The sequence below is a fragment of the Panulirus ornatus genome, chromosome 32, assembly GCF_036320965.1.
Source record: "Panulirus ornatus isolate Po-2019 chromosome 32, ASM3632096v1, whole genome shotgun sequence".
NCBI classification, from domain to species: Eukaryota; Metazoa; Arthropoda; class Malacostraca; order Decapoda; family Palinuridae; genus Panulirus; species Panulirus ornatus.
In genome coordinates, this window is record NC_092255.1 from 7,270,909 (window position 1) to 7,333,306 (window position 62,398).

At 42.1% G+C, this 62,398-nt stretch overlaps 2 protein-coding genes across 2 annotated transcripts; one reads left to right on the forward strand and one right to left on the reverse strand.

The window, feature by feature from the left end:
- The first annotated feature begins 9,149 nt into the window (after positions 1 to 9,149).
- LOC139759032 (urocanate hydratase-like) lies at positions 9,150 to 59,625 on the forward strand. Its single transcript, XM_071680937.1, has 14 exons — positions 9,150 to 9,305; positions 10,416 to 10,569; positions 14,872 to 15,062; positions 18,352 to 18,418; positions 27,108 to 27,251; positions 28,346 to 28,456; positions 29,804 to 29,977; positions 36,837 to 37,054; positions 37,600 to 37,715; positions 38,410 to 38,585; positions 38,926 to 39,025; positions 39,321 to 39,402; positions 52,757 to 52,867; positions 55,964 to 59,625. Exons 1-14 carry the CDS (start codon positions 9,274 to 9,276, stop codon positions 56,091 to 56,093), a joined length of 1,806 nt encoding a protein of 601 aa, XP_071537038.1. The 5' UTR covers positions 9,150 to 9,273; the 3' UTR covers positions 56,094 to 59,625.
- LOC139759033 (uncharacterized) lies at positions 19,819 to 25,437 on the reverse strand. Its single transcript, XM_071680938.1, has 2 exons — positions 25,330 to 25,437; positions 19,819 to 21,675 (listed from the first exon to the last, which is right to left on the reverse strand). The coding sequence occupies exon 2, from the start codon at positions 20,898 to 20,900 to the stop codon at positions 20,094 to 20,096; it is 807 nt and encodes a 268-aa protein (XP_071537039.1). The 5' UTR covers positions 20,901 to 21,675; positions 25,330 to 25,437; the 3' UTR covers positions 19,819 to 20,093.
- Positions 59,626 to 62,398: the final 2,773 nt, after the last annotated feature.

The following is a 62,398-nucleotide window of genomic DNA, read 5'->3' on the forward strand; positions in this document are numbered from 1 at the left end:
TTTTTTTTTTTACGTTGGACGTCCAAATGCGGACAAAATTTCTCAAGGCTGCACCTTAATCTAGATATAGAAAGTTAATGAAAAGGAAAAAGAAAAGAAAAGAGAGAGTATTTACGAATTCATGAGGAAGTGAAAACCCTGTCTTCTGAAATGTGCTAAGTCGTAATTACTGGGAAAGACATGAGAGAGTAGAGAGTTACAAAGCTTTGAGATGTATGGAAAGAAACAGTTATCAAAACGGCCTACCTATGTATAAAAGCTTTAAAAGCTATGGAATATCCTTAATGAATTTTAACCTCAAATTTCAGTCAGTATAATATTTAAGGCCGAGGATAATATTGATAGTTTATCAAGATTTAAATGTGTTCAGAAACATTTGTTGCGGACCATTCAAGCAAGATCATAGATAGATTATTACTAACGTGTTTTGGGTGCCCTCTTGCCATACAGAACATATCAAAGTGAAGTTTCTGTACATACAAACATCGTGTGTCATGCTGCATCAGGATGACGCACAAATAACTAGCAAACCTGTTACAATTTTAATGTGGTTGACACACTCAAGCACAGCAGCTCGATCCTTCTTGTGTTATGTGCGAGCATATACGAGCAACAGATCGGGAATTTGATTTATTAGCTATTTTTGCGACGGTCATCAAGGAGCAACTGTTTGTTCGGTCGTGATGCGGTGATTTTGGGCGTTCTTAATAGCACACCACCTCCCCTCTAGTATAGAAGTCAGAGCGTCTATATAAAAGTGTTGAACGAGGCCATTAAATCTCGAGTGACAACACTCCTGACTCTGCTTAATGATGAGTTAACGCACCGGTAAGGTCTACCAACTTCTTCAACAGTTACAATCTTTCTCGTTGTCAAAATCAGTGCTAAGTATACGAAGGGATTTTAACAGCAATAGAAGACCACTGGGTCTTTTCCTCACACTTTGTGATGGTAGAAGAGATCAGAAACTCAGTATGGTAAAAGTTAAAAGGCTTACAGATAACTGAAAGAGAATAACCTGCAACTTGTTCGTGTGACTAGGGAAATAATGTGTCGTAGACTTGGAGCGACGTAGTTATCACTGTATGTCATTAAACGTATTTATGGTTCTGCGTTCAAGTACTCTGATTTGAAAACCGTTCCTTGTGTTACAGTCATGTTGATGAAAGAGTACTTCGCCTCATTCAAGTCTTGAGTAACTTGATAGATCAAGATTATCAAAGCGTTTAATAGTTTTGAATACTGATACTAGAGTACCTCGTAACCTTCTCTTTTCTAAGCTAAATAGATTCAAGTTGTTTAATCTGTTCTCATAGGATTTGTTCTTCAGTTCGGTAATCATCTTGGTAGCTCGATGCTGTATTTTATTTTCTTTTTTCAGGCAAGGTGATCAAAATTGAACACAGTATTGAAGATGTAGACCCAATAACAGAGCACAGTATTGAAGATGTAGAACCAATAACTGAACACAGTATTGAAGATGTAGACCCAATAACAGAGCACAGTATTGAAGATGTAGACCCAATAACAGAGCACAGTATTGAAGATGTAGAACCAATAACTGAACACAGTATTGAAGATGTAGACCCAATAACAGAGCACAGTATTGAAGATGTAGACCCAATAACAGAGCACAGTATTGAAGATGTAGACCCAATAACAGAGCACAGTATTGAAGATGTAGACCCAATAACAGAGCACAGTATTGAAGATGTAGACCCAATAACAGAGCACAGTATTGAAGATGTAGACCCAATAACAGAGCACAGTATTGAAGATGTAGACCCAATAACAGAGCACAGTATTGAAGATGTAGACCCAATAACAGAGCACAGTATTGAAGATGTAGAACCAATAACTGAACACAGTATTGAAGATGTAGACCCAATAACAGAGCACAGTATTGAAGATGTAGACCCAATAACAGAGCACAGTATTGAAGATGTAGAACCAATAACTGAACACAGTATTGAAGATGTAGACCCAATAACAGAGCACAGTATTGAAGATGTAGACCCAATAACAGAGCACAGTATTGAAGATGTAGACCCAATAACAGAGCACAGTATTGAAGATGTAGACCCAATAACAGAGCACAGTATTGAAGATGTAGACCCAATAACAGAGCACAGTATTGAAGATGTAGAACCAATAACTGAACACAGTATTGAAGATGTAGACCCAATAACAGAGCACAGTATTGAAGATGTAGACCCAATAACAGAGCACAGTATTGAAGATGTAGACCCAATAACAGAGCACAGTATTGAAGATGTAGACCCAATAACAGAGCACAGTATTGAAGATGTAGACCCAATAACAGAGCACAGTATTGAAGATGTAGACCCAATAACAGAGCACAGTATTGAAGATGTAGAACCAATAACTGAACACAGTATTGAAGATGTAGACCCAATAACAGAGCACAGTATTGAAGATGTAGACCCAATAACAGAGCACAGTATTGAAGATGTAGACCCAATAACAGAGCACAGTATTGAAGATGTAGACCCAATAACAGAGCACAGTATTGAAGATGTAGAACCAATAACTGAACACAGTATTGAAGATGTAGACGAACCAATGAATTGTATTACGACAAAAAGGATGATTTCCCAGGATTTAAATTCCAGGGCCCTACCTTTAAATTTAAGAATTTTGGTTCGCTGTTTTCACTGCTTCTGGGCACTGCATATCTCATTTACCTTCTGTAGTTCAACAGAATTCATACTGTATTGATTGGGTGATGACTCTCTTGTTTCTAACTGTATAAAACTCCTTAGGGTTCCATTTGCTATTAGCAATACTCGCTTCATATTGACGCTTATACTCTTACTTTCACCTCGCAGATTTACCTGACTTGCTCTGTCATGTTGGTTACTGAATTCTTCGAACGTCTAATGAGGTGCTTTTGTAGACATCAGGCTTTGGCTTCGTTTTTGGAACACTGTCCTGCTGAGTCTTTGCCCTTCGTTATACTGATGGGGTTGTGTTCGCCTCGTCATTATACTACTAGAACTTTGTCCTGTGCACTATACTGCTGAGGTTTTGTCTTTTCCTTCAAAATACTACTGAGGGCAAGTCCTTTTAACCATATTGCCAGGGTTCCGTGCATGAATTGTTTCGTGTATGCGCGAAAGTATCCTATGTGTCAGGACAGTCTCATTCGCTTGGTTATATATGTATTTACAAGAATATAAGTTTGTATACATGCTCGTGTTGGGCATACGTATATGCATGTAAGCTTATATACGATATACAGATAAAAATGCTTTGGACGTAAACGCTCAAAGTTTAAGCTTAATTATGACCAAGGCAAAATCTTGATAGGGTGTGGTAACACATGGGACGTGTTCCGAAACAGCACCGAAGTTGTTCTAACACTTCTTTAAACTTACCCCCCTTACCTTCTTACATTGGAACTATACGTGCATTCCGCCATTCCTCAGGCAGCTCACTTCGATGTAGCAAAAGCGCTGATACATTTTCTGTGGTGTGACACCAGACATAAAGACTCCGTGTGGAAGTTCGATTCTTTAGAAAACATTTGTAATGTTTAATTGTCTATGGTACGGGTTTGTTTAAATCTAGAAGCATCTTTATTCCAGTTAGCTTTTTCACTGATTTCCTAAAAGTCAGTAGGTTATTATAAGAAGAACAGTATTTTAATGTTAAAGATTTGGAGTGTGTATATGACCTTTATAAGTTTCTTTGAAGTTACCTATGTCTGAGGCAGACTTAGACTTGCACATAGGTCACTTGTGATGACCCGTTCAGTTACTGCGAGATGATCTCAATAAAACTATGACAATCCTGAATCAAACATTTTATCCGCTACTAAAGATAGATGATCACGTTGGCAACAGCGGCCTGGGATCATGATGATGGCCTTCCTGACTCCCTACCTCGGACCTTAAGTGGCTAGGCTAGCCACCCGCCACACCAGGGGCTAAACCTCGCTAACCCAAACACCCGTCCCTCTCCCCCCAGTCCTTAACCTAAACCTCACATCATATCTTCACCATCTCTTCAAGTGGACACACCTTCACCGAGGATTCTGACCATCCTAATGAGAGGCAGTCGTCTGGTGGTAGCTAGTAGCTTGATTGATGAATCGATTCTGAATGAAAAGTTTTTTCTGTTACACAGAAGCTAGGGTTCGAGCGGAGTTTTATATATATATATATATATATATATATATATATATATATATATATATATATATATATATATATATATATATATATATGGATTGCGCAAAAGATGCTTGTGGCATGAGAAGAGTGGGAGGTGGGTTGATTAGAAAGGGTAGTGAGTGGTGGGATGAAGAAGTAAGAGTATTAGTGAAAGAGAAGAGAGAGGCATTTGGACGATTTTTGCAGGGAAAAAATGCAATTGAGTGGGAGATGTATAAAAGAAAGAGACAGGAGGTCAAGATAAAGGTGCAAGAGGTGAAAAAAAGGGCAAATGAGAGTTGGGGTGAGAGAGTATCATTAAATTTTAGGGAGAATAAAAAGATGTTCTGGAAGGAGGTAAATAAAGTGCGTAAGACAAGGGAGCAAATGGGAACTTCAGTGAAGGGCGCAAATGGGGAGGTGATAACAAGTAGTGGTGATGTGAGAAGGAGATGGAGTGAGTATTTTGAAGGTTTGTTGAATGTGTTTGATGATAGAGTGGCAGATATAGGGTGTTTTGGTCGAGGTGGTGTGCAAAGTGAGAGGGTTAGGGAAAATGATTTGGTAAACAGAGAAGAGGTAGTGAAAGCTTTGCGGAAGATGAAAGCCGGCAAGGCAGCAGGTTTGGATGGTATTGCAGTGGAATTTATTAAAAAAGGGGGTGACTGTATTGTTGACTGGTTGGTAAGGTTATTTAATGTATGTATGACTCATGCTGAGGTGCCTGAGGATTGGCGGAATGCGTGCATAGTGCCATTGTACAAAGGCAAAGGGGATAAGAGTGAGTGCTCAAATTACAGAGGTATAAGTTTGTTGAGTATTCCTGGTAAATTATATGGGAGGGTATTGATTGAGAGGGTGAAGGCATGTACAGAGCATCAGATTGGGGAAGAGCAGTGTGGTTTCAGAAGTGGTAGAGGATGTGTGGATCAGGTGTTTGCTTTGAAGAATGTATGTGAGAAATACTTAGAAAAGCAAATGGATTTGTATGTAGCATTTATGGATCTGGAGAAGGCATATGATAGAGTTGATAGAGATGCTCTGCGGAAGGTATTAAGAATATATGGTGTGGGAGACAAGTTGTTAGAAGCAGTGAAAAGTTTTTATCGAGGATGTAAGGCATGTGTGCGTGTAGGAAGAGAAGAAAGTGATTGGTTCTCAGTGAATGTAGGTTTGCGGCAGGGATGTGTGATGTCTCCATGGTTGTTTAATTTGTTTATGGATGGGGTTGTTAGGGAGGTAAATGCAAGAGTTTTGGAAAGAGGGGCAAGTATGAAGTCTGTTGGGGATGAGAGAGCTTGGGAAGTGAGTCAGTTGTTGTTCGCTGATGATACAGCGCTGGTGGCTGATTCATGTGAGAAACTGCAGAAGCTGGTGACTGAGTTTGGAAAAGTGTGTGGAAGAAGAAAGTTAAGAGTAAATGTGAATAAGAGCAAGGTTATTAGGTACAGTAGGGTTGAGGGTCAAGTCAATTGGGAGGTGAGTTTGAATGGAGAAAAACTGGAGGAAGTGAAGTGTTTTAGATATCTGGGAGTGGATCTGGCAGCGGATGGAACCATGGAAGCGGAAGTCGATCATAGGGTGGGGGAGGGGGCGAAAATCCTGGGGGCCTTGAAGAATGTGTGGAAGTCGAGAACATTATCTCGGAAAGCAAAAATGGGTATGTTTGAAGGAATAGTGGTTCCAACAATGTTGTATGGTTGCGAGGCGTGGGCTATGGATAGAGTTGTGCGCAGGAGGATGGATGTGCTGGAAATGAGATGTTTGAGGACAATGTGTGGTGTGAGGTGGTTTGATCGAGTGAGTAACGTAAGGGTAAGAGAGATGTGTGGAAATAAAAAGAGCGTGGTTGAGAGAGCAGAAGAGGGTGTTTTGAAGTGGTTTGGGCACATGGAGAGGATGAGTGAGGAAAGATTGACCAAGAGGATATATGTGTCGGAGGTGGAGGGAACAAGGAGAAGAGGGAGACCAAATTGGAGGTGGAAAGTTGGAGTGAAAAATATTTTGTGTGATCGGGGCCTGAACATGCAGGAGGGTGAAAGGCGTGCAAGGAATAGAGTGAATTGGAGCGATGTGGTATACCGGGGTTGACGTGCTGTCAGTGGATTGAAGCAAGGCATGTGAAGCGTCTGGGGTAAACCATGGAAAGCTGTGTAGGTATGTATATTTGCGTGTGTGGACGTATGTATATACATGTGTATGGGGGGGGGGGGGGGGGGCGGGGCCATTTCTTTCGTCTGTTTCCTTGCGCTACCTCGCAAACGCGGGAGACAGCGACAAAGTATAATAATAATAATATGATATATATATATATATATATATATATATATATATATATATATATATATATATATGTTATATATATATATATATATATATATATATATATATATATATATATATATATATATATATATATATATATGAAAGTGAAATCGTGCTTCAGTTGGAGTTCATATGATTTTATCTAACGTGTAATTTTTGTATACACGTAGCACGACATGTTTCATGGAGACAGTTCACCTCATCAGGTGCCACTTAACCAAGTTATTTGAATCCCAATATCACAACGGAGTGCCGTTATCTAGTGTCTACCATTACAAACCTTATACTGTCTGACTTGACTGGCAATAACCTTTAAAAGGGAGTGTGATAAGGGGGGGGGGGTCACGTGGCGGGGGTTGACCTGGGTAACTGGGTGCGTCTTGATCCAAGAGGCTCGAATCCACCCTAAACAGTGGTTTGCAGCGCCATTTGCACATTGTCTGGTCCAACAAAACTAAGAACGCTTTTTTTTTTTTTTTTTTTTACGTTGGACGTCCAAATGCGGACAAAATTTCTCAAGGCTGCACCTTAATCTAGATATAGAAAAGTTAATGAAAAGGAAAAAGAAAAGAAAAGAGAGAGTATTTACGAATTCATGAGGAAGTGAAAACCCTGTCTTCTGAAATGTGCTAAGTCGTAATTACTGGGAAAGACATGAGAGAGTAGAGAGTTACAAAGCTTTGAGATGTATGGAAAGAAACAGTTATCAAAACGGCCTACCTATGTATAAAAGCTTTAAAAGCTATGGAATATCCTTAATGAATTTTAACCTCAAATTTCAGTCAGTATAATATTTAAGGCCGAGGATAATATTGATAGTTTATCAAGATTTAAATGTGTTCAGAGACATTTACAGGCGTTTCTTGTATACGCATGTAGTGGGGGAAAAAAAAATAAGAGACTTGAATTCTTGGAGAGCTGATTATATGGGTCGCTCGGTGCAAGCGGGTGCTTAAATTGCCAAACTATCTCTTTCGATCATTATAAATCACTCATGGGGAAAACATTCATCCCATTTCAACGTCGATGTTTTCAGTACTGATCTGGCGTGCGTGGAAGCCAGACGTCCCAGTTGTGGAAGCAGTATATACAAAAGCCATTGATTAACATGAAGACTCTACCAACCTTTTATGCTTCTGATCTTCAGTCTGGTAATATATGCTTGGAAATTGTGTGGTAGTTTCGCATTTCGGATGATTTATGTAATGTTTTCTTTAGAGCTTTTTTTTATCTTATGATTTCTTCTGGACGTTAGAATAATTTCATTTTTTAGCTGACTAAGAAATCTACATTATTTTCAGATCTTTAGACTTATTCAACTTGCTTTTCTGTAGATTTATTAGGTTTTTGGGAATAGACTCAGTAGATGAATACATCCAGTTATCATTTTGATGTTTTTCAGTGACTTTATATTTACCGCACTGGTATTGTCTGATCTATCTAAATTATGATGAAATTATCATGATCGAAACGTTAACCAATAAACAGGATAATCCTAAATTACGTTGGTCTTTCGCCATGACCCCAGGACCTCCTCATTATGGCGCTCCCGCTGCTGCAAGACTGCGCTGAATTCAGTAGCAGGGACAGTATAGACTCCGGAAGCGAGAAGCTTTTTGACGAGACTCTAATGTCTTTCGTCAGCTGACAGTGATAAGGAATTGAGTTATATTTAAGTAGCATTATAGGTGTGTGTAGTGTGTGCTCAAGCTCACACACTGAGGAATACTGTGATAATAAGTACATCTACAACCCCATGGTGGTCGAGTGACGAACTTGTCTGTAGAATTTAAACCTACTTAGCAATATGTTTTGTTTTAGGTATGTTTGATGATTAATAAATTATGAATTAGTGTTATATGATTCTGTGTGTGTGTGTGTGTGTGTGTGTGTGTGTGTGTGTGTGTGTATCATAATACAGTGAGCAATCTTGATATGGGTATTTGATAAGATTATAATTATCTGAAAAGACGTTATTACGATGTGTTTACAGTAGTTGTTAAGTGTATTGATACTTAACGTAGAGTCCCCTCGGTGTTGTATTTAAAGTAACACTTTTAAAAGTATTGGTGTCTTTCCTTATAAACTTAAGTTACAATTAGAAAGATATCAGTCGGTGTTGCTGTACTAAATTCATTGTATCTATGACAAACGCATTAAAGAACTAGTGTTTATTTTATTTGATTTAGTCTAAACAGCAAGACAAATATGGTTATAAGTGTCACTGTTATTGTTGTGTAAGTGCCTTAAGTAGCGTTGTCGTCTGGGTATTGTTGTGTAAGTGCCTTAAGTAGCGTTGTCGTCTGGGTATTGTTGTGTAAGTGCCTTAAGTAGCGTTGTCGTCTGGGTATTGTTGTGTAAGTGCCTTAAGTAGCGTTGTCGTCTGGGTATTGTTGTGTAAGTGCCTTAAGTAGCGTTGTCGTCTGGGTATTGTTGTGTAAGTGCCTTAAGTAGTGTTGTCGTCTGGGTATTGTTGTGTAAGTGCCTTAAGTAGCGTTGTCGTCTGGGTATTGTTGTGTAAGTGCCTTAAGTAGCGTTGTCGTCTGGGTATTGTTGTGTAAGTGCCTTAAGTAGTGTTGTCGTCTGGGTATTGTTGTGTAAGTGCCTTAAGTAGCGTTGTCGTCTGGGTATTGTTGTGTAAGTGCCTTAAGTAGCGTTGTCGTCTGGGTTGCAGCAAGCGGTGGAGAACGCGCTGAGGTACTTCCCTAAGGAGTGTCACAGCGAGCTGGCTCCTGAGTTCGCCCAGGAACTGCGTCAGTATGGCCACATCTACATGTACCGCTTCCTGCCCAACATCCAGATGAGGTGCGTCTTGTACCGTTGTTGTTGTGCATGTAAAGTAAGGGACGAGGAAGGAAAATGAAAGCCAAGAAGAAGGCACTCAGCCTTCCTTGCCTTGCATGTGTTTGTGTTCGATTACTTGGCTTAAGGTTATGATGTCTGTGTGGCTTGTTTGTACTGTGTCTCTGAGATAAAGACCTTAAAGGAGCGGAGATAATGACAATGTTCTCGTTATTTCTTAACTATTTATAATACTTTCTGTCAATGAAATAACGACAATCCTTGTGATATCACCAAAAATATTTTGTCATGAGTATTTTGAAGTAATAAATTACTTTACCTAGATAATTTTCCGACAAGTTTAATAGAGTGAATCCAGAACTCACAGCTTCGTTATGATTAAGATAACGTGTATTTACCTGTGTCATGTGATTGTAAGGTGATGGTATGTCGCATGAAATGCATCAGGAAATCGAGATCAGTCTTATGTAGTCCTCTCTACACTGTCCCTTGAGCTCACCACGGTTTTCGCTACCCGGTGTGTGGCCTTACTACTCACACCCCACCTCACTGTGGCTCCCACACCGGACCTTCACAACCCCGACGCCTCATCTTCATGCGTACACTCAACCTCTGCAGCCAGTCCTTGCCTGCACCCTGGTGTTCACAAAGGCTTCCTTCACTCATTTATAACCTCAAGGACTCATTACAACTCCTTACAACTTGTCTGTCTGTGTACCTGGGTCTCTGGCCAGTCTTAAGCAACATTTGCTCCTTGTTGCTGTTGCTGCTCCTAATTTTCACATATACCAGCCGCTCAACCACGATGACTGCACTTGATCGTCTCCTTTAAGCAGATCACTTGACGACACATGATACCAATACACCAGCCCTTACTACGATCACTTCACCACACATGATACCAATACACCAGCCCTTACTACGATCACTTCACAATGCCAATACACCAGCCTCTCACCACGGTCCTAACATCCATTCTTCTTCCACCAACTCCTTAACATAGCCTCGACCACTAACTTAACAGCCTCGACCACCAACCCCTTAACATAGCCTTGGCAACAGCTAATCTCCACCTTAATACTACCTGGCCTTGATGCCGCCTCGCACCAACAGAGCCTACCCGGTGGAGCAGTACCCAGCCAGGACGAAGAAGGCAGCAGCGGTGATGCACATGATCATGAACAACTTGGATCCCCTGGTGGCCCAGTTCCCGCAGGAGCTGGTCACTTACGGTGGCAACGGCCAGGTCTTCTCCAACTGGGCTCAGGTGAGACAGCTACACTGATATCTCTCCCAGGTGAGACAGCCACACTGATATCTCTCTCAGGTGAGACAGCCACACTGATATCTCTCCCAGGTGAGACAGCCACACTGATATCTCTCCCAGGTGAGACAGCCACACTGATATCTCTCCCAGGTGAGACAGCCACACTGATATCTCTCTCAGGTGAGACAGCCACACTGATATCTCTCCCAGGTGAGACAGCCACACTAATATCTCTCCCACGTGAGACAGCCACACTGATATCTCTCCCAGGTGAGACAGCCACACAGATATCTCTCCCAGGTGAGACAGCCACACTGATATCTCTCTCAGGTGAGACAGCCACACAGATATCTCTCCCAGGTGAGACAGCCACACTGATATCTCTCTCAGGTGAGATAGCCACACTGATATCTCTCCCAGGTGAGATAGCCACACTGATATCTCTCCCAGGTGAGACAGCCACACTGATATCTCTCCCAGGTGAGACAGCCACACTGATATCTCTCCCAGGTGAGACAGCCACACTGATATCATACTCAGATGAACTAAAGAATTGATATCTTACCTGATACATCAGTAGGACTTTATTTACATAAGGATCATACGTGATACAGTCTGAAGTAAACAAATATGTCTCACATCGTATCGATTATCTTAGTGTTTTGTTATTATTTTAAGATATAATTATTCATTAGGGTTCCCACCATATATCTAACTGCTTTGGAGGCTGTGTTTCTATAACGAATGCTTTCAGAGACTATAATGCAAACCATCTAAATAGCTTTTTTGTTAAGTATATACATAATCGACGTAATCTACGAACATAAGGAAGAACATACACCATCAGTTTTTCATATATATCATTCTGGATAAACTTCGTAGATTTCCTGTGTTAATATCAGTTCCATTTTCTTATATTAATGCCAGTATAACACACGGTTTGTGTACTATTTCCAAAGTAACACACTGGTTTTGTATTATTTCCAAAGTAACACATTGGTTTTGTATTATTACCAAAGTAACACATTGGTTTTTTATTTCCAAAGTAACACATTGGTTTTGTATTATTTCTAAAGTAACACATTGGTTTTGTATTATTTCCAAAGTAACACATTGGTTTTGTATTATTTCCAAAGTAACACATTGGTTTTGTATTATTTCCACAGTAACATATTGGTTTTGTATTATTACCAAAGTAACACATTGGTTTTGTAATATTGAGACTGTAACACATGGGTTGTGTACTACTGACAGTGTGACACATAGGTTGTGTGTTATTGCCGATGTAACGCTCGGGTTATGTATTACTGACAGTTTAATAAATAGGTTGTTATTATTGACAACGTAACACATGGGTTGTGCCGAAGGATCTATTAACCTCCTACTCTTCTTCCTCCTGTTCCTAACTTCCTTTGGCTCTCCGCATCCTTAAGAATTCTACAAGAAACTCTTCGCAAAGTCTTCAGCTCTTCGAACCCGTCCTGAATGGAAACTACATACAAGAAACTCTTCGCAAAGTCTTGCAGCTCTTCGAACCCGTCCTGAATGGAAACTACACATGGAAACTACACATACCTTTGTCTCCAGCCACTTGGGCATGGATTTCAAACTGTAGGGGATATCAGTCCTCGAAGTCACACATTTGCTACGCGTCCTTAAAGATTAAGAACAAAATCCAAGACTTAAAAATCCATCCAGAATCCCTAACTGAATCTTGAAAATGTATCGTAACCGATTTATTTCTGGAAAGCGAAAAGAACCATTGTCGCCTTAAATAGCGCGGGTCGATCCTACACAAAGGGCCAGTCCTGATTCCTGTCCTTGAAGGAATTGAAAAGTGTTTTGAAGAATTAGTGTCGTCAGATTTCGTGTCACTAAGTGATTTTGTGAATCATTTGAACGATACGTCGGTTACGATCGCAGGTGCTGGCTGTTCAAAGGCGAATGTAAGAATTTTGAAAGAGAGAGGACTTTCCACACGCCTTATGAGCTTAAAAGGAAATGGCAAATTTACCGATGTGCTTAGATTTTTTTTATTTTTTATTTTTTGGACAAAATTCTTTGTGTCGTAAGTTTTCATCTACAAGACGATCAAACGTAGTCATCGTCCCGAAGACGTTGCTGGTCATGTGAGTCATCATAAAACACCTGAAGAAGGCGGTAATCAAAAAATGTTTTTCGATTGGTGGTTATAACTTGACGTTGACAGCCTCACTCACCCTGGTCATGCCTTAGAGCCCAAATAACCAGCCAAATTATAAAGTTTATAAGGAGTTACACACTAAGACCTGCAGAATAAATCTTGTACAGTCAGAGACGGGTCATCAAGTAGCAAGCCTTGGATATGGTGAATCTCCCAACATACTACCACAGTCTTTCGTCAACTCCTGTCGAATGTTGACCGCGTTCTGTTGTATATCTTAGATCAAACCATTTTGGTACGTGCCTCTGGCTTTACCGCCTCTCCTGTGACATGCCCACAACAGAAACTTGTGTCGGCCATAAACATCAGCGTTATTATAAGAGTATAAGTTGCGTTCTGCTACTGACATCTTATGGCATCTTCTCGGGAAAGTTTTATATGTGTGTGTCAGTATTGGGATATCAGGGTGTATTCCCGGAGACAGACAGGGTGTATCCCAGTGAGCATGCTGACTCTCGGCCATGTTACTCCCTCATCCGGCAGGAGTGGCTTGGTCTGGTATATCAGATCAGAGAACGTTCAGTTCGTCGCCTGACACACGCAGCGGGCTCTACAACTCTAGCTTCGCTCAGTCCCTTCCTTGCGGGGTGGCATAGGGTCATAAACCAGCAGTTGGTGGTCTCCTAAGAGTAAGACTGGATTCCTTGATGTGAAGGACCACTCGAGAATATTCTCCTTCACATCGATGTACATGAACTCCTGCTGCTGGGGTGTTACCTCCCTTTTGCGTGAATCTTATGGCCATGAAGGAGGAAGATACAATATCGAAGATGAATTCTGAGGATGTCACAGTCGCCCGTTGTAAGATAACTCGGTTGGTCGACGGTGAGCGAAGACAGACTCATCCTTGTCCTGACTTTCGCTTAATCATCCCACCCAAACCAAATCAACAGTTGGTTACCAAACTTGTCATATTTAACCTTGCATCCCCAAACTCTCAAAAAGATGCTTCAGGTTTCAAACGTTATGGCCATGCAAATGTAACACTGCTGGTCATTTGTGTCTCGGTGCTTTAGATGTAGTTAACAAGGTCCATTCTGCTGATAACTGGTCTTCAGAAAAGCCCAGTGCTAGAAAAGGAAAGCGGGAATTTGCTCCGTGAAGGCGACTGAGAATATATCTTCAGGAGAGACGAGGAATAGTTAAGATGACCACTTACTTTTGATGATTCTTTTGCGTCTGTTTTAAGAAATAGACCTCCAGTGTGTACTGCCGGGACACAGGCTGGACCTCGAACTGAATCTTCCTCACTCTAACCTCATCATCGCTTCCCCTCTCCGTGCCAACTCGGACTCGCTGGTGGACTTGACCAGACTGCAACCCGCTCCTTCTTCACAGAAATCTCAAGCTCAACAGCGAAGACGAAAGACCTGACGTCAACCTTTTTAGTCTTTAAAACAGACCGATGACGTAGACAATGAACAATTAGTTCTTCGAGAGATGCAGAAATTAAGAAGAACCAGAGAACAGAATATGAAATTAGATAAATAAACATTAAAAAAGATGAGGAGGTGTTTTCATAGTAAGATTGTGGAATGGAATGAAATACCTATAGACATTGTTAATACAGACAGCGTATAGAAGTTTTAGTTGTATGTTAAAAGACTTAAAAGAAATAGGGGCCACATCAGTGTAAAACTCACTTCCTAAATTTTAATTGTTATAAAAGATGTACATAAGATGAAGCCCCTCGAGTGTAAAACTCTCCCTACAGTGCTAATGGGTGACTGTCAATGGGCACTTACTTAAACACACACACACACACACACACACACACAGACACACACACTCTTTGCCCACACTCAGCCCAGGTGTTCATCCTCACTTCCATCGAGGCTGGTCGAGAAATGGGTACCTGGCTTAGGCTAGTGTGTGTGTGTGTGTATGTATACACACATGGGAATATATCCATGGTATATACGCAAATAGGAGTAAATACATGGTACATATATACACAAAAGGTTAAGAGACGGGGGGCAACACGAGCGTAAAACCCTCTCCCCGTAACACACAAATAATGAATAGGAAAATAGGCAGTAGTTGAGAATTAATGTTAACTGTTATCGTCCATCCTGCCGTGGTTGTGGCGTGTGGTATAGTTCTGGCTGGTGATGCACTACCTCTCCGTCATGACGGAGGAGCAGACACTGGTGCTGTACTCGGGTCACCCGCTGGGGCTCTTCCCTTCCGACCAGCGCTCGCCCAGGGTCATCATCACCAACGGGATGGTCATCCCCAACTACTCCTCCAAGGCCAACTACGACGACATGTTCGCCATGGGCGTCACTATGTGAGTGATCATGCACGAGAGAGAGAGAGAGAGAGAGAGAGAGAGAGAGAGAGAGAGAGAGAGAGAGAGAGAGAGAGAGAGAGAGAACAAGTGGGTGAAGTGTTAGAAGCAAAGGGGAGAGATATAAAGGGTGAAGAGAGGAGTGGGGGAGTAGTCAAAGAAGATAGAATGAGAGGGAATGAATTTTGTACAGTTATGTAGTCTGCAGTGTGTGTGTGTGTGTGTGTGTGTGTGTGTGTGTGTGTGTTCTTAGAGCTGTGTTTCATGCAATTCACATAGGTTTACTTTTGAAAGGGTTTATAACCAGGTAGGTGAGGTGTGGTTTAGGATGGAGCTCCTGAACTGTTCGTAGAGGATTCTAAGGGATTCCTCTCCTTGTTCAGAACTCGTGCTAGTAAATGTCATGATGCTCTTAAGGGTTGTCAGTGGATTTCCGCTTGGGTTGGAGACATTCTCTTCTGAGCGAAGTTACCTTCTAATTATGGTATGATGTGATTTTAAGGTTATATGTATAGGAGAGGACTCGCATTGTGGTCTGCAGGAGGCGGTGGTAAGTCATGTAGGTTGAAGGAACTGCTTCTTAGGAAACTCCATTTTAGGAGAAGAGTTTGGAGATGAAACCTTCGTAACACTTTCTTGGCAACCAAATAGGGAGTTGATTAAACATTTTTGTCATTTTGTGGAGAGTTGTAACTATGTTTCGTGTGAGGATGTGTTGAATGACGGTGCCGAATGCTTTGTTGATAGATATCTATGGCCTCTGTGTGGGAAGGGTGGGTGTGTTCACTTGAAGCCATCTAGGATGTAGTAGGATTTGTATACAAAGTAGTAGTGGAGTGATTGAGTCATAAGCTGTGTTGTGTAAAGAATGGGATATTCTGATTTGATTCTGTTGTGGGTCAGTTCTTAAGGAGTTTGGATGTAGGCGACAGCAGTGATATGGGGAAGTGGGTTGAGGGGGAGTTGTGTGATCTGAAGCTCTTCAGTATGAGTATTATGCAAACAAGTATCCAGGTATCTAGGATTATGTTGAGTAAACAGGATTAGTTGAGATGGCGAATGTGCTTTATGTGGAAGTTTTATTATGCTGTCAGGGCGTGTTACAGGAAAATTCGTAAGTCACTGGTAGCGTAGAATGGATCAGCATCTTTTTTTTTTGAGAGTCACTGGTAGTGAAGGGTAGGTCAACATTTGTTTTTATGGTGAGTCATGTGTAGGTTATCATGGCTGTCGTTGGCTTGTGTATCATTTTTGTGTAGCAGTTCATGATTGTTGTAAGTTCTTTGGGGTTTGTGAGTTGTTTGGGAGAAGGGATGTTGGTTTGATCTGGAAGCGCTCCATCTATGGAGGCTGGGGAGCTCTAGCAAGTGTAGACTTTCTTTGTCGTTTGCCAGGGTTGGTTGCTACGGGTATTGTAGTTCATAGTCTTCAGGAAAGTGTGGCAGTGTGCTGTTTGCCTTGCAGTGTTGGGGTTAGTGATGATGGTAAGTGAGGTTTGTATGTATTCTGTGATCTGGTTTTGTCTGAGCGTTAGTTTTCTTTGCTTTATGAGGTTTACCACCTGCATGGGTATATTGTCTTCTATGTCTCGTTGGTATAGAAAGTGCTTCCTGCTACCTTGGTTAGTTTAGTTGAAATGTGAGATGGCATGGCTAAGAAGGGGATATGATCTAAAAGAAGTTTTGGAGTTTGGATTAAATGTAGTGTGACTGCTGTCCAGTCTGCTTTGTGGTTGTGTAGTTATAGAACTGAGAGAGGCTGGGTCTGGGTATAAGTCTAGTTTCTTGGATGGAGGTTACGTGTCTACTATGCTCTTGGAGGGGGGTTGAGTACTTCAGTGTTTATTTCCAATACCATTGGTAATGAGTAGGGAAATGTTTAGCATGTGAATGGGTCCTGTGAAGTAAAAGGGTTACCCTGTGCTGGGTTGAGTGAAGCATTTCATGTCGTATTTTTTTGTGTTTGTGTTGGGTTTATGAAGTTTTGGGAGGGTGTTTAAGTCGTTCTTTTCCAAAAGGTTGCTGAACACCTACAGATATAAGTTGTACTTTATAGATGTGTTTGACATGGTGTCATTGAAGGCAAATGTGCTTTCTAGTTATGGGAGTTTGACTTTGTAGGCAGAGTACTATGGTGATTAATGCCACTGGCTTGCATGAACACCTAGGAGATGATGGGTGAGGTCTCAGGGTCCAACTGTGAAAAAAATGTACAAAGTTGTGTAAAATGCTTAAGTATAACGCATATTATGGCACAATGGCTGGGGACAGCTCAAGGCTTCACTCCTCGCAGGAGTGGGGAGAAGTGAGTTCCTTTGAGACAGGAAGCTGGTTGCAAGGCTCCTTGTGGAGCAAGAAGGGCCTCGACATGGCTGTAATCCTTTTGTCTTGGACGATGTTACAAACTTGCCAAAGTTGATTTCCTGCTCATTGCATAACCTCCTTCAGGTTGAATTTAGTAAAACACACACACACACACACATTTATATATAAATTTTTTCCATATATATTTGCCCTTTCCTGCATTGGCGAGGTGGTGTCAAGAGCAGGTGACTGAGCCTTGGCAGGCAAAATCCTCACTTGGCCTGTGTCTCTGTTTCCTCTTCTGGAAAGTCAAGCAGGAGGGGAGGATTCCCACCCCTTTTGTTCACCCACTGCTTCCTGCTCAGGAGTTCCTTCTACTTTTATGAGGCTCCTGCACCACTCAGGTAGCTGGCCACGTCCATCAGTTGGGACCACAGATTATAAAGTGCTGTGATATTGTGTGTGTGTGTTTATGTGTAAATAATGCAAGGCAATTAAATAATAAGTGCTCAGTGTCTTCTTTATAGTACTTGCAGTGTGGGCATGAAGCCTTTTGGGAATGTTGAAATGGTGTTTATAATGTTGGATTGATGGGTGATGTCTAGAGCATAAGCAGGAGAGTGTGCTTTGTGTTTGTCTGGGGATTGTGGTTCCTGATATGTATTTTTGATGTGATGGAGTTTAAGACTATTTAATTGTGGTTCCTGATATGTATGTTTGATGTGTTGGAGTTTAAGACTGTTTAATTGTGGTTCCTGATATGTATGTTTGGTGTGTTGGAGTTTAAGACTGTTTAATTAAATACTAGTTAATGGTACATGGTGAGACATTGCTCCTCTCGTTAACACCATCATCAGGCTCTTTCTGTCATTACATACCCAAGCATATGTTATCACCTTGTAGCTGCTGAAAGGATGCTATCATTGAAAAATTAACATCAAGTTAATGTTAAAAAGGTACAGTTTTTGATAAGTTATATTCTCTAGGTATGGCCAGATGACTGCAGGAAGCTACTGCTACATTGGACCCCAGGGTATCGTCCATGGCACTACTGTAAGTCACCCTTTATAGTTCATCTCTTTTCTGTAATTGTAGTACTAAATGGCTATCATAGAGTTTTTGCCTCCCGCTTGGCAACATCATGCTGGATGATAATGGTCACCTATGTCTGGGCTTGTCCAACAGAATGAACATTTCAACATTTTTACTGGTCAAAATCGAATTGTGGGCAAGATTACGTTTGAAATTTCATAACGCTTACTGATAAAGAGAAAAAATTTATAAATAATGAAAAAATCAGTCCGGTTGGCATGGTATGCACTTCCTTGCCAGTAATGAACTGCATCCTTGGTAAGAAGTATTTCAATTATAATTCTATGAAAAACAAATTTCTTTGTGAAATTGATGTCTGATAGGATGGTAGTAGTGCAAGAGTTGATTTTATTCACCCTGTGCCAATGCACCTAGAATAAAGGCTGATCTTTGTACTTTCATACATTTCTAATAATGTCATGAGCCAGATGTGGACTAGGGGCCATAGTTGGCCTACCTCTGCACTATACCCTCTCTTGGTGATTTTAAGAACAATATCTCAAGTGGTCTGTGGAGTGTTCCAACCCACTCTCTTAGGCTTCATCAGAGCCATGCACCTTATATGGGTTAAGGGCCTTTAGTAGTCAGCTTATATCAATACTATTCATTTCAGTGCTTTCAAAGTCCTCTTCCTCAGCCCATCTCACTGATGCTGGTGGCTAAATTGTCCACCATTGTGAATAGTTTTTTTAACAACAAATCTAGTTTTCTAGTATAACTTTTAATCATTTACATCTCTTTTAGTTTGTTTTGGATTTAGTTTGGTGACTAGAAATGATCATCATACTCCACATGAGGTCTAACCAGGGCAATGTGAAGAAAGAGTAGTATATCTTTCACTATATAGTTCAACATTTTTAACACTAAAAGCTCCAAGGCCTTTTCCTTCTCATAGTTCTAATGATGATTTGCTGAGCATTTCATATTTGATGGAAAGGAAAAGTGGGACAAGTGAGGTCGAGAAGTAGAGTGAAGTATGTGGGTAAGAGTGGCCATAAGCTGCTGATGTGTATATAGTTTTGTAAAGACAAATGCATGGAGGAGAATCTGCATGACAGTTGGAGATGGTATACTGAGTCAAAGGTATATGGATTGTCTGGTAGAGTGAGGTTATTATTAACAAAATATCCAACTGGGAATGGTATGAACAGATTCAATAGAAGACCAAAAGTGTGGTAGAATGGCAAGACTGTAATGTGTGTGAAATGGATGTCCAAAAAAAAATATGCATGACTGGTGTTTGGAGGTTATGATTAAGCTTCTTTATAGTACATATGAAAAGATATGTACTGTTCCCTAAATGCATTTGTTAGCAGATCTAGACTTAGCATCTTACCTTCTGGCATACATAGACAAAAGTATTACATTCCACATTTTATTACAAAGTGCTGGAACTGTAAAAATGTAAATACTAAGAATGTGCATTTTCAGGGTAATAATGTATGAAAATTTTTACATTTCTCTGTACAAAAATGTCTGTCAGAAAATAGTAAGCTATAAATCTATTGAGATTTTTTTTAAAATTACTAAATCCAGGTCTTGATATCAAATGTGAAGCCTACACAACTAACTGGAATGCATACTATTTAGAAATATATGAATCACACAGTAGGTCAATAGATGTTTGAAATGTTTCTTAAGTTTTCCCATCACCTTCATACTTTTCCATGAGATCTCGTATACTTAGTTCTTCTTCGCCCTCATTGAGACACACCTCAAGTGGTAAGAACTCTCCAGGTTCTGATGCCTCAAAATCTGAATCTGAGTCCAAATCAATCACTTCCACTTCAATTGGAGCTCTTCTGCTCTCATTATTTGTATCCCTCCTGCACTGGCCTACACCAGAAGGCTTATGTAGAACACAAGTTCCTAAGCTCATTCCCCTGGGAGTATTGTTGCTATTGTGGCTGTCTTCTTCATTTTGAATTTTGCAATGCAATTGAGAATGGATTTCAAAATTAAAAGCATGGGCAAACCTCTTGCCACAATTCTTACATAGGAAAGGCTTTTGAGTGATATGTGCTCGCTCATGTGCCCTTAAGCTGATTGAATTAGTGTATACTTTTCCACATTCCTTGCAAGTAAATGTTGGTGGGTGAGCCATGACATGGTTCTTAAAGCTCCCCAGTTGAATGTAAATCTTGCCACACTTTCTGCATTCATATGACTTTTCATGTGAATGGATCTTGTAATGGGTTTCAATACAACTTTCATTGCTGAACTTCCTCTCGCATACACCACATTCGAATTTGTTTATGCCTGTGTCATTCATGCGATGATAGTTGAAGTAAAACTCCATCTTAAATGTTTTGCCACAATCCTGGCACTCGTAAAGCTTCTTACCATCATGCATCCGAGCATGAATTCGAAGAGCCTGTGGGGCAGAGAAACTTCTGCCACATTCAAAACATTCGTATACTGCATGCTGAAGGTTCTCATTCATTATGCCACCATAACACCAAACATAAATTAAGATAAACCATTGGGATGGAGTATATTCCCTTCAAATGAAGTATCTTGTACATTAGTTGGATTGTACTGTAATAATAATAAGAAAATTTACATAATATGTGAATTGACAAGCTTCTAATAAATTATAAAATTTGCAATAAATCTTGACTGAGAATGAGTAATATGGTTCATCTAAGGTTAATAACTGGCAACATAAAAACATAAACTTTATAAAAATCTTAATACTAATATTGTACTTATGTTTAATGTAATTACTAAAGTGTATTACAACTTTAAGAAGCTGTGTCTATAAAGCCATTCTAAATACACTTTCATGTAATTTCAGATAGTTTATAAAACATACAATGAATAACAACACAAAATTCATAACACCACATCTAAATAAATTTTAATTGATGTTCAAAACCAATAAAAGTATAAAAAATGACTAGTCTATTTGAGCACACCTTCATTTCCAAGAGAGTATAAATATACAAATAATTACAATCAAATTCTATTCAAGCTACAGTCTAAGGGTACAGAGTATCAGTAAATCACAAACATTTAAAAAATTAGAAGCTAATAATAGTTTAGCTTAAGCTTCTTAGAAAGATATTGAATTTGTACAGTCCAAAATCTGAAGTCATTGCAGCCATCCTGGCAAATGTGCGAATGGCTGCCATTCAGTATGAAGGTAGTTGCATGCTGATCTTGCGTTGTATTCCATAGGTCACTTGTAGGACTTCTGCTTGGAAGACCTCCTGCAGCTGCAAACAGCAATGATATTCAGTGAAAAATATGCCTTCTTAAAATGGATTAATGAACCAATAATTCAATGAATACAGTAATTTCAATAAATGCACAGAGTTTGAAATGAAGGACCAATCAGGGTGGTACATGAAACAATGAAACACTCATTAGAGATGGTAAACTACTTGTAATGGAGAATTTGGATTCCCATAGTGACTGGGTCTCATAGAGACATGAGTTTTTAGAATGTATACTGGCAAGTTTCCTTCATAAGCATATTTTGTTTACACTATGATGAGAGGGAGTGATACACTTTTATTATTAGACCACTCATTCTAGCATGGATGTTGAGAGCATTATATATGCTCTGCCAGGTGGAAGAAGTGAGCATGGAATGCTATAGTTTGAATATGTGAAAAGAGGACATTATAAGAGCAAAGGTGAAACTGTACAGACGTCAGTAATTTATATGGTAATGTAAACTGGAAAATGGAATTCAGTAGCCAAGAACCAGGACAATGTGTTGAGAGTTTCTGTGAAATTTTCTGTGAAGTAGAGGCATGGTTACCTCATGCCTTCATTATAGAGGGAATGGTTAGAAAGAGGAAGGAATGGTTTAACATATGGCGTCACGACTCAAGGAACTTTGAAATGAGCAGTGGCAAAGATTGAGATGACGCTTTAACCGGCTAGCATTGGCATGGTATACGAAAACACAAAACAAGTATAACAGGATTTTATGAAAAGAGGAACAAAGAAACTGAAAAGAATATTGTGGACACGGTGGCTGAAAATCCAAAACTGTTCCGTAAATTTATCGAGCCAGTTGTCAGTTAGGGAGAAGCTAGTGATTCAGACAAATACTGTTGAGGATGATGTAAGGATATATGAAGAAATGAAGAGCAAGTTCAAAAGCGTTTTTGCAGTGGAACTCACTGTAACCAAAACACCAGCGAGATGATATGGAGAGAGGGTTTTGGTAATCATTGAGTAGTCTAGAAAGAATATTAACAAAATGTTAAAAGGAATTGACCTATACCAGGCTAATGGTCCTGATGAAATTTCATCATATATGCCAAAGAGTTGAGCACGATCAAATAATTTTTGGAGAAGCTGTTTCAGTCTGTATTTGGTAAAGTGGTAATATTTGTAATGGGAATGCCTTTAAGGACACTGTTGTTGATGAGGAGGGGGAAGAGGCTAATCCATTGGGACATAAGTTTGCAATGATCTCACGGTAAACGGTCTTACCTGATAGAATAACGGATAAAGTGACTCTGCTGCCAATGAGAGAGAGGGCTTTGGTAGTAACGTCCTCTCCCTCGACCCCCACAAATTTAAGGTGTACTAGTATGACTATATTTCCTCGTGTGACTATGCTGTCAGTGATAGGGAGGGTTTAGATAGTAATGCATCGCTCTTTCGAGTATCCCAGCTAACTCATTGAATATCCAATTCCCTTACCCTTGGAGCAATCCATTAGGTAGTAGGCTCTTGGCAGTAACCACTGAGGCTAAAGTGGTGCCTGGAACCACCTTAAAACTTCCATGTTAGGATTGCTGGTCCTGGTTTCTGTTTGCTTTGACAACTCTTAATACTCTAGATCTGCTTTTCATCTCTAATCCTTCACGATGTAACTACACAATCTCGCCCCCAGTTTATTCATCTGACCACATTCTCTTAAGTGTATGTGTTTTAATGGCAACTCCCCCTCCAGCAGCTCCTTCTAAATGTAAATATTGGCACCTCATCAAAGCTGACTAGAATAACTTTCGAATATGTTTTTCTGGCTTTCCTTGGGTAAATTACCGTTTCTTATGAGGTAATGCTTCTGTGTCCTTCAGATGCATAACAGAGATTATTGTTGCACAAATAGGAGCATTTATCACTTCTTCTTCCAAGCCGATCTCTTCTTAACTCCATGGTTTTACACCGTTCCTGTTCTGAGGCCATTCAGGCAAGGGATCAGGCATATCAGTCTAAGAAAAACTCTCCCTCCTCCGACAACAGTTTTATCACTGCCTGTAAACACTACAAGTATGTTATCTGTAAGGCAAAGCATTCCTTTATTCAAAGGAAGTGTGATAGCCTCTCTTTGTCATCTGCTGATAGTTTTTTAGCTATGGGCATTGCTGACAACTTCTGTCATTCTACCTTCCTATCACTTTTCTGTTCTGATGGTACTATAACTGTGCTTCTGAATTTAAACCTGTGCTTGCTGATCTGTTCTGTTTCTGTTTAAGAATAAGAACATTTCCTTCTTAGAAGTATGAATTGATCTCACTGATCACCAATATGGTTTAAGTAAGTTGAGATCCACTGTGATATTCTTTCCTATCTTACTAATGTTTGGTCATCATCCCTAAAAGATTTTGGGAAATCCCATGTAGTTGCCCCTGATACATCCAAAGCTTTTGACAGGTTGTGGCATTGGGATCTCATTTCTAAGGTACCCTCTTTTGGTTTCCTTCCCTCACTTTGCTCTCAATTAGACTTCCTCTTTGGCTGATCTGTCTTCATGGTAGAAGAAGGATCAGCATATCCCTCTTTCTCCCCCATATTTAAATTATATGTGTAGCAATTTTTGTCAGATAAAGTACTAATCTAGGATGCGAGTGATGCTGTTTTTCACTGGTGGTTTAGTGGATGTGAAAAGAATAAGAGTGGTGCAGCATGATCAGGACTGTTCTTTATTCTGCATTAACAAATAAAACATAGTAGTGAGGGTTATGAAGTCTAGGGAAATGTGAAACACTTATTGCAGAACCTATGAAAACCTCACCCAATCTTCTCTCGCAGCTAAATTTTTTTTTTTTTAATGTTACTGCTGATATTTATCAATGAGATTTTTGTCTGCAACCAGAATGTGTTTCTCTGGTGTGTTCACGAGGAATTACACATTATGTGCATTCGCTATTTGCCTAAGCATGAAACAGATAGTGGTCAAAGTAAATAACCATTTTATCTGCATGAATTGTCAGGTAACACAAAAGATATGGTAAATTTGGACTGGTTGGAAAGATTAGATGAGGTTTTCATACATTCTTTTAATTTGGTTTTTAAAAGTGCTTCACTAAGTTTACCAGCCCCACATATTTCATGATTTTCATAACTCTCTCTGTTCTGGTATTAATTCATCAATGCAGAATATAAAAGTACACCAATCATACAGCACCACTCTTATACTATTCTATAAACATTAAATTGCCATTGGAAAACAGTACCACTCACATTACAGTTGTAATAAAGTGGCGTCCCTAAACTGTTTCTTTACATCTAACAATTCATGAAGTACATTTTTTGTTGGTGTCTTAAGTATTCACATAAAATTCACCCAAGTGATTAATCTTTGCTAGCAATAAAGGGTATCAGTTTCCACAAGTGGACTACCGGTATGTTCAAGCATTTGTACTCTATATTATCTCCAAAGGAATCATGAAAATATGTATATTAGCTTACTCCCAGCCATTATATTACTGTAACATTTGAATTATACCTTTTCATACTAGTATAAAGGAGGGAGATCTGAAAAGCGAAGCTCTGTAAACTCCTTCGTTAATTATTCATGCAGTACTGTGGGCCATGTATACGTGTATCATTTATGTGTTTTCATCATCTGCAATATATCTGTACAAAAAAAATTCTTTTTAAAAGTCATTCGAAGATAATACCTGTGTTTTGGTGCGAAGTTAGGTTTATCACCAGTGTATAGCCCTTCCAGTGTGGGTTTGGTTCCAATAATGCGATTGAACTGTCAACAATCACAAACCTTATGATCTTAAACCGTAAATTTAAAAGATCTGAAATAATTCCAGTAGTATGTTATTTAATCATCTGTCTGTAGATGATGTTTATTTCATGCATGTTAGCTGTAGATGATACGTCCAATACAACTTCATACTTCAGATTTTTATACATTGAATTCATAAGACTAAGTCACCCGAACAAACTTAAGAAGACTTAATCTAGTGATATCTGGCATTAAGCATTGTTTGTATTGACATCTCGCACATGATTGCATAGATATTTAAAGTTTAAAGCACTAACTTCTCCTGACTCACAACTCAGACAGACACAGAAATATGGTACAGACGTTTAGATCATGATCAATTGTAACAAAAACTCTACCTTTACAGCAAAACTGTGGCTAACTCGTAGTCGTTAACTAACGTAATCCCAGCTCGATCAATGAAGTGTTATCCATCCTTTCCCCAAGCCAACGAACAATACAATTTCACAATATGAGTCCCATATTAAGGGTTTCCTCGCGCAGTTGTTCTATTCATTTTTAAGTTATTGGCGTACGTGATTGCCCCAAATAGAATATCGTGTAAATTGATTATCTGATTACAGAGGCAATCAGATAAGTGCTGTGCATGTGAACCTGACTTTATTATTGTTTGTAGCTGTAGATTTAAAGAACGAGGTTATGAAAATATGTACAAAATGCTTGAGGAGATAAAGTTCAGATATCTTACCCTCGGATCAGAGTCAAGCATTTACACTGAGTAGTGTACAGCATATGCATGTCTAATTTTTTTTTTTCGGTTGGCAATGTTTTATAGACGTGTGTGTGTGTGTGTGTGTGTGTGTGTGTGTCTGTGATTTCGGCAGCTGTACGTATGAGGAAGAGAATTTTTCACTCGTGGGCACCTGTCTTTTGATTTTCATCCATGGGTGTATATGTATGTCTGTGTGTGAGTGTATATGTGTAATTATATGTTTGGACGCTACTGAAAGGCGTTGCATCCCTTAAACTCTCTTTGTAGGCCATTACTATTTGTGTTCTGAGAGAGTGAATGGGCCATTTATTTTGCCTCGCCTTTTAACCTTGTATATATATATGTATTTATAACCACGTCTTAATTCATATGTGCACACACACACACACGCACACGCACACTTTCTAGCCTATGTCTGCTATCATTTATCAATTAGTTTTGAGGGGAGGATGAATAGCTGGGTTGGCTGTGGGGTGACTGTTGCGCCCAGGGTTCGAACCCAGGCAGGCCCCTGCATGAATCCTGGTCAGCGGCGTTAAACATTACATGACGGAGGTCCATGTGTGTGAGTGACAGTTTCGTCCTATTACACTGGCGAACATACTTCAGCAGTATTAACAGTATACCTCTTTAAACCCGGATGATAGGCTGTAATCATGCCTCTTGGCTAAAGAAGGTAACTAGAGTTATTAGTCTTTATACCTAGGTGAAGCCAGATTACATTACGACTTCAGTAAGGGTTATATGGCGAATGTTCGTGTGAACACTCGCCGTTGTGTCCTAGCGACGAAAATCTCTGGCGGCAGATCCTGACAGCCTTCAGTGACGTCACTGTTTACATTTCTTTAAATGCCTACTTGTGCCACCACTTTCATATGCCTCCGCTTACTATCCCCGCGTGTTCACATATAACCTTGACTATGAATGCTCTTGTGTTTCTGCTGCAGCTGACCGTGTTGAACGCTGGGAGGAAGTACCTACACCTGGAGAGTCTGGCGGGCCGTGTGTTCCTCACCTCGGGCCTGGGAGGCATGAGCGGCGCCCAAGCCAAGGCTGCGGTCATCTGTGGCTGCATAGGCGTCGTGGCCGAGGTCAGTCACCTCCCAGTTTATTGACATGTTCAGAGGAAGGTGTGGTGCGTAGTTGAGTATGACAGCTGTATGGACCAGAGGCGTGTTTATAATACCCCACACACATTGGTGCATTGTTGCCAGATATTCAGAAGCTCAGTGTTTCTAAATCATAATATTTAAGTGAAAATAATACAGTTAAAGACCAGATTTTGATTCTTTGAATTTTTTTGATGGTTATTTGTAGTATGCTTCTGGACGCTAAACGTAGTTGCTAGGAAAAATAATTGGAATAACCAAAACAACAAAAGGTAAACTTTTGCTGACGAAAAGCCAACTTGATTATGTTTTCAGTCATACAATGGATCACTCAAACATAGTTAAAGTATATATATATATATATATATATATATATATATATATATATATATATATATGCCAAACGAAAGAATTCCTGTGATCATTTTTCCGTTGTTGCACTTTGGGAATCCGCTTTATGAGGGGGTCCTCTGGGCGCCGCACCGATTGCGCCTACGGTAAATGCGCCTCTTGTTAAGGAGGAGGGATTAAGTCTGAGGCTACCTGCCGCAGTCGCCCTCGACATTACCAACACCTGTACTGTAGTGAGGCCATGTATTAGGGATGACGACTTTCATTCTGTTTCCAGCCAGAATACATCCGCGACTCCCACGTTGTTCGTTTGGAAGCTGTGTGTAACATTAATGATATAAGATTGTGGAATATACTGGTATAAGGTAATGGAATAAACTGGCCTAAGGTAATGGAATATATAGGCGTAAATTAATGGAATATACAGGTATAAGGTAATGTAACATTGGCATAAGGTAATGGACTATACTGGTATAAGGTAGTGGAATATACTGGTATAGGGTGATGGAATTTACTGATATAAGGTAATGGAACATACTGGCAGTAAGTTAATGGCATACAGTAATGGAATATACTTTTTTTTTCTTGTGTGTTGTACCGAATTCCGGTTCCATATCGTGTTGTCCTCCTAAGATTTCATTGCCCGAGTCCCCCATGTCCAGTGTACGTGTACCTCAAGAATGTGTTTTTTGACCTTGAGTTCTGACCCCACCACACTGCTGCAGGTGAGCGAGGAGGCGCTGAAGAAGAGGCACAAGCAGGGATGGCTGGAGGAGTACACTGACGACCTGGGTGTCCTCATCCGGAGGATCAGGGAAGCCCGGGCCAAGAAGGAGGTACGTGTCGGGGTGTGGGTAGGGGGTGTTGAGGTGTTAGCTGTAGGCGGGGAATGTGCAAAGGGAGGAAGGGTAGTGTAGGGTGTGTATGTGGGTGTATATTAGTCTACTACTACTGCTAAATGTCTACTGTGGCACTTTGGGAGTTTAATGGTCTTCCTTGCGTAGCATTATAATGGCTCTCCTTGGGAAGGGTACTTACTTCGCTGGGTGGAACACTTCCAGCTGTGCTGACTTTATAGCGTAGGTGATATGGTTGAGATCGAGTCTTGTGTCCCTTCTTCTGCTACACTTGTATCCTCAGTCGTGGTTTGATCACTTGCTCTGATGCCTCTCGCATCAAGAGCAGAGTATATCGGGCCATGAATCTCTTCCCTTCTGACTAGAATCTCTGCAAACTGCAAACTCTTCGTCTGATGTCTTTCTGGTCCTTTACAAAAAGAACGCGCCAAACCTCCTACCGTTGGTTTTCCCACTTCTCTGAGTTCTTTTTGATGCATAGTTTCCTTTCCGGTCATTTGATAACGGTAGTCACTGATGAAGAGACCTTTCCTTCATAACCAGTCATTGATGGTGTTCCACAGGGCTGTCTCCTGCTGCCTACACTCTCTCTCTTCTCCATTTGCAATCTTGTCTCATCCTCTCGCCCTCTTCGCTTTTACGCTAATGATTTCGCATTAAATTGTGTGACTAACTTTCCTTTATCATTCCGATACTTTCTCGCGCTGATCAAATTTTCTTTCGAACTTGTGCAGCAATTCCTAATGGGGAAGCGGCAACCTGTTTTAAATCAGCAACTCCAGAATGAAATCTCTTCCTTTTATCTCTTCGTGTGTCTCACTCGTTTCCTGCCATCAGATTTCAAAACACTACAGATCAACCTACGGTCGTATAAATCGACTTGGGCATAACCACATCCTCCACTCTCTGCACACCTCACACGATGAACATAATTGACTCTCATTCTGACAGCTGCGGTTGTGGTATAGGAGCCATAGCCCTTTTTCTTTACAGCAGCAATTCCATATACACAGGTGTCATCATCTAACCCAGGAGGAAGAGCTCCTTTTCCACCTTTCCTTCGTCCATCTTTTCCTGTTCGCTAATGATGTTGCTTTCCTCACTCTCCTACAGGTATTATCTCACGAGGTGTCTGCGTGTGTCGTAACCCTGAAGGTCTGGACCCCTACGCTATGCAGCTGGCTGCTTCTTTCCATACTTCCTCCGTGCAGCAAAGATGTACATTTCTCTTCATTCCTTTACCATCCTCGTCACTTTAATCTTTCCATGTGGCGTGACGCCCTCACTCCCATCCACTGAGAATACCCTCTTCTTTCTCATGGCCAGGTGACGTCCATCGGTTACCTCGGGAACGTGGTGGACGTATGGGAACGTCTGGTGCGGGAGTACGAGGCGACGGGCGAGCTGCTGGTGGAGCTGGGCTCAGACCAGACCTCCTGCCACAACCCCTTCAGTGGAGGCTACTGCCCTGCTCAGCTCACCTTCCACCAAGCGGAGGAGGTGAGTCCACATTATACGTGCTTCTTCCTCATAGAGAATTGTACTACGGGGATATTAACGTGTTTCCTTCCTCCTCCTAAAATACTGCATGCAGTTTCTTGGCTTCTGTCGCAGATTTCTCTCCAGACTGTGCAATTTTGGCAGTGGTGAGCGAGATGGTGGATGTGGAACTACTGTGGAGTGGGAGCATGATAACTAGACGAGGGCAGTAGTTGGTCCACTGTGATATATGGAAGGGGAGTAAAGGACTATAAGGGGAGTAAAGGACTGGCTCCATAGTGTACCTGGCAAGGTGTTTAGTGCAGGTGGCCAATGATCGTGTTAAGAGGGTATGTGAATCCCTTGTTGGTGAGGATCACAGTGTGTTTGCGAAGGGAAGACGAGGTACAGGTTCACATGTTTGCACTCAGTTGGTGGAGAAAGTTTTGGAGAAGTGTCTACAGCATTTATGGATTTAAAAAATGAGAATAGGAAAGGACCCTGGGAAGTTTTGAATCTATATGGTGCGCATGGAGGGCTTTGGGTGGGTTGAGGACGTGTGTGAGTGTGTGTGGCATGGGTTGACGATACGTGTAAATGACATGGCAGAATTAGTTTAACGTACCTGTTGCACCCCTATTGATGTAGGAATGGATTAATGATAAGAGTTACATAAACCACACTGATGATGACTATTTCCTGATAATACTCCGAAAGCGATTGTTTATGCCATCGCGACTGAATAGCTGGAAAAAGAAATCGAAACACGAAATCCTGGAATGTGTACCATGTTTTCACCTGGGGACTGGAGTCAATAGACGGCTTATTTCCAGTCCAGTGGTGACTGTGGGGGCCACCAGGATGCCTTAATGTCGAGTTTTCCCACAGGCATAAACTCACTATGTAGAAAGAAGAAAAAGAAATGGTAGAAAATACTGAGGCGGAGAAAAGTTCTTGAGTTTATACTCTGCTGAGTGATGCTGTAAGCTTCAGGAAGCTTGCCTTATTAAGCTTTTTTTTGTAACGTTTGTTTACTATCCATGCCCAACATATCACTACGTTCCCAGAATCCTTCCATAGTGATCCCTGATGATGTCTGGTTTACCCTTAGGGCCGGGTTGTTGAAATTGAGAGACAAATATTGAATAGTTCCTCGTTTTCTGTTTTTTTTTTTATTGTTCTTTGCAATGATCAGTGAACGTGTGCTTGACTTGCCCTGTAAGAGTTAGGTCCAAGACCAGTGGTGTGTTTGGTGATGCAGGTGTATGATAGTAATTACCCATTTGCACTGTAACGGGGAGGGAGTTTTATACTCGTACTACATTTCTCGTGAATGATGGTGTTTGTCATATGGTTTATATATATTTTGGTAGCCTTCTAACACTCCCGTCTTTAAATTTTGTATGATGTATCATATTTCCTCTTCATTTTCTTATATGAGTTCAGTTTCTTTCATGTTTTACCCTCCTTTTGGCTTTTATTTTCATACCTTGTAAAACCTTGCATTTTTTTTTTTTAATTTGCCTCTTATTTTCGTAGGTTTACCATTAAATACATTTTCTGTCTATCGTATCGTGTATACAGAAAACGAAAATCTAAGGCTCTTTAAGCAGTAACGATGCTTATTGTGTCTAGAATGTTATGTTTGTGCATCACGTAAATGACGTAACGTTTAGGAAGAAATTCATGTCAGATAGAGTCATTGCACGCAGTAGAAGTGTTTTAGATTGGTGCTGCGTGGCTTGGAATGTTTTTTACCCAAGTGAGGAGGGCTATGAAGAGCAGGGGAAACGTGGACTTATTATTATTATTATTGTTATTATTATTATTATTATTATTAGTATTATTTCATAGTGACCGACATGGCTTGGGAAAATATTTGCCCCAGTCAAGGCAAACTCGAGTGAAAAATAGTGAAAGGGAACGAAACTAGAAATTAATCGGGGCTTCGCTTGTGTTAGCAGACCTGACTCTCTAAGGAAGGAAGGGGATATGAAGAGGGAAAAGACAAAGGAAGGAAGAGAATTCCACAGCTTAGCTATTCGAGGGAAGGGGGAGGCATATAGCCAGTCCTCGAGTGAACAGTGGCCAAAAGGATAACAGTAGAAGAGAGAGAGAGAGAGAGAGAGAGAGAGAGAGAGAGAGAGAGAGAGAGAGAGAGAGAGAGAGAGAGAGAGAACAGCAACATCGCGTCGTAGAAAGGAGAGGTGGAAGAAAGGTGATGCCAGGAAAGGTAGGAGAGAGGTGATGTTAGGGAAGGTGGAAGAGAGGTGATGCCAGGGAAGGTGGAAGAGAGGTGATGTTAGGGAAGGTGGAAGAGAGGTGATGCCAGGGAAGGTGGAAGAGAGGTGATGCCAGGGAAGGTGGAAGAGAAGTGATGCCAGGGTAGGTGGAAGAGAGGTGATGCCAGGAAAGGTGGAAGAGAGGTGATTCCAGGAAAGGTGGAAGGGAGGTGATGCCAGGGAAGGTGGAAGAGAGGTGATGCCAGGGAAGGTGGAAGAGAGGTGATGCCAGGGAAGGTGGAAGAGAGGTGATGCCAGGGAAGGTGGAAGAGAGGTGATGCCAGGGAAGGTGGAAGAGAGGTGATGCCAGGGAAGGTGGAAGAGAGGTGATGCCAGGAAAGGTGGAAGAGAGGTGGGTGATGCCAGGGAAGGTGGAAGAGAAGTGATGTTAGGAGAATTAACGAGACAGAAGGTTTCTGATTCCACTCTCGTTAATAGAGAGGTGGAGTATATGTCACCCCAGATGTGTGAGCCGTATTGCATCTTTGACCAAGTGAAACATCTGCGGGTACGAGACAGCTGCTCCCAAGAGAGACAGTTACGACACCTGTACAACACTCCCAGCTCTTGGGAAGCAGACTTTGTGATGTTATTTGTGGGGTTTCCAGGACAGAGTGAAGGATTTGGATTATGCCCAACTTGTTTATAATAGGGTGAGAACTGAAATGTTTTGAATTTGAAGAAAGGGAAGAAAAATGATCTCTTGAAAGAGATTTAAGGAGATACTGTGTTTTAGCATTAAATTTCTCAAGGTCACTGCTCCCCCCCATCATTTGAAATGCTTCACTGGTTTGAATTGAGAGAGGAAATATGATCAGGACGAGAAAAAGAACGAATGTCATAGGGAGGAGGGGAGAAAAAAGTGAATTGAGGTGTGTAAAGGGGACTCATCAGCGTGAGAGGGGATACGGTTGGGGGCAGAGGAGAGTAGATCATATATTGAAAGATAGAGAGTAGGTGATAACACATAACCCAGAGGGACAGGCTAGGAGAGGGAAGTCGCTCTCTGGACGACAACCGAGATGGAAAGGCCTGTGAGGAAACTTTACCTTAGAGAACTGAGGGAAGCTTTAAAACTAAAGGAAAGGAGTTTGGGAAGCAGACTTATGCTACACCCTGCCGTCTACGTTTGGGATTTCGACGACTTCGACATAAGTTTCACCAAAATCTCTTGAGAGAGGAGGATCAGGGGACTAGTCAGAAACAAGAGATCTCTAGTAGACCCAACGCCGGGAAGTTCAAACTGGTGATCTGAAAGGAAGGAATAGGATTCAAAGTGATTGAGAAAGTGAGAGTTTGGGAGAGTTTCAAAGGCTTTGGAGGTACCAGAAGTGAGAGCAACGGAGCGACGATTGGAGGGGTTAGAACGGTCTCCCTTCTTAGGGATGGGCTGCACCAAGGCGTGCTTCCAAGTGAAAGGGAAAGTCTAGGCGAAATAGACGAGTAAGGATTAGTGCTAGCTTAGTGGCTCACTGCCTTTAGAAGTTGAGGAGGTATGCCATCTGAGCCATACGCCTTTGTCCTCCTGGATATGGGAAGGTATTTGAAGAAGCTGCGTCGGGATAACCACTGAGTTCCAAAGAGTACCAATGTTAGCGTTTCAAGAGGAGGATAAGGGATGGGTGTACCCATTTAGAAGTATGTAGTGGAGATGAGATTGTGGTCAGAGGTCCTTCAGGGGGCAGAAATAGTGGATGTATAGTGGAGAGGTAAACATGAAGTCAAGTGTGTTGGAAGAGTGGTTGTGACGGTCGGAAACTCGGGTTGGGTGTTTGATTAATTGTCCCCGATGGTCAAGGAGAGGGAAAGAAAAGTCCTCGGCTCCTTCAGGATCGTTCCGGGTAGAGCTTAACTAATCCTTGCGGTAGATATCGAAATCCCCATCCTACAGGATCTCGGCGCCTCGGTGAGGAGAGAGCAGAGCTACGTGGCAAGATGTTAGACAGTCGAGCTGTACGCCGTTGGCCACGAAGCATGAAAGGAAAGTAGTAGAAGGTGGAGAGATTTTGAGGCCAAATGGCATAAAAGTTAGAAGACTCGAGATCCACTGGAAAGCAGTTGGTGTTTTTATACTGCAAAGAGCACAAACTCCACCTTTGGAGCAGAAACGATGATTTAACTCCACCTTTGGAGCAGAAACGATGATTTAACTCCACCTTTGGAGCAGAAACGATGATTTAACTCCACCTTTGGAGGAGAAACGATGATTTAACTCCACCTTTGGAGGAGAAACGATGATTTAACTCCACCTTTGGAGCAGAAACGATGATTTAACTCCACCTTTGGAGGAGAAACGATGATTTAACTCCACCTTTGGAGGAGAAACGATGATTTAACTCCACCTTTGGAGCAGAAACGATGATTTAACTCCACCTTTGGAGCAGAAACGATGATTTACAGTTGCAGATCTTACAGTGCAGAGGAGAGGCAGCCTTGGACAGTTGGACTGCACAGAGAAGTTGGAAGATCAGGGAAGGAGGAGGTAACCAGACGGTGTGCAACAGAGGGGAAGGGTAGAATCAAGACAGTTTAATGTTGCAGAAATGGATAGTGAAAGAGCCAGGTCTAGGAGCTGTAGGTATGGAAGTGAGATGGCTCCCAGTGGCATGATACGGTCAAGTGGTCGCTGGGATCCGACCAACCCATCCCAGCCGGTGAGTTCCCTGATGATACCGCTGCCATGCATCATAGTGTGCAAAGGAAAAAAATAAATAGGAAAGCGATTAGGATGTGTGTGTGTTGTGTGTGGGTTAGTGTTGTGTATATGTATAGTTAACGTAGTAGTACATGAAGTACTTGAAAGAAATCAACAAAACCAATATATATATATATATATATATATATATATATATATATATATATATATATATATATATATATATATATATATATATGTGGTTTCAGAAGTGGTAGAAGATGTGTGGATCAGGTGTTTGCTTTGAGGAATGTATGTGAGAAATACTTAGAAAAGAGCAAATGGATTTGTATGTAGCATTTATGGATCTGGAGAAGGCATATGATAGAGTTGATAGAGATGCTCTGTGGAAGGTATTAAGAATATATGGTGTGGGAGGCAAGTTGTTAGAAGCAGTGAAAAGTTTTTATCGAGGATGTAAGGCATGTGTACGTGTAGGAAGAGAGGAAAGTGATTGGTTCTCAGTGAATGTAGGTTTGCGGCAGGGGTGTGTGATGTCTCCATGGTTGTTTAATTTGTTTATGGATGGGGTTGTTAGGGAGGTAAATGCAAGAGTTTTGGAAAGAGGGGCAAGTATGAAGTCTGTTGGGGATGAGAGAGCTTGGGAAGTGAGTCAGTTGTCGTTCGCTGATGATACAACGCTGGTGGCTGATGCATGTGAGAAACTGCAGAAGCTGGTGACTGAGTTTGGTAAAGTGTGTGAAAGAAGAAAGTTAAGAGTAAATGTGAATAAGAGCAAGGTAATTAGGTACAGTAGGGTTGAGGGTCAAGTCAATTGGGAGGTAAGTTTGAATGGAGAAAAACTGGAGGAAGTAAAGTGTTTTAGATATCTGGGAGTGGATCTGGCAGCGGATGGAACCATGGAAGCGGAAGTGGATCATAGGGTGGGGGAGGGGGCGAAAATCCTGGGAACCTTGAAGAATGTGTGAAAGTCGAGAACATTATCTCGGAAAGCAAAAATGGGTATGTTTGAAGGAACAGTGGTTCCAACAATGTTGTATGGTTGCGAGGCGTGGGCTATGGATAGAGTTGTGCGCAGGAGGATGGATGTGCTGGAAATGAGATGTTTGAGGACAATGTGTGGTGTGAGGTGGTTTGATCGAGTGAGTAACGTAAGGGTAAGAGAGATGTGTGGAAATAAGAAGAGCGTGGTTGAGAGAGCAGAAGAGGGTGTTTTGAAATGGTTTGGGCACATGGAGAGAATGAGTGAGGAAAGATTGACCAAGAGGATATATGTGTCGGAGGTGGAGGGAATGAGAAGTGGGAGACCAAATTGGAGGTGGAAAGATGGAGGGAAAAAGATTTTGTGTGATCGGGGCCTGAACATGCAGGAGGGTGAAAGGAGGGCAAGGAATAGAGTGAATTGGATCGATGTGGTATACCGGGGTTGACGTGCTGTCAGTGGATTGAATCAGGGCATGTGAAGCGTCTGGGGTGAACCATGGAAAGCTGTGTAGGTATGTATATTTGCGTGTGTGGACCTATGTATATACATGTGTATGGGGGTGGGTTGGGCCATTTCTTTCGTCTGTTTCCTTGCGCTACCTCGCAAACGCGGGAGACAGCGGCAAAAAAAAAAAAAAAAAAATATATATATATATATATATATATATATATATATATATATATATATATATATATATATATATATATATAAACACCAATACAAGCACATATACATACATGTACATTTTAACGTATACATTTATACATACACACTTATACATATATATACACATGTACATATTTATACTTGCTGCCATCCTCCATTCCCGTCGCCACCCCGCCCTACACACAGAGAGAGAGAGAGAGAGAGAGAGAGAGAGAGAGAGAGAGAGAGAGAGAGAGAGAGAGAGACTTTTTCTATCTTTTTTTATATTTACATTTTGGTGTGGCACATCAGATGTTGGCCAAGAACCCCGACAAGTTCCGGTCTCTGGTGGAGGAGTCGTTGCGTCGCCATGTGTCCGCCATCAATAAGCTGGCTGAGGCTGGCATGTTCTTCTGGGACTACGGCAACGCCTTCCTGCTGGAGGCTCGCCGGGCGGGGGCGGACGTGGGCGCTGCCGACGGCGATGCCATCAAGTTCCGCTACCCCAGCTACGTGCAGGATATCATGGGGTAATGCCATGTGGGCTCCCTAGGAGTAGCAGTAGTTTCGCCCTGTTGTATTCTGCTGCATGAAATGTATGTACGGTTGTGGCTTAAGTTGTAGCGATGTAGTTAGGGTCTACGAGAAGTTGTAGTGATGCAGTTAGGGTCTACGAGAAGTTGTAGTGGTGTAGTTAGGGTCTACGAGAAGTTGTAGTGATGCAGTTAGGGTCTACGAGAAGTTGTAGTGGTGTAGTTAGGGTCTACGAGAAGTTGTAGTGATGCAGTTAGGGTCTACGAGAAGTTGTAGTGGTGCAATTAGGGTCTGCGAGAAGTTGTAGTGATGCATTTAGTGGCTACGAGAAGTTGTAGTGATGTAGTTAGGGTCTACGAGAAATTGTAGTGGTGTAGTTAGGGTCTACGAGAAGTTGTAGTGGTGTAGTTAAGGGTCTACGAGAAGTTGTAGTGGTGTAGTTAGGGGTCTACGATCTATGTAGGTGATGAGGATGGAGTCGATACACCACGGGGGTAAGAGTGCTGCCGTGTTATGATGAGACATTTCTTCTCTCTTGCAGTGACATCTTCTCCCTGGGGTTCGGGCCCTTCCGATGGGTGTGCGCCTCGGGAGACTCACAGGACCTGCAGAAGACGGACGAGATCGCCTGCGCCGTCCTCCAGGCCATCTGTGACGGTGAGTTGTGACGCGTGTGACGAGAGCTGGGTGACGGTGGGGGGTTGACGATCCGGATTGGGATCCGGATTTGAAGTAGCGAATAATCCGATGTGGTGAATTTGTTAACCAATAGGTCAGCTCTGCTAGATGAATATATATGTAACGTTTGGATGGTCATATATCTAGTAAGTATATATATCCTTTTGTTAACAGGCTATGAAGAAAAAAAAAAAGGACCTCCACATTAACTATGGCCATACTGACAAATGATAACAGTTATCAGGGAAATATATGTATATATGACTGAGATAACCACATAAGATATGTCGGGACGAGGCTGATATAATAAATCATATACAGAGGCAGCCATACATGTCAAGATAATGACTGTAAACATAAGGAATACATACTGAGGATGTTGTCAAACAGTTGATAAAGCCGTTATCCATGTGGAAGATCTCCACCATTGTCTTGATTTGACCTAAATGTTTGTATCTTCCATTCTTCACTCATTTATCTTTCAGAATTCGTATATATAGATAAAAACTTTTCTTGATACGCCTGCTTTAGGAGAGATATACCCGGGGATTCGAACCTTTTACCCGAATCAGTGCCTTATGTTACGAACCCACCCAGATGACCCAGTCATTTTTCACACCTTGAGGAGTAGACGTCCACTGGTTGTAAGCATCATCTCCTTGTCTCCTGACAGAGGGGATCCCGGAGAGGATCCAGAAGCAGTACTCCGACAACATACGGTGGATCAGGCAAGCCGGCCAGCACAAGTTGGTGGTGGGGAGTCAAGCTCGGATCCTCTACTCTGACCAGGTCGGGAGGGTTAAGATCGCCCAGGCATTCAACGAGGCGGTGCGCACGGGCAAGTTGAAGGTCAGGTGACGTTCCAGATCGTGAGACATTTTTCCGTTGATGTCAGAATATAGAAGATAGTTTTAAAGATGTCGGAAATGTAGAATTTTTTTAAAAGGTGTCATAAGTATGGGAAATAGTTTTAAGGATGTCAGAAATGTAGAAATTGATTTCAAAGATGTCAAGAGTTACCCTATATGGAGATTAAGCTTTAGAATTATCTTGTGGCTTTTAATGACTTTTCTCACGTAGACTAGAATAAAGACACGTATTTTTGCCCTTAAAGAAAGTCTAGAAAACGGATTCCACTTTGAGGTATGTTTTGAGTGGATTGAGTTCCCTGACTTATGTGTTTTTACAGGGACCTGTTGTGATCAGTCGTGACCATCACGACGTCAGTGGCACGGACTCGCCCTTCAGGGAGACCTCCAATGTGTACGACGGATCAGCCTTCACCGCAGGTAAGTCCAGATCATCGCCGGGTCTTCTACCCTAAAGTCCTGTGTCCAGATCACTGGGCATCACCTCACATATCCCTCAACTGACGTTTGAACACAGTCTAGTCTTTCTTATGTTAGGTTTCTGGCTTTCAAAGATTCTCCCTAACTCTGGCTTCAGCCTCTGGAGTGTCTTCTTTCTGGAGTCTGTCACCAGAACGGTGTCATCAGCAAACAGCAGCTGGTTCACTACCTCCTCCCATATCCCTATGAGTAACATGTCCTGAGGTTTTACTCACGACTCTCTCGTCTCTTCCAGATATGGCCGTCCAGAATTTTGTTGGTGACGCCTTCCGTGGAGCCACCTGGGTGGCGTTGCACAACGGCGGTGGAGTAGGGTGGTAAGTGGATGTGGTGGAGTAGCGTGGTTGGTGGGAGTAGGATATTAGTGGTGGTGTGGATTGGGATGGCAAGTGGTTTTGGTGGAGGGGGATGGTGAGAGATGGGTGTGAACGGTATGGTAGTGAGGTATGGTAGGGTAGGATAGTGAACGGGTTTGTGGAATGGTTAGCAGGAGTGTAGTGAATGGAGTGGTGAGTGGGATATGTAGTACAAAAGTGAGTGGGATTATAAGTGTGTAGGTGAATGGGTTGGTGAATGGGATTGAGGGTAGAATATGCAGTGATGGGGTGAATGAATTGGTTATGGGCGAATGAGGTGATGTACATGGGGGGAGGGGACACGACTGATTGTATAGAGGGGTATATGAGATGGTATATGAGTGGTATGGTGGACAATGAATGGGAAACGAGTGGGATGATACAGGAGATGAGTGGTATGGAGTTACATATGTGAGTGGAGTTGTGGTACACGAGTGGAATGATGGTTTTTAAGTGGAGTTGTGTTATGCGAGTGGAATGGTGGTGTGTGGGTATAATGGTGGTGTATGAGTGGAATGGTGATATGTAGGTGGAGTGGTACTACATGAGTGGAATGTTACTCATTATTAAGGCGAACAAATATGAGATATGAAATAAGCAGCTCACAAGAATGGTAATTTGAAGCAGCCATACAACACCCCAGCATCTGGGAGGCAGATATTGTAATGAAGAGTATTGTGGGGTTTCCATTGCAGGATGATATGGCTATGGCGAACATGTTCATGTTATCGCAGGTTTAGAGTGTTGTGTTTTGAAATAAACAGATGGAAGTGAGTGATATTTTGAATTAGATATGAAATGCGTTTTGATACTATTGAATTTGATAAGGTAACCGCTTCCCCATTCTGGGATGTTGCATATGGTTCGAACGAGGAGAAAAAATTTGATCAGTACGAGAGAGAAAACGAGTATTGGATGGAGGAGGGAAGGGAAAGTGAGTTTGAAAATATAGATGGAATCATCAGCGTGAGAATGAACACAAAAGAGAAGTTGAGGAGAGTAGATGAGAATAGAGTTGGTGAGAGGACAGAACCCTGAGGGACAGCATTGTTGAGAGGGTTAAGAGGGGAACGTCTCTCCATCAACGACAACTGCAATGAACTGATTGAGATAAGTAATCTGAGCGTAAGAGAACAGAAAGAAGCAAAAAAGCCCCCCCCAAAAAAAGAGTTGAAAATAAATGCCACATTGTCAAACGATGGAGGTGTCATAGGATACGATTAACGAAGGATCATTATTCTTGAGGTAGGAGCACTCGAGGCGACTCAGCTGGGAGAGAAGGTCACCGTCACCAGACCTTCCTCTGCCAGAGCGGTGTCACCACCAGACCTTCCACTGCCAGAGCCGTGTCACCACCAGGTCTTCCTCTGCCAGGGTCTGTTGTCACCACCTGACCCTCCACTCCCAGAGCCGTGTCACCACCAGACCCTCCACTGCCAGAGCCGTGTTGGGGAGCAGAGAGAGAGGGTGAATGGGTTCCCAAGTGTTTGTGAAAGAGTTAAGGAGTTTTTAAAACTTTGGAAATGGCACAGGTGGGAGCAATGGTGCGATAATTGGAAAGGTTAGAATGGTCTCCCTTCTTAGGGAAGGCCTGCTCCAAGGCGTGCTTCACAAAGAAAAAATTCAGTGTCTTTTTTCTTCTTCTTTTAGACAGAGGCGAGAATCGAAGGCACACCCTGTGGAGGAGGCATGCTATACCTGGGCCAAAGGCTTTGTCTACTCGATGCTGGAAAAGTACCTGGAAGACATTGGAAAATATAGGAGAGGCCATATAGGTTGAGTGGAAGGGCACGAGTGTAGGAGAACTAGATATTGGGCCATCCATTGTGGAGTTAAGAGGAGAATAAGTATCAAAGAAAACGGCTTCAAAATGATTGGGAGATTTATCTGGTTGGAAGATTAGGAGTTGGATTGAATTACACCAGGTCACTGTAGACTTTTGGTTGAGGATCAGAAAGTCTTATTGGTAGATGTGGACACGTCTGGTTGAGGATCAGAAAGTCTTATTGATAGAAGTAGACACATTTGGTTGAGGATCAGAAAGTCTTAATTGTAGAAGTAAACACATTTGGTTAAGGATGAGAAAGTCTTGTTGGTAGAAGCGGACACATTTGGTTGAGGATCAAAAAGTCTTATTGGTAAGAATAGACACATGTGGCTAAGGATCAGAAAGTCTTATTGGTAGAAGTGGACACATTTGGTTGAGGATCAGAAAGTGTTATTGGTAGTAGACACATTTGGTTGAGGATCAGAAAGTCTTACTGATAGAAGTAGACACACTTGGTTGAGGATCAGAAAGTCTTATTGATAGAAGTAGACACATTTGATTGCGGATCAGAAAGTCTTATTGATAGAAACAGACACATTTGGTTGAGGATCAGAAAGTCTTACTGGTCGAAGTAGACACATTTGATTGAGGATCAACAAGTCTTACTGGTCGAAGTAGACACATTTGGTTGAGGATAAGAAAGTCTTATTGGTAGTAGACACATTTGGTTGAGGATCAGAAAGTCTTACTGGTAGAAGCAGACACATTTGGTTGAGGATAAGAAAGTCTTATTGGTAGAAGTAGACACATTTAGCTGAGGATCAGAAAGTCTTATTGGTAGAAGTAGACACATTTAGTTGAGGATCAGAAAGTCTTATTAGTAGAAGTGGACACATTTGGTTGAGGATCAGAAAGTCTTATTAGTAGAAGTAGACACATTTGGTTGAGGATCAGAAAGTCTTATTGGTAGAAGTGGACACATTTGGTTGAGGATCAGAAAGTCTTATTGGTAGAAGTAGACACATTTGGTTGAGGATCAGAAAGTCTTATTAGTAGAAGTGGACACATTTGGTTGAGGATCAAAAAGTCTTATTGGTAGAAGTAGACACATTTGGTTGATAAAAAATTCTTACTAGTAGGAATAGACACATTTGGTTAAGGATGAGAAAGTCTTATTGGTAGAAGTAGACACATTTGGTTGAGGATCAGAAAGTCTTATTGGTAGTAGACACATTTGGTTGGGGATCAGAAAGTCATTTGTAGAAGTAGACACATTTGGTTGAGGATCAATAAGTCTTATTGGTAGAAGCAGACACATTTGGTTGAGGATCAGAAAGTCTTATTGGTAGAAGTAGACACGTATGATTAAGGACCAGAAAGTTTTGTTAGTAGAAGAAATAGTCATATTATCGAACTTTCATTGTACGATATTTTATAGCTTCATGAATGATTATAATTGTTTAGTGACTCTGAAGAGAAATGGAAGTGAAATGGAGATCAGGGGAGGGGTAGAGTTTTATATGGTCTAATACACTCTTATCTACGTTGAGACAGACTTATAGGGTAAACAATGGAACTATATTTACAGGGAAATAGATTAAAGGGAAATAGATATGGTAGAAGAAGGGACGAAGGATTCCATCCCAGCCAACGTATCTTGTAAACAGGGAATTAGAAGCATTTTGTAACGAGCTGTATCATATGAATTTCCCAATTGCTTACGAGACAAAAATTTCAGACTTATCTACAGAAAATGGGAAAAAGAATTTAAAGAAAATGGGGAAAAAAAGGCGGAAAGAAAATGCAGTGCACGTAACAGCCAAGCCATAAGATTCAGCAGTCGTTCGGAAGAATCACACGCGATATATTTTGATCCATTATTTACGTTTCTGGTTTTGGCCGAGGATTGAGGCCCCTGGGCGGCCGGGGATCACAGGACCCCCTGTGTGCCTTTCGTGTCTCGGTTGGGGGATACATCATTTCCAATTCGCTCTGCGTCTGGCAGGCCGGATTGCTTGGCGGGGGAAGAGTCTTGCTGCCGGAGGAGAAATGTTATTGTCAGTCAAACGGTGTAATTTCGTTACTGATTGGATTGGGAGGGAGGGAGGGAGGAGTTGAGGAGGAAGAGTAAGAAGAAGGAGGAGGATTTTCTACACTGTCGTTAGAGTTGATGAAAGGGTTGTTACTCCTTGTTTACCACAGGACAAATGGATTGCGTGGAGTGGAGGAAAGGTTAATAAGTAAGGAAGAATGTTACATTGTTGGTAACAAGAGGCATTGTAAATGTAAGTTCCTTATTTACATGATTTTACAAGAGTTTGAGACCCACAGGGATAGAACGTATCAAGCGTGAAGGAAAATGAATGTTTTATACATATTCGCCATTGCCTGCATTAGCGAGGTAGCGTCCAGAACAGATTGGCTGAGCCCGTTTATACGTATTCGCCATTGCCTGCATTAGCGAGGTAGCGTCCAGAACAGATTGGCTGAGCCCGAGAGGAAAAAAAAGAAAATCCTCACTTATCCCCCCTACTGTGTTCCTTCCTTTGGAAAAGCAAAACAGGAGGGGAGGATTTCCAGCCTCCCTGCTCCCACCCCTTTTAGTCACCTGCTACTGTGCACTGTGGAAGATACTGATGCACTTCAACACAGTACACAGTTGAAGACATCGGTGCCCCGTTGAAGAAAATGTTGCACAGTTTAAAGACATTGCCGCATATAGAGAAGATTCTGGAACACAGTTGACGACACAGTTGTACTGCAGAAGGTACTGCTATATGCGATGTTGATGCATAGATGAAAACAGTGGTGGCTCGTTGAAGGTGCTATATCGGTGCCGAGGAGAAAGGTATACTGGGAAGGATACTGACGTATGCACGGCTGAATAGAGTCGTACGCTGTTTAGAATATTCGCTATTTAAAAGCATCGGTACGCTGATGAAGAGTCTCGTACACTGTTAGATATTCTTTTGTGCTGTTGATAATACTGCCTGACTGTGTGATAGAAATTAATGCTTTATCTATACTGAATTTATTGGTGCACAATTACTGGTGTAGTGCTGAAAATGCAAGTGTACTTTTGGAGATATAAGGTAACTTTTGAAGGTCAAGTGTTCCTTTGGACTTTTGAAGGTCAAATGTTCCTTTGGAGATATAGGGTAACTTTTGAAGGTCAAGTGTTCCTTTGGAGATATAGGGAAACTTTTGAAGGTCAAGTGTTCCTTTGGAGATATAGGGTAACTTTTGAAGGTAATGTTGCTCTGCTGGTACTGATCTGTTGAAGTCGTTGGTGTAGTGTTGAAGATGATGGACCACTGTTAAGGCCATTGCTCCACTGTTGAAGGCCGTTGCTCCACTGTTGAAGGCCGTTGCCACACTGTTGAAGGCCGTTGCTACATTTTTGAAGGCCGTTGCTCCACTGTTGAAGGCCGTTGCTACATTGTTGAAGGCCCTTGCTCCACTGTTGAAGGCCGTTGCTCCACTGTTGAAGGCCGATGCTCCACTGTTGAAGGCCGTTGCTTCACTGTTGAAGGCCGTTGCTCCACTGTTGAAGGCCGTTTCTACACTGTTGAAGGCCGTTGCTTCACTGTTGAAGGCCGTTGCTACACTGTTGAAGGCCGTTGCTACACTGTTGAAGGCCGTTGCTACACTGTTGAAGGCCGTTGCTCCACTGTTGAAGCTACCAACAGTGCGGCAAAGTACTAGATGTTGCAAAGAATATATTTACGTGCAATGTAAGTGACTGGCGTACTGTTGAAGATAACAGGGTACCGTCGAAGATAACAGGGTACCTTCGAAGATAACAGGGTACCCGCCGAAGATAACAGGGTACCGTCGAAGATAACAGGGTACCTTCGAAGATAACAGGATACCATGGAAGATAACAGGATACCACGTAAATGCCAGGGTCCCGTCGAAGATAACGGGGTACAGTCGAAGATAACGGGGTACCGTCTAAGATAACAGGATACCGTCTAAGATAACAGGGTACCGTGGAAAATAACAGGATACCGTGGAAGATAACAGGATACCATGGAAGATAACAGGATACCACGGAAAATTACAGGATACAATGGAAGATAACAGGATACCATGGAAGATAACAGGATACCGTGGAAGATAACAGGATACCATGGAAGATAACAGGATACCACGGAAGATAACAGGATACCACGGAAGATAACAGGATACCATGGAAGATAACAGGATACCGTGGAAGGTAACAGGATACCATGGAAGATAACAGGATACCATGGAAGATAACAGGATACCGTGGATGATAGCAAGTTACCGTCTAATTTACTGGTGCATGGCTGTAAGTACTGGTGCACTGATGCTGGTGGTGGTGAACTGGTGAAGTTATCGGTGTGCACAGTGCACTGTGGAGGATAGCGGGGCACTGATGAGAATAATGGGTCGCTGTTGAGGAAAATTGGTGCCCGGATGGATGGTAATTTACATGAATTCACATGAGAAAGACAGAATTTACATGAATTCACATGAGAAAGACAGAATTTACATGAATTTACACGAGAAAGCCAGACAACAGGAGGCCTGATTGACCCACGACTGGATTGTCTGGTAAAAAAAACAAAACTTCCCCCCCTGCTGCTGCTGCGCATTAACCTTCTAGCGTCCCCGTTAACGCTGTCGTTTATACACTTTATTTCTGGCGTATTTCTCAAGAGTACACCTGAATTTGAATTTACTAGCTGTGTTAGTAGAGGACTGTTGAAAATATACTGTTGTGACCCCCGTCGAATAAATAGCGACGATCGTGGCTAATCCTTTGGGAAGTCTTAAGGTCATCAGGGATTCGACTTCTCTGCTCGAAGAGTCGTTTATTCATTGGTTCGGATGCTCGATGTCTCGCTCGCCTGGAGGAGGGAGACGCGCTAGATGGGTTCTCGAGTGACGCCCTTGTTGAAGTATTTGCTCTTCCGTGAGATCCGGTGCTGGGTGAGGTAGGCACCAGCCCTTTTCCCCCCCTTTTTGGAAGGAACTTTGGGTACTCTCCTACGCCCACAGAACGACGGCTGAGAAGAGGGGGAGGAGAGGGAGAAGAAGAAGGATCTTGGAGAAAGGGATCAATACCCCGTTTAGAGGAACGGGAGATTTAGATTCCTGTTGTTGTTGTTGGCAAATGTTGAGGGAAGGGGGGGAAAAGGGTGGTGAGGGTGGGGGATGGAGAGGGGACTAAAGGGACAGCCTTGAAAAGGAACCGATGGTTGAAAATGATTTCTTCGGGGAGAGAGAGAGAGAGAGAGAGAGAGAGAGAGAGAGAGAGAGAGAGAGAGAGAGAGAGAGAGCTAGGGGGGCGGTGGGCGACATAGGTGCCTCTCCCAGCTGGGCGACCCAGGAGTCCCTTACTGTCCTGACAGATGTAGTCCCGCTTTCCTCGTGTCTGTAGAGCTTCCGCGCCTTCTCTTCCTCTCTTTACAGGTCCCTCAGAGCCACCCTCCCCCTTTGTCTTGACCTTCAGTCCTCCCTGTCATGGCACGCCCTCAGACCTCCCCTCTATGTCATGACAGGGCCTCACGCACTCTTCCCACGGTCACCCGTTCATGTTATGCCCCCAAGACTTCTCTGCTGTCATGTGAGTTGACAACATAATGACACAGGAGGAATTTGTAACGACATGTACCGTCCTGCTCTTAATGTAGCTCAGCATGTAAAGATATAATAGACAGATCACACACACACACATTTCACACACACACACACACACACACATATATATATATATATATATATATATATATATATATATATATATATATATATATATATATATTTATATATATATTTATATTTATATATATATATTTATTATTTATTTTGCTTTGTCGCTGTCTCCCGCGTTAGCAAGGTAGCGCAAGGAAACACGAAAGAATGGACCAACCCACCCATTCCACATGTATACACATACCTGTCCACACACGCAAATATACATACCTATACATCTCAACGTATACATGTATATATATACACACAGACATATACATATATACACATGTACATAATTCATACTGTCTCCCTTTATTCATTCCCATCGCCACCTCGCAACACATGAAATAACCCCCTCCCCCTCATGTATGCGAGGTAGCGTTAGGAAAAGAACAAAGGCCTCATTCGTTCACACTCAGTCTCTAGCTGTCATGTAATAATGCACCGAAACCACAGCTCCCTTTTCGCATCCAGGCCCCACAGAACTTTCCATGGTTTACCCCAGACGCTTCACATACCCTGGTTCAATACATTGACAGCACGTCGACCCCGGTATACCACATCGTTCCAATTTACTCTATTCCTTGCACGCCTTTCACCCTCCTGCATGTTCAGGCCCCGATCACTCAAAATCTTTTTCACTCCATCTTTCCACCTCCAGTTTGGTCTCCCACTTCTCGTTCCCTCCACCTCTGACTCATATATCCTCTTTGTCAATCTTTCCTCACTCATTCTCTCCATGTGACCAAACCATTTCAAAACACCCTCTTCTGCTTTCTCAACCACACTCTTTTTATTACCACACATCTCTCTTACCCTATTATTACTTACTCGATCAAACCACCTCACACCACATATTGTCCCCAAGCATCTCATTTCCAGCACATCCACCCTCCTCCGCACAACTCTATCCATAGCCCACGCCTCGCAACCATATAACATTGTTGCAACCACTATTCCTTCAAACACTCGTTTTTGCTTTCCGAGATAATGATCTCGACTTCCACACATTCTTCAAGTCTCCCAGAATTTTAGCCCCCTACCCCTCCTTATGATTCACTTCCGCTTCCATGGTTCCATCCGCTGTCAAATCCACTCCCAGATATCTAAAACACTTCACTTCCTCCAGTTTTTCTCCATTCAAACTTACCTCCCAATTGACTTGACCCTCAACCCTACTGTACCTAAAAACCTTCCTCGTACTCACATTTACTCTTAACTTTCTTCTTTCACACACTTTACTAAAATCAGTTACGAGCTTCTGCAGTTTCTCACATGAATCAGCCACCAGCGCTGTATCATCAGCGAACAACAACTGACTCACTTCCCAAGCTCTCTCATCCACAACAGACTGCATACTTACCCCTCTTTCCAAAACACTTTCATTCACCTCCCTAACAACCCCATCCATAAACAAATTAAAGAACCATGGAGACACCACACACCCCTGCCGCAAACCTACATTCACGGAGAACCAATCACTTTCTTCTCTTCCTACACGTACACACGCCTTACATCCTCGATAAAAACTTTTCACTGCTTCTAACAACTTGCCTCCCACACCATATATTCTTAATACCTTCCACAGAGCATCTGTATCAACTCTTATCATATACCTTCTCCAGTTCCATAAATGCTACATACAAATCCATTTGCTTTTCTAAGTATTTCTCACATACATTCTTCAAAGCAAACACCTGATCCACACATCCTCTACCACTTCTGAAACCACACTGCTCTTCCCCAGTCTGATGCTCTGTGCATGCCTTCATCCTCTCAATCAATACCCTCCCCTATAATTTCCCAGGAATACTCAACAAACTTATACCTCTGTAATTTGAGCACTCACTCTTATCCCCTTTGCCTTTGTACAATGGCACTATGCAATCATTCCGCCAATCCTCAGGCACCTCACCATGAATCATACATACATTAAATAACCTTACCAACCAGTCAACAATACAGTCACCCCCTTTTTTAATAAATTCCACTGCAATACCATCCAAACCCGCTGCCTTGCCGGCTTTCATCTTCCGCAGGGCTTTTACTACCTCTTCTCTGTTTACCAAATCATTTTCCCTAACCCTCTCACTTTGCACACCACCTCGACCAAAACACCCTATATCTGCCACTCTATCATCAAACACATTCAAGAAACCTTCAAAATACTCACTCCATCTCCTTCTCACATCACCACTACTTGTTATCACCTCCCCATTAGCCCCCTTCACTGAAGTTCCCATTTGTTCCCTCGTCTTACGCACTTTATTTACCTCCTTCCAAAACATCTTTTTATTCTCCCTAAAATTTAATGATACTCTCTCACCCCAACTCTCATTAGCCCACTTTTTCACCTCTTGCACCTTTCTCTTAACCTCCTGCCTCTTTCTTTTATACATCTCTCAGTCATTTGCATTATTTCCCTGCAAAAGTCGTCCATATGACTCTCTCTTCTCTTTCACTAATAATCTTACTTCTTCATCCCACCACTCACTAACCCTTCTAATCTGCCCACCTCCCACTCTTCTCATGCCACAAGCATCTTTTGCGCAAGCCATCACTGCTTCCCTAAATACTTCCCATTCCTCCCCCCACTCCCCTTACCTCCTTTGTTCTCACCTTTTTCCATTCTGCACTCAGTCTCTCTTGGTACTTCCTCACACGAGTCTCCTTCCCAAGCTCACTTACTCTCACCCCTCTTTCAACCCAATATTCTCTCTTCTTTTCTGAAAACCTCTACAAATCTTCACCTTCGCCTCCACAAGATAATGATCAGACATCTCTCCAGTTGCACCTCTCAGCACATTAACATCCAAAAGTCTCTCTTTCGCGCGCCTATCAGTTAACACGTAATCCAATAATGCTCTCTGGCCATCTCTCCTACTTACATACTTATACTTATGTATTTCTCTCCTTTTAAACGAGGTATTCCCAATCACCAGTCCTTTTTCAGCACATAAATCTACAAGCTCTTCACCATTTCCATTTACAACACTGAACACCCCATGTACACCAATTATTCCCTCAACTGCCACATTACTCACCTTTGCATTCATATCACCCATCACTATAACCCGGTCTCGGGCATCAAAACTACTAACACACTTGCTCAGCTGCTCCCAAAACACTCGCCTCTCATGATCTTTCTTCTCGTGTCCAGGTGCATATGCACCAATAATCACCCATCTCTCTCCATCAACTTTCAGTTTTACCCATATCAATCTAGAGTTTACTTTCTTACACTCTATCACACACTACTCCTTCCCTTGCTCTTGTCCTCTCACCAACCCCAGACTTTACTCCCAAGACATTCCCAAACCACTCTTCCCCTTTACCCATGAGCTTCGTTTCACTCAGAGCCAAAACATCCAGGTTCCTTTCCTCAAACATACTACCTATCTCTCCTTTTTTCTCATCTTGGTTACATCCACACACATTTTGACATTATGTGTGTGTGTGTGTGTGTGTGTGTGGGGCGGGGTGGCAACGGGAATGGATGAAGGCATCATGTATGAATATGTACATGTGCATATTTGTATATGTCTGTGTATGTATATGTATGTGTACGTTGAATATGTGCGTGTGTGGCCGTGAATGTATATACATGTGTATGTGGATGGGTTGGGTTAGGCCATTCTTTCGTGTGTTTCCTTGCGCTACCTCGCTAACGCAGGAGACAGCGACAAAGTGTAATAAGAATATAAAAGTGTAATATATATATATATATATATATATATATATATATATATATATATATATATATAGATAGATAGATAGATAGATTAAAAACGCCAAACGTTTCTGGCTGGAGTTGACAAATGGTCGCCAGTTGACACTACTGATATAGCTTTTTTTTTCTTTTTTTTTTCTCCCAGGCCCAGGGTTCGAGCCTGGCACCTGGGGTCCCCTAACCTTCCCCCCTTCTCCTGGTCCGTCGCTCTGACTGACTTTTCCGCCAGTTTCCTGGGGAACCTTCCCTCCTGCCATTTTTCTCCCCCTCAATTTGTTCCGTTCTCTTTGTTGCCTTTAGATTGCCGTGTTTGTCTTTGTTTTTCCCCCTACCACACCACTCCTGTCCCTTCTTTCTCTCTCTCTCTCTCTCTCTCTCTCTCTCTCTCTCTCTCTCTCTCTCTCTCTCTCTCTCTCTCTCATGTTCCCTGGCCGGGGTTGACCCACACGGGTGGCTGTTGCTGCTGCTGGTCACTATAAGGGGAAGAGGGCGGAGGCGGAGGAGGAGGAGGAGGCTCCTCCTCCTGCTGTGGGAGTCACCAGCAATACCATCATCGCTGCTCGGATGCCTGTCTTGTCCTCTCGTGTTGTTGACATGGTATCCACAGGGGATATGTAGAGGGAGTCCCATTTGAATCTTTGAGAGACTTGGAGCGCTCAGGAAGCTGGCCACGTCCATATATATATATATATATATATATATATATATATATATATATATATATATATATATATAGTTGGTGGTAACTGCTAGAGAAAATGAAACGAGAAGTCCCGAGCGCTTTCGTGTATTACATCTTCAGGGGGAAAACAAGATTTGGGGCGGAAAATCATCGTAGAGGGGGCGAAAATCCTGCGAGCCTTGAAGAATGTGTGGAAGTCGAGAACATTATCTCCGAAAGCAAAAATGGGTATGTTTGAAGGAATAGTGTTTCCAACAATGTTGTATGGTTGCGAGGCGTGGGCTATGGATAGAGTTGTGCGCAGGAGGGTGGATGTGCTGGAAATGAGATGTTTGATGACAATGTGTGGTGTGAGGTGGTTTGATCGAGTAAGTAATGTAAGGGTAAGAGAGATGTGTGGAAATAAAAAGAGCGTGGTTGAGAGAGCAGAAGAGGGTGTTTTGAAATGGTTTGGGCACATGGAGAGAATGAGTGAGGAAAGATTGACCAAGAGGATATATGTGTCGGAGGTGGAGGGAACGAGAAGTGGGAGACCAGATTGGAGGTGGAAAGATTTTGAGTGATCGGGGCCTGAACATTCAGGAGGGTGAAAGGCGGGCTAGGAATAGAGTGAATTGGATCGATGTGGTATACCGAGGTCGACGTGCTGTCAGTGGATTGAATCAGGGCATGTAAAGCGTCTGGGGTAAACCATGGAAAGTTCTGTGGGGCCTGGATGTGGAAAGGGAGCTGTGGTTTCGGGTATTATTGCATGACAGCTAGAGACTGAGTGTGAACGAATGGGGCCTTTGTTGTCTTTTCCTAGCGCTACCTCGCACACATGAGGGGGGAGGGGGATGGTATTCCATGTGTGGCGAGGTGGCGATGGGAATGAATAAAGGCAGACAGTGTGAATTGTGTGCATGGGTATATATGTATGTCTGTGTGTGTATATATATGTGTACATTGAGATGTATAGGTATGTATATTTGCGTGTGTGGACGTGTATGTATATACATGTGTATGGGGGTGGGTTGGGCCATTTCTTTCGTCTGTTTCCTTGCGCTACCTCGCAAACGCGGGAGACAGCGACAAAGCAAAATAACTAAATAAATAAATATATATATATATATATATATATATATATATATATATATATATATATATATATATATATATATATATATATATACTGTGGCTTTAGGGGGTTTGTTCTGGCACTATACCTGTCAAAAAAAATCTTCCTACTCTGTCAAGACAGATTAAGGTGTTTACAAATTCTGCCCACAACGAAGCCATCTTGTTCATACAGACCTTCACCATTATTGTATCCTTGTATAAGAGAAGATTATTCAGCAATATTTCTCTTGATCAGGGAGTCGCAAGTTTCAAGTCTTAAGAGGTGTGTGTGTGTGTGTGTTCCCTACAGGGGCGAGGTAATGAACGGAGGGTTTGGCCTACTACTGGACGGCACAGAGGACGCTCACTATCGCGCCACCCTCATGCTCAACTGGGACGTCTCCAACGGCGTCGCTCGAAGGTAAGTTGTATTTACATTTGCACTGTGCATCAGTCGAAGCGCACACCCGTCAAATGTTTGGCCTCCAATTTAGCTTTTGTCGCCATGTTTCGAATATATCTATCTATCTATCTCTCTGTTATATATATATATATATATATATATATATATATATATATATATATATATATATAATATATATATATATATATATATATATATATCGACGGAAGGATATCTTTCCCTATTTGATGGGATTGGCTAAAAAGGTATTTGATATTTGTCACGACTTGAATGATATTCAGGAAGATGATACTAGAGAGAATATCATCGATAAGGGAAAGTTTTTAAGAATATTTAGTAGTACAACTTTGATATGTGCGTAAGTTAACGTACATTTAACCCAAAAAAGTATCGATACATTTGCTGTACTTTGTATTTTGAGAGACAGGAGAAAGAGCCTTGATATAGACTCTTACATGGCCTCTCTTTCTTTTTTTTTCGTTGGGTGGAGATGGGTGAGGGATGGGCTGGGGTGAGGGATTGGATGGGGTGAGGAATGGGGTTTGGGATGGAAATAACACCACACAAGACAAGAAAGGTGTGGAGTAACGTTGCTAAATCCATCGAACTTAGGGGTATAGATAGATATTTTTTTTTGACTGTGTGCACAAGCTTGATTACGCTTATGTTGATGTGATATGTAATGAGCTTGATTTGGTGTAACTTGTCTGCAACCCACGCTTGCTAATTCACTTAAGCTTAATAATGCTGTAATGTGTATGCTACCTGCACATGCAAGCTTCCGTAAGCTTAGTATTGCTGTAACATGCATGCATCATATACTCAAATTTCATTAAGTTTAATATTTTTTTTTTTTCATACTTGATCGCCGTTTCCTTCGTTAGTGAGCTAGCGCTATGAACAGACGAATAAAGGCCGCATCCGCCCACATCTGTTCTCTAGCTGTCATGTGCAATACGCCGAAACCACATCTCCCTATCCACGTCCAGGCTCCACGGATTTTTCCATGGTTTACCCTGGACGCTTCACATGACCTGGTCTAGTCCATATACAGCATGTTGACCCCAGTATACAACATCGCTCCAGTTCACTCTATTCCGTGCCCGCCTTTCACCCTCCTGTGTGTTCAGGCCACTATCGCTCAAAATCTTTTTCACTCCGTCCTTCCATTTCCAATTTGGTCTCTTTGTTCCTTCCGCTTCTGACACACATATCCTTTTTGTCAACTTTTCCTCACTCATTTTCTTCATATGTCCAGACCATTTCAGCATACCCTGTTCTGCTCTCTCAACCACACTCTTTTGATTACCACACATCTCTCGTACCCTTTCGTTACTTACTCGGTCAAACCACCTCACACCACATATTGTCAATTTTCAACACATCCACCCTCCTCCGTACAACCCTATCTATATAGCCCATGCCTCGCAACCGTATAGTATTGTTGAAGCCACTGTTCCTTCAGATATACTAATTTTTTGCTCTCCGAGATAACCTTCTTTCCTTCCACACAGACTTTAGCGCTACCTGTTACCACTTCCCCATTTGCCCCCTTCACCGATGTATTTGTTCTTTTGTTTTACGCATATTATGTACCTACTTCCAAAATATCTTATTTCCCCTAAAGTTTACTGATACTTGCTCAACCCAACTCTCATTTGCCCTCTTTTTTAACCCCTGCACTCTCCTCATGACCTCCTGCCGCTTTCTCTTATACATCCCCCAATCATTTGCACTCCTTCCCAATAAGTACCGCCCAAACGCCTCACTTTTTCTTTCCAAACACCACTTATTCATCCCGCTACTAACTACCTTTCTCATGCCACATGCGTTCCTCGCACATGCCAGCACTGCTTCCCTAAATACCTCCCATTCCTCACCCACTCCCCTTACTTCATTTACTCTCACCTTTTGCCATTCTACACTGAATCTCTCCTGGTACTTCCTCATACAAGTGTCTTTTCCAGGATGACTTACTCTCAACACTCGGTTCTCACCGACATTGTTTCCTCTTTTCAGAAGACCTATGCAAATCATCACCCTCTCTTCCACAAGATGGTGATGTGATCAGACATCCCACCAACTGTCCCTCTCTGCACATTTACATACAAAAATGTCTCTTTTACACGCATTTCAACTAATTTGTAATCCAGTAATTCCCGCTGACCATCTCTCCTATTCACATACGTCTGCTTGTGTATGTTCCTTTTTTTAAACGAGGTATTTTCATTCATTAGTCTTTCTTTTAGGACACAGCTCCACAAGCTCTTCATCATTTCCATTCATAACACTGAATACCCCCATGCGCATCAGTTGTACCCTCACTACTACATTACGTGCGTATTTGAATCACCCATTACTAATATCCTGTCTCTTACATTAGAACTGCTGATACACTCACTCATCTGCTCCCAAAACACTTACCTTTCATAATCTTTCTTCTCATGGCCAATTGTATAAGCACCAATAATCACCCACCTCTTGCCATCTGCTCTCATTCTTACCCTCGTCAATCTAGAATTTACTACCTTAACCTGTATCACACTTCCACAACTCTTGCTTCAAGATTAGTGCCACTCCTTCCTTATCTCTTGTCCTCTTCCCAACCCATGGCTTTACTCCCAAGACGTTTCCAAACCTTTCTTCCCCCTTACGCTTGAGCTTTGTTTCACTCAGAGCCAGAATATTAATACTACTCAGTATTCATGATAGTTATGCAGCTAATTAATGCATGCTTGCCTAAGCTTAACATTGTAGTAATATGCATGCCACATATGCCTACAAGAATATTTAAGCTTAATCACTACTAAAGAATTTGATGATGGGTAATATTAAGATCAGAGCAGAAAATTTGTACAATTGATTATATTTACTTTTGCTAAATTTAAACTTGCTCTCACATCGTTATGATTTACTTGCCTGTAGTTTATTTACTTTTCAAATTCAGTTTGACCTGTAATGATTTGTGATTTATCATTTGACATCATAACACTGGAGTATTGTAAGCTCAGTTAACGCTCTGATGATTCGAGTGATTCAAGACAGTGAGCTGATATCTCGGGTTGTTCCTCCCTCTCTCCTCTCCTGCTACAGGGCGTGGAGTGGCAACGAGAACGCTGAAGCCACCATCACCCGCTCCATGGCGCTGGACCGGCGCCTGCAGGTCACCGTGCCTCACCACGCCGACCCCAGCCTCGTTGCCCGCGCCCTGGACCAATGCTAGACCAGTGCGTCCCCCTCCCTGCTGCTCCGTGGCCCAACCCTATCTACTCCTCTCTTGTGTTCACTACTCCGGAATACTAGTACGCGTCCCCCACTCCCTTCCACCTCTTGTCCCAGCACTTGGTCTTCCCTCGCTAGTTTGACTACCAACAGTTGCCCTTTATTTTTATGCTCTGGACTCTCACTAGACCCTCTCCTATGCTGTGGACTCTCACTAGACCCTTTCCAATGCAGCGGACCCGCACCAGACCCTTTTCTATGCTGTGAACTCTCACTAGACCCTACTCTATGCTCTGGGCTCTCACTAGACCCTCCCCTATGATCTAGACTCTCATTAAACCCTCCTCTATGCTCTGGACTCTCACTCGACCCTCCCCAATGAAGTGGACTCTCACTACACCCTTCCCTATGCTGTGGACTCTCACTAGACCCTCCCCTATGATCTAGACTCTCATTAAACCCTCCTCTATGCTCTGGACTCTCACTCGACCCTCCCCAATGAAGTGGACTCTCACTAGACCCTCCCCTATGCTCTAGTGTCTCACTAAACCCTCTTCTGTTAATCTTATGGTCTGTTAAGCAAAGAGTCCCTGGCCTTATATTCTGGACTTAAGTTTAGGTTCATCTTTGCTAAGACCTTAACTCAGCTGCACATTGCTACTGCAGCCTAACCACCACATTTCTTATGCTCCTTACCTGTGTCCTGGATTGCATATTATACCCCTCTATACTTTGCTGTATGATCTAAATTGATATCAACCCTTTTCCTCACTTGAAAACCATGGTTAGACTCTCCAAATGATCTAGACAATCATTATCCCTTTCCCAGTGCTTAGGCACATAACTGGATCTTCTCTCATTCTATGGATCATTACTAACCCATTCCCTGTGCTTTAAACCATGAGTATACTGTGTGAAACCTTCCCTAACCTCAGACCTTAAGATTAGATCCTTTCCTATGCCTTGGAAAGCCACTAGATCCCTCTCCTGTGTTGCGGACCAACACTGGAGCATCTCTCCATGCTCTGGATCCTCTCCTATTGTCTGGAATGAGACTAGACCTGTATTCTGAAGTATTGATCTGAACAGCTTCCAGACGCCTGTACTTTGCTTTCAGGTACAGCATCACTAGGTCCTTCCTATGATCCAGACCACAGACAGACTCTCCGTTGTTCCAGACCATCATTTGGCCATTTCCCGTGATTGGGGGGCCACCATCAGCTACCTCCCTTCTGCCTTGCACCATCACTAGACCCAATCCTGTGACTCCACACCATCACTAGACTCATCCCTCCGCTCTGGATGGGTACTATATGACCCCTTCCTCGTCCCTTGGACTACCAACAGACGCTCATACCGTCCCCGATACCACATTTATACACCGACTCTGTACCTGGGGCTACCTTCCGTCACCTTATAGTCCACCCCATGACGCCCCTCCACACACTATACCTTTACAGACATCTGCCGCTCACCTTGGGTTCCCACTAGCCTACTGTCAGGAACTGAACCTCCGTTCCGTGGTTCATCTCACACCCTCTGTGGTCCCCTGGAACCTCCGTTCCGTGGTTCATCCTACACCCTCCGTGGTCCCCTAGAACCTCCGTTCCGTGGTTCGTCCTACACCCTCCGTGGTCCCCTGGAACTTCCGTTCCGTGGTTCATCCTACACCCTCCGTGGTCCCCTGGAACCTCCGTTCCGTGGTTCGTCCTACACTCTCCGTGGTCCCCTGGAACCTCTGTTCCGTGGTTCATCCTACACTCTCCGTAGTCCCCTGGAACCTCCGTTCCGTGGTTCATCCTACACCTTCCGTGGTCCCCTGGAACCTCCGTTCCGTGGTTCGTCCTACACTCTCCGTGGTCCCCTGGAACAACTTAGCATACGCCGTCTATCAGTAGATCTTTACCTACATTCAGAGTCGGGACACTTCCCTCCCACACGACCTACCTGGTCCTTAATATCCCATAAAGATTGACAGATTATACAGTTGGTAACTAAGACTACATGGTTCGATCTACCCGATGTACTGACTCAGTCAGCTCGTAATATGGGTTACGTGGTATCTTAGAGTTGCGAGGGGGCCGCAATCTCGTCTCTCAATATATTTCGCCAGTCTTGGAACTTGCTTCATTACCTCAGGCGTTCCTGGAGGAGCCAAAGTTACGCACGGAATCCCAAACTTTGAGAGATGGAACATGGAAGTGTTTCAGCCGAGAGCCGGAGGAGGTGGGGGAAAGGAGAGTGGGTGTAATGGATAAAAATAATCTGGGTTAAAGTTTTTCCCCTCCACACACAGCTGGCGACGGTCGTCGTCTTAAGATGGGTAAAGTTGGAAAACGAAGAAATGCGACGCGTCTCAATTACCACCGCCTTTTCCTTTTCCGACGAGCCATTTCTACCGACCTCCTCACTTGTGCTTTGTGAACGGCTGTGGCCCAGGCTGCTACTGAATAATGCACAGGGGATCTGCAGGAGGAGGATCGGGTTCATAAGACCTGAGCTGAAGGTATTGACAGGTTTTACCTTGCTCTTATGATCCTTTGCAAGTGGAATCTATTGCAACGTAAGATTGAAATCTGATATATATATATCATCGTCATTTCCCGCGTCAGCGAGGTAGCGTTAAGAACAGAGAACTAAGCCTTAGAGGGAATATCCTCATTTGTCCCCCTTCTCTGTTCATTTTTTTTTTGTATGATATTTGGCGTTGGTGTACAAAACGATAAGATATAATGAAATCTGTCGTTTCTCCCAGCCCGGCTGCGTACATCAACAGGGCCACGTAATGTAGCCAGAATGCGTGCGGTCTTGGAGTAACCCCAAGGGCACCACTTAACATTATCCTCATCACCTGAAGAAGGTATTGAGGATTTTTCTCAGTGGATCCAGTATAGTGGCTTGACGATGACGGCTCGAAGAAGTGAATTGACACTTGACAATCGATAGGTCTCCAGTCCAGACGACCAATCAGCCTTTGGAACAGACGAACGGAACCTGCAGCTGACCAGTTAGACATGAGGGAATGGGAGTGGAGGGAAGGGTAACTGAATAACGTAAGCAGGAGGGAACTGGTGAAGGCCCTTCACATCCCATCACTCTATACAGGAAGGGAAGGGTGTTTAACTTCGTGTCCTCAAAGGAAAGTTGTGATCTGACCTTCATGAAAACGAAAGTTGTGATCTGACCTTCATGAAAACGAAAGTTGTGATCTGACCTTCATGAAAACGAAAGTTGTGATCTGACCTTCATGAAAACGAAAGTTGTGATCTGACTTTCATGGATCTACTGCCATGTGGTTCTCTCATGGCCAGATCATGGTAGGTGGACACTTAAGTTTATACTGCATTCCATAACGTCATGGTGTTCCCCAAGTCGTGAGTGGAGCCCACTTTATTGCTCAGTAATGTTAGGGTTCTTTATTGATTTATGTTCATTATTGATTGGTTAGTTTAAGCATGATTCATATGGCGGGAGATGATGATAAATGTCTTGTATGTGAACTCCACAATAAACCACAGGTGAAAGAAAAAAGATGATCTCGCATTATTCTCAAGGCCCCAATGATTTTTGATGAATCTTCGTTGATTAATCATTTCCTCGATTGATTAATCATTTCCTCGATTTATCATTTCCCCAATTGGTTAATTCATTATTTCCTTGATTGATTAATCATTTCTTCGGTTGATTTATCATTTCCTCAGTTGGTTAATTCATTATTTCCTTGATTGATTAATCATTTCTTCGATTGATTAATCATTTCTTCGGTTGATTTATCATTTCCTCAATTGGTTATTAATCATTTCTTCGATTCATTAATCATTTCTTCGATTGATTAATCATTTCCTCGATTGATTTATCATTTCCTCTATTGATTTATCATTTCCTCTATTGATTTATCATTTCCTCTATTGATTTATCATTTCCTCTATTGATTTATCATTTCCTCTATTGATTTATCATTTCCTCTATTGATTTATCATTTCCTCGATTGGTTAATTCATTATTTCCTCGACTGATTAATCATTTCTTCGATTGATTAATCATTTCCTCGATTGGTTAATTCATTATTTCCTCGACTGATTAATCATTTCTTCGGTTGATTAATCATTTCCTCGATTAATCATTCCTCGATTGATTAATCATTTTCTCGATTAATCATTTACAGATACCTACAGCATCAACAGCAAAAAGTCGTCAGCGGAGGATTTTCTTTTTACAAAATATTTACACATGTAAAAGTGAAAATGTTAGAATAAAGAAAATGTGGATTTTGAAAGAGTTAGATGGAATTCCTTATATTTACATATTAAGTTATGGTAAAATTCTTCTATTTACATAATAAGTTATGGTAAAATCCTTTTATTTACATAGTAAGTTATGGTAGAATCCTTATATTTACATATTAAGCTATGGTAAAATCCTCATATTTGCATATTAAGTTATGGTAAAATCCTTTTATTTACATATTAAGTTATGGTAGAATCCTTATATTTACATATTAAGCTATGGTAAAATCCTCATATTTGCATATTAAGTTATGGTAAAATCCTTTTATTTACATATTAAGTTATGGTAAAATTCTTCTATTTACATAATAAGTTATGGTAAAATCCTTTTATTTACATAGTAAGTTATGGTAGAATCCTTATATTTACATATTAAGCTATGGTAAAATCCTCATATTTGCATATTAAGTTATGGTAAAATCCTTTTATTTACATATTAAGTTATGGTAGAATCCTTATATTTACATATTAAGCTATGGTAAAATCCTCATATTTGCATATTAAGTTATGGTAAAATCCTTTTATTTACATATTAAGTTATGATAAAATTCTTCTATTTACATATTAAGTTATAGTAAAATTCTTCTATTTACATATTAAGTTATGGTAAAATCCTTAAATTTACATATCAAGTTATGGTAAAATCCTTATATTTACATATTAAGTTGTGGTAAAATCCTTATATTTACATATTAAGTTATGGTAAAATCCCTCTGTTTACATATTAAGTTATGGTAAATCCTTATATATTTACATATGCAAAACATATGTAAAATCTTGCCTTCCTTCGGGTCATTTCCTTATTTCAAGATGTTAATTTTGTGTGGCAAAGGAAGAAGACATTGTGTTTTTTTTTTTTTTATTCTAAAGTGTTTACTCTTTCTCGTAAAGATATCTGTGGCGGTCTATAGTGAAGTGGTAAATTTTTGTTGTTTTATAAAGGGCCAATAAGAGGTTCGGATGGTTCATTGTGGTGTATTATGAAGTGGGATGGTCCAGCAGGAGACTGGGATGGTTCATTGTGGTGTAAGACTGAGTGGGATGGTCCACCAGGAGACTGGGATGGTTCATTGTGGTGTAAGACGGAGTAGGATGGTCCAGCAGGAGACTGGGATGGTTCAGTGTGGTGTAAGACGGAGTGGGATGGTCCAGCAGGAGACTGGGATGGTTCATTGTGGTGTTAGACGTAGTGGGATGGTCCAACAGGGGACTGGGATGGTTCATTGTGGTGTTAGACGTAGTGGGATGGTCCAGCAGGAGACTGGGATGGTTCAGTGTGGTGTAAGACGTAGTGGGATGGTCCAGCAGGAGACTGGGATGGTTCAGTGTGGTGCAAGACTGAGTGGGATGGTCCAGCAGGAGACTGGGATGGTTCATTGTGGTGTTAGACGTAGTGGGATGGTCCAGCAGGAGACTGGGATGGTTCAGTGTGGTGTAAGACGGAGTAGGATGGTCCAGCAGGAGACTGGGATGGTTCAGTGTGGTGCAAGACTGAGTGGGATGGTCCAGCAGGAGACTGGGATGGTTCAGTGTGGTGTAAGACGGAGTGGGATGGTCCAGCAGGAGACTGGGATGGTTCATTGTGGTGTTAGACGTAGTGGGATGGTCCAGCAGGAGACTGGGATGGTTCAGTGTGGTGTAAGACGGAGTAGGATGGTCCAGCAGGAGACTGGGATGGTTCAGTGTGGTGCAAGACTGAGTGGGATGGTCCAGCAGGAGACTGGGATGGTTCAGTGTGGTGTAAGACGGAGTGGGATGGTCCAGCAGGAGACTGGGATGGTTCATTGTGGTGTTAGACGTAGTGGGATGGTCCAGCAGGAGACTGGGATGGTTCAGTGTGGTGTAAGACGGAGTAGGTTGGTCCAGGAGCATGGGACGTTGGAGGGGGGTTGGTGTTGGTGGTGGTGCCTGGGGAAGGTGGGGGGGATCTCCAACAGCCACTGCCCTAAGCTATTGCCCCCACATAAAGTTCGACACTGGACTGGTGCCTGGCCGTCTACAACCGTAATATTTACATCCC

Bases quoted from the DNA above. Each gene is read 5' to 3' on its own strand.
- LOC139759032 (XM_071680937.1), top strand. From the start codon at position 9,274: ATGTACCGCTTCCTGCCCAACATCCAGATGAG. The intron at 37,055-37,599 runs GTAATGCCATGT...TCTCTCTTGCAG, and splicing joins TACGTGCAGGATATCATGGG to TGACATCTTCTCCCTGGGGT. The intron at 39,026-39,320 runs GTAAGTCCAGAT...CGTCTCTTCCAG, and splicing joins CGGATCAGCCTTCACCGCAG to ATATGGCCGTCCAGAATTTT.
- LOC139759033 (XM_071680938.1), bottom strand. From the start codon at position 20,900: ATGAATGAGAACCTTCAGCATGCAGTATACGAATGTTTTGAATGTGGC.